At 38.2% G+C, this 55,731-nt stretch overlaps 1 protein-coding gene across 5 annotated transcripts; it reads left to right on the forward strand.

Moving 5' to 3' along the window:
- The first annotated feature begins 9,063 nt into the window (after positions 1-9,063).
- LOC113115169 (activated CDC42 kinase 1-like) lies at positions 9,064-50,094 on the forward strand. 5 transcript variants are annotated; one of them, XM_026282554.1, is made up of 15 exons: positions 9,064-10,155; positions 20,850-21,024; positions 23,895-23,965; positions 30,220-30,432; positions 32,269-32,421; positions 32,746-33,023; positions 37,767-37,893; positions 38,090-38,331; positions 39,920-40,114; positions 42,712-42,803; positions 43,460-43,504; positions 44,833-46,232; positions 48,024-48,119; positions 48,292-48,419; positions 49,764-50,094. In XM_026282554.1, the coding sequence occupies exons 1-15, from the start codon at positions 10,093-10,095 to the stop codon at positions 49,768-49,770; spliced, it is 3,285 nt and encodes a 1,094-aa protein (XP_026138339.1). In that variant the 5' UTR covers positions 9,064-10,092; the 3' UTR covers positions 49,771-50,094. The 5 variants fall into 5 exon arrangements, with proteins under 5 accessions (XP_026138339.1, XP_026138367.1, XP_026138328.1 ...); XM_026282543.1 differs by lacking the exon at positions 9,064-10,155 and having other exon boundaries at positions 19,719-21,024; XM_026282582.1 differs by lacking the exons at positions 43,460-43,504; positions 49,764-50,094 and having other exon boundaries at positions 9,065-10,155; positions 48,292-48,423.
- The last annotated feature ends 5,637 nt before the right edge of the window (positions 50,095-55,731 follow it).

The raw sequence follows: 55,731 nt of genomic DNA on the forward strand, positions 1-55,731 counted from the left end.
GTTGTAACCAATCAACAGGCACATCTGTGTAGTGAATGTAATGGCCAATCAGATGTGTTTAAGGTAATGAGAAAGATATAATTTTTTTTAATCAAACATTATTATTATTATTATTATTATACATTACATGATTTTTTTTTTAAATTCCATTTAAAAACATTAAACAATGTGTGCAAACAAAAAATAAATGTTTGTGTGCTCAGGATTTATCAGGGAGATGCAAAACCACTGCATGAAAGGACTGCAAAGCAACCTTAAAAACCTGTTTTGTTTTTTCGAATAATTGTTGCAGATCTAGCATTTGAACTATCTGTGCACACCCCTAGTGAATACGTTTTCAAAGAGTTTAGTCAACGCATGTTAGTGAATCTTTTCATTATGAAAAAATAACACCATGCAAATAAGAGCTTCACTGTGTAGTGTTGTCACTTGTCAGCTTCATTGATTATAATGGGAGTTTTAGCTCAGTCAGTAAGGGGGCGGGTCTGAGCTTCAGTGATATAATGTGTTCTTTGCTTGCTTTTTGTATAATATACATTTGTAATGCTGTTAGCTGCATATTACAAAGTTTATGGATTGTAATAACCATAGCAGCAAAAACAAAAAAAACACACAAAAAAATTCATAGGAGGATTACACTTTTTGTATAATTCAATAATAGTTTTAGTATTGCTACAGTTGTGTTAGATTCTTGTATTTAAAATAATAGCCATCCCTAGCTGACATACAGCAGCTGTTTTCGTATCCTAGTTAAGACTTTTCCTCTCAGGCTCAGGAGAGACCGCTGGTTGGGTGGGATGAAAAATAGCAGATTGGCCACACATTAAGTCTGCTCAGAGAGAGTATGGAGAGATCAGGAGACAGGAGGATGCAAACAGACTACCCTTCACCTCCCTCTGCGGGTTTTGCCTCTCCCTTTCTGTATATTTCTTTCTCTCTCTCTCTCCAATGCACTCGCCTTCCAGATTAAAGCTGCTTCATCAAGCAGAGTCGGTGAGCATTATGATTGGCTGAGAGCCTCAAGCCCACTGCTCACTGGTGAGTGCACTTGATGAGGTAGCCCCTGCGTTGTCGGGGACAGCCACTCATCATAGCAGCAGAGACCAGCAGCCTCGGCTTAAAAAACAAGAGGAAAAAAAGGGAGAAATTAGAGGGGAAAACATGACAACAATAACAAGGGATTAGCCGATGACATCGGCCAAGCCATCAGGACTCCACATATATAAAAAACAAAAAACAAAACCCACTGCACACAGATGTTTTTAAAAGGGAAAGAGGGAGGGATGGAGCGTCTCCGATGAAGGAGCCCGAATGAAAAACAGCTCAGGGAGAGAGGATTTGCAATCTGCTTTGGTACACAATAGAATTAGGAAATGCGTATAGGGATGTGATGAACTTGTCTAACTGATAGTGTGGCATCACACAAATATACACTGACCAGCCATCAGAGAACAAGAAGCAGCCGCCTGTTATGAGGAGCAACAATCAGTGGTTTCACCTGTGCGCAGAAGGACAGTCTGTTTGAACTGGATAGCGGACGAGCAACGGAGCTGGACTCTTGGTTTGACCTTAGCATGGGGGACACGGCAGAATACCAACGTCTGTACAGTGATTGCGATGATGATGAGGTATTACAGGATATCTAGATAACTGATAACATTTTTGTTGGAGTGTTACTTATTTTAAATATTTATCGTAAGTCTTGTGGACATTTATTTTAATGTCCATTACACGTCTCCGCTTATTCACTCAGAACGGTAAGAACAAGGGGTTCAGCGGTGGTTTACCCCACCAGAAATGTGAGTCTGTAAGTGTGTCAGTGTGTCTGTAAGGTGGTATAATAACCCACATGTGGATGAATCATCACGTGATGTGCGGTACTCTTATTAGCATAGTGGTTGGTGACCTAAATTTCCTCATACTTTGCACACATTAACCAGGCTGTGCTCCACTGTTATTGTCATTCAGCATGTATATTTACATGGTACTGTTTGCTTTTGGTGGTGCTCAACTAGAGCTGGACAATATGGCCTAAATTTATATTATGATATATTTTTTAATTTCGGTCGATATAATTTGGATATCGATATGAACACTATTAAAAAAAGCCTTGTAAAAACTGCCAAGAACGGCAACAACAGATGTCTGTGCATACAAAGTTATGAAAAATGTCTATTTACAAAGTCGATGACACCTCATATAAAACCATATACTATTTTATTTAAAAAAATAAATTAATGTTCACCTTTTATTTGTATTTAGACTTCATACAAACAAGAAATGTGAAATTGTTGTCAAATAACCGTCTCAGACTCACCTAATTAATATTAATATATTTAATCTCAAACTATAGTTTAACATACACTACCAGTCAAAAGTTTTAAAAAGTAAGATTTCTCATGTTTTTAAACAGCATTTATATGAAATAGAAATCTTGAAACATTTGTAAGGGAAACAGGTCAACTTAGCTCAAAGGGAATCATTTAATAATTTAAAGGGAATTTGAACAGAATCACTGTTTCACGGCTGAACAATGAGACGCCCTGCGATTCACTGAACAAGCCGTTTAACATCAAATCTGCGCTGGATATTAATATCCAAACTATAGTGAAACACTATCAATTAGCACAGTAACAAGATCAGCAGTTTAAGACATTAACTTGTAAGCACAAAACACAAGATACTTCTCTTTTCAATTTGAATAAGGCTTTATTAGATAAATCTAAGACATATAAACTAATCTAACACATAAACGCACGCACTCACACATTCACACAAGTTGCAGGAAGATCGAAAGTTAGGAAAAGATGAGTTTAAGAGAATGGAAATATGGAATCCCAAGTTTACAGCAATACGTTAAATTGCATAGACACGAACAACCATCAATCACGTAATTAGCCCTCGCATTGAGTTCCTCAATGGGGTTAAAATTATATTAGATACACCAGCACAACAAATATCTGGGAATACATTGCCTTCGTTTGCTGTGAAAGGGACTCCCGTTGAAAGGGGTATCCCGGTGTCGCTGATTGGCTGGAAGTTCAGTAGTGGCTGAAGTGATGTCTTGGGAAGCCCGTGGTTGTTGGGCGTTGGCTGAAAGTGCAGAGTCGTGTGCGCTGGTTGAAGTTCAAACGCGCAGATGAGGTCGACGTTACAAAACTTAACTCAGAACACGAAACTCTCAAACGGAAAAGAAAAGAAATAAAGTTTGACGAGACAAGGTTGTGTTCCTTCTCATCGTGGCTAAGTAGCAGCAGGCAGGCACGCTGGAACCACGCTCAAAGAACAGTGATGACTACTCAACATGGCTAATAGCAGCAGCATAGCTGGAGACTAAAAACAGACTAAAAGCAAGGCATGACTGATAGCACTAGCACTAGCAATGCTAGAACTAAAAGCAAATATTTTACGATGTCCTAGGTATTTAAACTGGCCTGTTGGCCACACCTCAAATGTTGTCTTGACCAATCAGATATTGTATTGGCTCGGGGGTATCATAAATCATATGTTTATCTTACCAAGCATGTGGTCCGAATGTTCCTGCTCTGGCAGGGTCTAATTTTGGACATGATTCCTATAACACAATTATGATATATTTTACAAATAAATGATTGTCAGGACAATATCAAGCAAGAAAATTCAATTATATCAATACTAGACATGACTATGTATCCTATAGTTATCAAAAGACATACACAATAAGTGATTATACATGATAGTCAAATGTGTGGGTTACACATAAATGAATATGGAGTTAAGCAATGGAATGATTTATTTATAAGTCTTTTTGAGTTCATTCTGGTCCATATATTTGTACAAAAGAAGTTTCTTTGCCATTCTCTGGCAAAGGACTTTTCTGTGAAGACAGAGGTTTAAAGCCCTCCCCCCCCTTAGGAATTTCAGTCTGGTTCTGCTAGGTGTGGTGGGGGGGAGTCAATGGGACTTGTGCAGTACTCTCATGGGTTTTCATGTGATGTCCAGCGTTGCATTTCAATTATGAACAACAAATTTGACAATCTCTTCTTCGAATTGAAATTGTAAATAATTGCTCTAGTGGTGTTCATGTTGAAAGCTGTTGTGTGAACAAGTTGGTTGGTCATCTTGCTTGGTACTTGTGGCACTAGAACTGATTTATGACTTCCTGAGGAATTCGGCTCTCGTGTTTCAATGCATACAGCTTTGATAGAATTTTAATTTGTCTGGTTCGACTCATTTCTGTTATACATTATATATGTCTTTAATATTTGATTTTTGATCAATTAAAGCATCTTTGCTAAATAAAAATATTAATTTCTATCTTTGCTAAATAAAAATATTAATTTCTATCTACCAGTTATTTTTTTACATGCATTTATTAATTTTTTACTTTTTTTTTTGTTGTACTTTGGTTAAAATAAATAAAGGCGTGGTGAGCAGAAGATAATTCTTAAAAAAAAAATCTTACTGTTCAAAAACTTTTGACATGTAGTGTAGGCTGATTATTCTTATAGATTGAAACAAATGTGCTTTAGCCATTATGAAGAATATGAAAAGTGCTCTGAGGACAACAAAACGTCTCTGGTTACGAATGTAACTGCATCCTCTAGGGGACGTTATGGGGAACACCTCGTTATAACCTGTGTCTGAAGCATACATTGAAAAAACACCAACTTGTTGGCCAGGGAACTTAGGGAACCATGGTTACATTCGTAACCTGAGACGTTCCCTTTCAAGGGAACTTTGAACTGCATCCTCCAGGGGGCGCTATGGGGAACAGTATACCCATGCCGCCATGCTGAAGGGAGTGCAGGCCAGAATCATGGTGAGCACTAAGTACCAACTCTACCATTTCCACAGGAGTTGCCCCTGGGACATTTAGATGGCTGTCTGTGACAGTACCCCTTACAGCCAAAGGCCTAAGCTGCATACCCAACTTAATTGTTAGGGCGTCTGCCTGGGGTAGAGCTGAAAGCGTGGAATCAGGAAAGTTTCCTTTTAAAAGGATACGGCTATCGCTAGCAATTTAGCAATTTAATACACATAAGTATATACAGAGAGGGTTACATACTCCCCCACCCTCCTACGCTGGAGCCCCACTCAAGGGGCTCCTCCTTTTAGTCCAGACCCTCAGTAGGGTGGTTGCTATGAACATAGAACCAGCCAAAAACATTATAGGTAACAGGGGAATTAGGAAGGGGAGGATAAAAACAGAAGTTAAAAATCCCTAAAGGGAACGAGTAGATTCCTCCTGTATCACTCTGATTCGGACGAGAACGCTGTCTCGTCTGGGTCACATCCCTTAGGTTCTGCTTACCTCCTCATCACACACGATTCCTCTTACCCTTGCCCGCAAGTGGGGGAGGAGCACGAGTCATGACACTAGCCTACTTTGCCCGTCTTTGATCCTCAGATCGAGACAGGCCAGGACCCCTATGCTGTTTGGGCTCAGACCTGGACCTTCGTGGAAACGAAGGATCTGAAAGCAGCAGAGTGCACCTTCGTCTCCCTGAACTTCTCGATCACTGTCTCAACGAAAATACTGAAAAGTTTTTTTTTCTTTTTCTACAGGGGGCATCCTCTCATAGCTGATTTCGCGCATTACATCCATTGACGGCAGATTTAATCTTATGCAAAGATCGCATGTGTCATCGGGTGTCAAATAATGCCGACACGGATGCACACATTGTCTAAACGCTTGCTAGTAGTCGCCATGATATACAGAGAAAGATCGCTCTTTCAATGTATGTTTCAGACACGGGTAACGACGAGGTGTTCCCCATAGCACCCCCTAGAGGATGCAGTTTGAAGTTCCCTTGAAAGGGAAACATGTTGCTGGAGACGGACTTATTGAAAATGCAAAGTGATTGTCTGCCAGAAGGAGGCGCTGTGAGAGCGGTAAAACAAGTGGTTTCTCCAGTAAGGACTGTAATCAAAGAAGCTCCGCTTATGAAATCTACTTTATCAGATAAAATGAAAATGCCATCAAAAGTTTTATGAAGACAGACCTTTCTCTTCAGAGATACATTCGTATGAAACACCTTATTATCCAGCCCTATGCTCAACTATGCTTGCTATGACATGTGATGTGTGTAAACTAGGCTACTGTTCAGAAATCTGCGATCAGTAGGTTTTAATTAATTAATTAATTAATTTATTTATTTTTAAAGTAATTACTTTTATTAAATAATTACGCAAATTGATGACTTGTTCACAGGATCACAAGCAGATTTTAAGTGACATTCATTCAGCCAAATGCTCAGAATTTGTGCCCTGCATTTTAACCCATCCAAAGTGCACACACACAGCAGTGAACACACACACGTTGTAGTGGTCAGCCATTTATGCTGCGGCGCCCGGGGAGCAGTTGGGGGTTCGGTGCCTTGCTCAAGGGCACCTAAGTCGTGATATTGCCGGCCCGGGACTTTGAACCCACAATCCTAGGGTTAGGAGTCATACTCTCTAACCACTAGGCCATGACTTCCCCTTTGTTTTGTTTTTTAAATGACATTCATTCAGCCAAGTATGGAGTATATTTCTATATTTCAAATTAATATTGCTTTATAGAACTTTTAATTAATCAAAGTTTTTTTATTAAAATTTGATTAAAATTTGAAAAAAATTATCACAGTGGCCAATAATATATTAGTCCACACAACTTAAAATTATAAGGAATTTCTCTTGAGCTCCAAATCAACATATTAGAATGATTTCTGAAGGATCATGTGACAATTATTCCCAAAAAGCTCTCTTAGTGGGAACCTTGCCTTGACAACTCCGCAAAAATGGTCAATAATAAGAAGTATCGCACACTGGTATGATTTCAGTTAGACAAAAGTGTTTACACAGCATTTTAAAAAGACAAATCATTTTAGTTCTATTGAAATCAATCTTTTTTAAATGCATGTAAATATACTTAATGAATGTTTTTAGAGAAGTCTGTAGACCTTTGCATGACAGCCTGGGGTTCTGTGAATCATCTCATCTCTGGCTTTAGGGTATTTGTTAATACTTGTTTAGGCTAGGTAAGTGTGTGTGTGTGTGTGTGTGTGTGTGTGTGTGTGTGTGTGTGTGTATGTGTGTGTGTGTGTGTGTGTGAGAACACCATTTCTTTGTGGTTGGTGGCATTTCAAATTCTCACATTTAGCACTATAACCTCACCCACCCCTTGAGAAATCCAGATAATGATTTAGTCCTGCAGAAACAAAACTGACTCCACACTTCTTTCAGCTTCTGTTTTTCTCCGTCTTTCCTTTTAGATACGCTTACCGTTATCGCTTAATTTATCACCCTGGATTATTACCCTGTCCACTTTTCTGTCTTTTATCGCTCTTTGTGTTGAATATATTCTGTGAGAAAGAGAATGCAAATTGAAATGCAGAAAAATCTGGAGCTTCCCACAAAAGGAATTACTAACCATCCATTCGGATTATGAAATGAACCAGCCAAATATATTAGTAGTACTGCATGCAGTGCAGTTGTTTATGGGAGGATAACACAAAAATGAAAAAGCAGGGCTTCTTGATGAGTGCATTAGATGGCAGTTTGTTTGGGACTGCCCAGGATCGTGAATGAAAGCACAAAACTCAAAGCACTCACAGTATGAATGAACAAAATTATGGAATGTCAAAATACTTTGAAAGCAAACTTTTCTTTTTCCATGCCACTATAGATTCAGTACTTTCACTGTATTGTTCGGTCCAAACAAATCCCTTCCAAATCACTTCCCTCGGAATATTCCGTTTTTCTTTGACATACTGAACAGAAGTTATAAGACAAATGTGTTTCATGAATGTCTTTTCATGAATCTTTAAAGCTGAGTGCTGGAGAATTGAGCTGCATGTTCAGTATCACTTACAAAGCTGAATTGTACAGTATAGGACCGTGTGATTTGTTATTAAAAAGAAGCATGTGTTGCCTTTTAAGCCATGTTCAAGCATGTCTTTTGCCTGTATGAATTTTCCAGATGAGCTTTAACAGTAGAGTCAGTCTTACTGCTGTGGTCCTTCAGTTAAGTTGTTGTGAATCACTTACTGAGCTTCTTTCCATTTTTTTCACTTGCAGGGATTTACACTTCCTTGTCCTTGATGTAGTTGTTATATTTGTCATATTTAAATTATTTTTTGGATTCATGATTAAATGTAAAGTGTCTTTTAGGTCTGAAGTATGGACAATACTGGATGTCGTTCAAATACCACTGGTCATTCAAGCACTTTTGTGTAGCTGCTTCCCTCTGGTGGTTTGTTAGAGCACTGCAGCCTAAAAAAAATATCTATCTGACTACCACAAAAAATAAAAATAAAAAAATAAAATAAACTTTTATTTTAAGAAACGCTAGCAGAGTTCTGATGTCATACGGGTTTGACAGAGTGGGGCTGTCTCAGATTCCATTAATCAGGTTTGACTACTTGTGATTTTTTGACATGGACCATCATTGAATCCTGCAGGCAGACATGAGAGTGAGGTTTGGTTTGTCTTCTCCATGAGGTTCTACATTTGGAGATGTAGTGTGAACTTGGCTCTTCCGGTCTGAATGTGCGAAGCTGTTCGTGGTAACTACAGGTCACTACACAAACACACATAAAGAACAACCATCACTTTGTTAGAGTTCAAATCATTTAATCAATAATCATTACCCTCATGCTGTTCCAAACCCATATGACATTGTCACAAATGAAGATGTTTGTAATATTGTGTCATCTTTTTTGTCCATTTATTAATTTCAAGCTTTCATGATTTCATTAAAACATTGTAAAAGTAGCCCATATGAATGAAGCGGATTAATACAAGTTTCTTTAATAGACTCATATTGAACAGATTTACTTATAATCTTTTATTCAAAAATAAATATTCAGTAAATGAAAGCTGCTTGATGAATGTTGCTTGACGCTTAAGACCCAATAAGGTTTGTTCTTGTGTTAAGCATGGATCATTTTGGATGAACTATCCCTTTATTTATATATATATATATATATATATATATATATATATATATATATATATATATATATATATATATATATATATGCATTTGTTTACAATAGGTTCAGATACATTTTTTAGAGGAACTAAGTAAATGCTGCAAACCAAATAAAGAAGTAAAGTCAGGTCATGTGGGAGTTTAGACTGGAGTGGGAGAGAGAGAGTGAATATAAAATAAAGAAGTGGAGAGAGCCAGAGATAGGAAAGGATATAGTGGTGTCCTGGAGGGGGATTTGTTAAGAGCCCAACATAGGGGAGGAACACAGGAAATGAGCTCTCCGCCCCGCAGTTAAATCTGACCTTTTGGCTCATGATCAAATGCTCCTCCATCCGAATACCATAGAGTCTCTGTCCCGGCCACAGGCTGACAGAGGGAGGGAGGGAAAGAAAGAAAAGGGGGCACTTCCCCAGCATCTGTGTGTGAGTTGCAGGAATTACACGGTTACACAGTACGGGGAGAGAGAGCCAGACGCTCCTCCTTCACCAGAACAACACGTTCCCTCGGACACAAACATGCACGTACTGACCAAAAAAACAAACCAAAACAGAACCTTTTCTAGCTTGGCAAACCACAGAAGTATTGCAGCTCTTCTGATTCTCTTATCACTTCCACTGTGGCCGTCATCTGAGCAAGGGAATCGGGAATAGAAGAAACTGTTCTATTAATAGATGGCCGGTGGACTGAGCGGATGGATAGAGGAATGGACAACTGAGGAAAATGACTCCACTACATTCTGCGAAAGCTTTTTCAGACATACAGCAAAAAGACATCACCTCACACTACTTGTGACTTGCTTCAGAGCATGCTTTGTCTTGGGATGTTCTAACTAGGCTGCCAAGTAAACATTTCCCTTTGGTAGACCTCTCTCTAGTCTTTTTTTGCCTTGCCCCACACGGTCCCCCACATACAAGTACTCCATGCTAGCGTTGAGCTTCGGTTAAAGGAGATTAATGTGGATTGCCTCACGATGGAATGTAGTATGTCAGCTGTACAAGTTCTGGAGACTTTGCAACTGAGGAGACCCTCAAGGTTTTGGAGCTGTCTCTCTATTTCGAACCCCGTTCTCCAGCAAAAGAATCTCTGACGATTAGTCTGAACTTGACTTTTTTGTGGATTTTCTCTTAGAACTCAATATGCGTCGTTTTGACAAGCTCAAAAAATCATTTCCTTTTCTTGCTCATTTTCATGTGTACAGAGTAAGTCTGTTTTTCATTATCTTGTGCAGCACATGCTAGGTTTCAGTATGAGGAATAGAGCTGGGAATTTCAAGACTGACCCGTGCTTGAGCATAGAGTACATATGTGTGCTGGTTCATGTCAGCATCTGTGTTGGTGTGAAACCGCATCATGCTTTTACACGTGTCAGAACTTAGCTGTGTTCATGGATATCATCAGACCATACCCGAGCCTGACCCTAACATTAGATGAAACCTTCACAATGCATAACTTGAGAGCATCATGTCTAGCTGTTTTTCTCACACACTGTCAGAAATCAGGTGTTTTTGCATTTGTTTGCCATTTATTTAGTACTAAAGGGTTAGTTCACCGAAAAATGAAAATAATGTCATTAATGACTTTCCAAACCAGTTAGACCTACGTTCATATTCAGAACAGTTTAAGATATTTTAGATTTAGTCCGAGAGCTTTCTGCCCCTCCATTGAAAATGTGTGTACGGTATACTGTCCATGTCCAGAAAGGTAATAAAAACACCTTCAAAGTAGTCCATGTGACATCAGAGGGTCAGTTAGAATTTTTTGAAGCATCGAAAATAAATTTTTGTCAAAAATAGCAAAAACTTCGACTTTATTCAGCATTGTCTTCTCTTCCGGGTCTGTTGTGAGCGCATTCACGGCAGTTTAGTGATATCCTGTTCGCAAACAAATCACTCGATGTAACCGGATCTTCTTGAACCAGTTCACCAAATTGAACTGAATCGTTTGAAACAGTTCGCGTCTCCAATAAATATTAATCCATAAATGACTTAAGCTGTTAACTTTTTTAATGTGGTCGACACTCCCTCTAAAGTTAAAACAAACCAATATCCTGGAGTAATTCATGTACTCAAACAGTACACTGACTGAACTGCTGTGATGAGTACATGAACACAGAGGCAAGCCAGATAATGAGCGAAACATTGTATCGTTCTCAAGTCAAGAACAATTTCTGTTGGACGCGTCTGATTCGAGAACCGAGGAGCTGATGATACTGTGCATGTGTGATTCAGCTTGAAGCAAACTGCCACACAGCGTGTCTGTACCGAACTGATTCTTTTGGTGATTGATTCTGAACTGATTCTGTGCTAATGTTATGAGCGCGGGTAAACCAAAGGCTTGAATCAAGGGCAATCATCTCCAATGACGCCATTACGCCGAGAGCAAAATAACCGGTGAACTGTTTTCTTCAACCGGTTTATTGAATCGAACTGTCAGGAAGAATCGGTTCGCTGAAAAGAACCAAACTTCACATCAATACTGGTGATCCGAAAACCGATGCAACCGGATCTTGACTCGAGAACGATTCAATGAGTCAATCTTTCGTTCATTATCTGGCTCGGCTCTGTGTTCATCTTCAATTCTCTCTTCACAGCAGTTCAGTCAGTGTACTGTTTGAATAAATGAATTACTACGGGATATTGGTTTGTTTTAACTCAGAGGGAGTGTCAGCCACATTAAAAAAGTTAACAGCTTAAGTCAATTGTGGATTAATGCTTATTGGAGTCTTGAACCGTTTCAAACTATTAAGTTCAATTTGGTGCTGAATAAAGTCGTAGTTTTTGCTATTTTGTGGACCAAAATGTATTTTCAATGCTTTAAAATTTTTTAACTCACCCTCTGATATCACATGGACTTCTTTGAAGATGTTTTTATTACCTTTCCGGACATGGACAGTATACCGTACACTAGGGCTGTAGCGATACACTAATCTTACGATACGATAGCATACACGTATCTATTCAGCTCACGATGCAATATATATCACGGTATTCAGCCAACGATACAATTCGATATTATTCGATACAATTCTAAATAATTCGATACGTGTACATCATTTTCTGATAGATTTAAAGGGGACAGAGTGAATTTGGTGACATCATGTGTGTGTTTCATTTACTTGGATTGAATTAATTGAAATGAAAACTCAAAAAACATTAGACAGCTTGCAAAATAAATGCTGGACAAAATTAATCAAAGATGTGTTGAGAAAATTAGTTCCATTTATTGAAGCCTTTGAAAAGTAAATAAAGTGCATCATTGCAATTTGCAATTAACAATGGAGAGTTAAAGTGCAAGTGGCCTGTGCAACAGTTTCTTTGACAGCTTTTTAGCTTGACACTGAACAAGATGTAGCCAGTCCAGCCGCCAGGTAAGTAAACATAGTAGTACCATGGCTTCTCCAAAAAATCGAATAATTCAAGTCACTAAGAACATTTAACTTAAAACTTAGCTGAGTATTTTAAGGCCTGTAAGCCTACACGTATGTGAGGTAGCCAGTCTAGCCAGCAGAAAAAAATAAACCATGGCAGCCAGACAATAATTCAAGTTGGAAAAAAACTGTACCCATCTTAGCAAAGTAGCTTAAGGCCTTAAGTGAACTCTAAACAAACTCTCCTCTCCACATAACGGCAGACCAAGTGCTCTACATTGTCTTCAGATGTTTATTCAGGAAAATAATGTGATTCACATGCTCTGGAAGAAGTGGACTTCTCTGAGCAGTGATGACATCTCCGGCGGTGGAAAAGACCCTCTCAGAGGAAACACTAGTGCCAGGGATACAGAGGTACCTTTTAGCAAGTCGTGACAAGAGTGGATACTGATACTGGTGCTCCTTCCACCAGACCAGTGGATCTTCTTTCACTTCCAGGAGATCTGCCTCCTTGTAGCGGGTCATCTGCTCCTTGGCCTCATCCTCTTGGGTATTTTTCTTGGTTTGTGCTTCACCACCACCGCCATCAATGTCCAGCGAAGTTTGTTTTGGGACACGCGGCCGCTGCTGCTTTGGGTCCTCCGTAAGCATAAATTTGTTCAAGTGGTGACGTTTTAGGTGTGCTCGTAAATTTGTGGTATTGCCGGAATATTTAACGTTAGTGCCACATAGCTTACAAACCGCGACGCTTTTATCCAAGTTGTTGCTTTCCTTCATTTTTTTAAAACCAAAGTGCTCCCACACATCTGCTTTTAAGCAGGCGGGTGCCAGATTTATATTCACCACCATTCTCTGAATATCCTCGCTCTTGGTAAACAGGAAGAGGTGTCTGCGTCTGTGTAAAGTTAGTACGGGCAACTTGCTCTACAGCAACACTAGTGGCTGGCTGACCAAATCACTCTTCCTGCAACGCAAATGGGGGTAAACACGGGGAATTTGAATGGATGTATCGATACTCGCGGCTAAAAAAATCTATACTTTCTTTGGAAAAAAAAAATCGATTTATATCGCAGAATCGATAAAATTGCCCAGCCCTACCGTACACACACTTTCAACGGAGGGACAGAAAGCTCTTGGACTAAATCTAAAATATCTTAAACTGTGTTCTGAAGATGAACAGAGGTCTTACTGGTTTGGAACGACATGAGGGTGAGTCATTAATGTCATAACTTTCATTTTTAGGTGAACTATCCCTTTAAATGTGCATCCATTAATCCATTCTTGTTGACTTTAACTGCATCGACATAATTTTTCCTGTATTTGTAGTTGATTTATTCTGCCTCATCATGGCAATTTTTTTGTAATGCTCTTTCTTAAATTTGTATGAAGGGTGTAACAACTCTTGGTTGTACCTCGTCGCTTCTGTCAAAGGGCCATGACAATAGTTCCTTTGGGCTTTAAGGCTATAGCCCTTTAGCATCAAATGCATTACTTAAAATTGCAAACGTTTCACTCGTTGCCACTAGCATTGCTCAATATACCTGTATTTTGGTAATACTGGAATATCCAAGTTTCATGTTACTGTTTTCCAAATGAAAATATCATAATGCATAGTACCAAATTTGATAAGATATTATAGAGGGGTCTTGGTTCATTCGGAATGCTTACAAATTCTTACAAACCAAATATAATTTCTGGACTTGCCGCAGAGTTTTGCAAGGAATACAAACACACGAACATGCTTGAGCTGGGAGAATCTTTAATTTGAAAGATGCTGTCCTATTGTATTATTTATTTTATTGCAGACATAACTGCCAACTTATTGCCAAAATATCAAAGTTTTGGTGGTGCTTCCTTCAGTTGGCTGTGAAAATGACCTGAAATTAACATATTTAACTAAACCATTTAACAATATAGCAACAATTATAAATTATCACTTTTTATTAATATATATATATATATATATATATATATATATATATATATATATATATATATATATTTATATTATTTTTTTTTTATTTTTTTTATTTTTTTTATTAATTTTGAAAAGGTATATACAAGGAGCTGTTTTGCTTTATACCATCTTCAACCACAGGACAAGTGTTTTTCCTCCTCTGCAAAGGCCTGGATTCCTCTTTCTCTCTTTCACACATTCCCCTTCCTCTTTTGCAAAGGAAGGGTGTTTCCTGTATGTTTAGAGGTATATCTAAACTTTGACTCCTAAGTTTGCAAGCCAGCAGGGTAGACAGGAAATATCGAGGAAAATTTGGGCATGTTTGATCTGTTCCTAGTTTGAGTGTTAAGAGTTGCTGAGAAGTTCAGCGTGTGGGAAGGGATATGGCTGTTTGTGGGTGTGGATGACTATCTTGACAATATAAACTAAAATATAAAATATAAAACAATATAAAAGCAGTCTTTCAGTGACACTTGCCAATGTAAGCATCACTGTCATACTGCTGTATGGAATGAGTTTTGTTTTTTCTTTATTGTGCACACACATTTTTACTCTCCATCGGCACTGAACTTCAAATGTCATGAAGCTGCACACCATCTCTCCACAGTCTGTGTGAACAGAAATGTTCCAAATAGCCATGAAAGTCACAAAAAAAAATACCTTGAGGAAAAAAACAAGCAAAAAAAGAAAAAAAAAGAGGAATAACCATTGTTATATGAAATATATCCAGTCATTATAAATGGTTCAGTTGAGTGAAAGCAATAAACACAATTGCAGTCCAAAGTTTAAAAAAAACTGCAATTACTGCCCTGATGCAGCAGTTTGTTCTGCAAGGTGTGTGTAAACTTTGACCACATCTGCATCACCTTAGAGATGAATTACCTCAATCATCAGGGCAACATCGTAGTAGAATGCTACGATGACACTGGGCTTTAAAAATAGAAACAGTTTTTACTAAATGTATTATTCCTACTCTATAGGAAATAAAACATAATTTTATCAATTACCAAAAAATGATAAAAAAATATTTGTAAAATCTCATCTTGCCTTGAAGGCTTTTCTCACACATCTTCATGAAGGATGTTGAAATGGCCAGAGTGTTGAGAAAGCAGTGAATGTAGGAATGTAATGCGTTATGAGCTTGCTCAAGTATTGAGGAACTAAACCATTCAGGCCTTTATAAGAGCCTGGTTCTAGTAAGAACTCTATGTTTTCCAAAACTTGTATCAGTACTGGGACTTGTCTGACAGTCTGTCAATTGATGCAGTTACATATTTATGCCTGTAGGAACGTTTTTTATGAGTAGTCGTCAACAGAGTGAAAACTTTACAGTAGATGGGAAACTGTTTATGGAGCTAAATGCTATAACCCCGCTAAAAAAAAGCCTAGCGACACCCATGCTTCTTGTGTACATTTCAGAGAACCAGGACAAATATTTCAATCGATTGCTCAGGCATTTAAGAGGCACCGAATTGAAGCACCGAAATATGTGTTCTAATTCTGTTCGGTGCATACCGGTTCCATAGATAGATTCGGTACCCAACCCTATTGATGGCGTTGAATCAGTGCATTGAAAAGTGCTGACGCCAGCCATGGGAAATCTCCTTAAACGCTGAAAGGATACTATTACAAAGATACTGTACGATTTCATCTCAAACTGTTTCACTAATATATGGCATAAGCTGACTGAGCCCTGCCTCGGACACAGTTAAGAGAGCAGACCAGATGTCAGAGGCAGCAGGATAGCTAAAATATTTTTAAATCGATTTTTTACGTAAACAAACATTCATGTAAACACAATGGGCAATACTGCATCACCAAATCTTATCGCGGTCATGTCTAAATTTAATATGATAAGTCAATATAGTAATTACCACGATGGGCCTAGCATCAACTGCATTTTCTCCTATTCTCGTATATGGAATGGTGGGCCAAATTAAAGGTCACCCGGGCCAGTGTTCACATATCTAATGGCTCGTTTCCACTGAGCGGTAAGATATAGTTCAGTTCAGTACAGTACGATTCAGCACGGGTAACCCTAATCAGGCTTGTCCTTCTACTGCCAATAGTTACTTTACTTGTTAGGTATGGTGACGAAAAGTAGCGATCGCAGATGAACCGCAACCACAAGCACAATTCTGCCTCTTTTTATTAAATGTCAGTTTTATTGAACATATATAAGCCATTATATACGTATAATTACAAAGTATAAGAGGCTTATATAAGAGGAAATAGAGACAAAAGCAAACAGTTCAGTCAAATGTATGCTACAAAGTCAACACTGTACTATTATGAAGTTCAAATTAAATATATAAAGTTAAACATTATTTTGTGCTCAGCCAAAATGATATGACCACAAATAATAGAATTATGAGACCATGAATGCCTGTTTAATATAGCCAGCTTAAAATGAATAATATCTTGTGTTTAATCACTACAGAGACATCATAATCAGAGGTAAATGTCAGAAGGACTATCCGAGCCAAAGCTGCTCTCAGCGGATACATGAGTACTGAGCACCTGGTTATCACCTGGAGCTCCGAAACAAATTTTTAAATAGGCGCTATCTTTATAAATAAACCACAGGTTTGAGTATTAAACAGTTACATTCTCATCTGAAAAACTCTTAAAACTACATTTCAAAATTGTGTACCGTACTGTACTGTTACGAACTGTACTGCTCAGTGGAAACGACTCATTAAAAACGAATCCTTTGTGACTGATGCGCTTCAAATCGGGTGATTTAAAGTTTTTCCTTAGTGGTGGAAAGAGTCAACCACTCCTAACTAAAACGGCTCATTCTAACATTATAATCAGTAGTTATGTCCCAACTGGATGCAACAAATGCCTAGTTTATAATAGATTTTATTGGTTTTGTCTCGTCTAGTAATGTCTGGATCACGAGCGAATCTTTCTTTTCACCAAATCGCACTGGTTTGTTTTAAATGGTTAGCGTCTCCAGTACGCACTAATCCACAAATTACTTTAGTTATTCAGTTTATAAACGTGCCTTACATTCCCTCTGATGTGAAATACACCAATATATGACATTCAGAGCACATTTAGCTTTTTCAGACCGATGAGCGTTGTAAAAATCTGCACATTTCAGAAGGCGGGGCATAGAGGAGAAACAATAATGTGCATTTTATGGAAAATAATGTTTTTTTTTTTTTTAACCTTAAACCGCATAAACACATTGCATTACTCCAAATATACAAAAATACTGTTCTTTTTAGCAGTATCATACGACCCCTTTAAGACACTTTGATTGTTCTTGCTTCATGCTTGAACAATCAAGCATAGCACACATTCACTAAAATACTATAATGCTAATGATGCTGATTCAAAACGACAATGCAGGTGATTGACAGTCAAAGCATAGAGCGGTTTGAACGGCCCGGCCCCGCAGCTGAATTTGGAGTTTTGATTGGTTTTGCAACTGCAACGACCAAGTTGTGCTTGAACTGCAGACTTTCAGCTTTAATTTGAGGGTATTTATATCAAAATCAGGTGAACGGTCTAGGAATTACAACAGTTTGTATATGTACCTCCCACTTTTTAAGGGACCAAAAGTAATGGGACAGATTAACAATCATAAATTAAACTTTTGCTTTTTAATACTTGGTTGCATATCCTTTGCAGTCAATTACAGCCTTGAAGTCTGGAACGCATAGACATCACCAGATGCTGGGTTTCATCCCTGGTGATGCTCTGCCAGGCCTCTACTGCAACGGTCTTCAGTTCCTGCTTGTTCTTGGGGCATTTTCCCTTCAGTTTTGTCTTCAGCAAGCGAAATGCATGCTCAATCGTATTCAGGTCAGGTGATTGACTTGGCCATTGCATAACATTCCACTTCTTTCCCTTAAAAAACTCTTTTGTTGCTTTCGCAGTATGCTTCGGGTCATTGTCCATCTGCACTGTGAAGCGCCGTCCAATGAGTTCTGAAGCATTTGGCTGAATATGAACAGATAATATTGCCCGAAACACTTCAGAATTCATCCTGCTGCTTTTGTCAGCAGTCACATCATCAATAAATATAAGAGAACTAGTTCCATTGGCAGCCATACATGCCCACGCCATGACACTACCACCACCATGCTTCACTGATGAGGTGGTGTGCTTTGGATCATGAGCAGTTCCTTTCCATCTCCATACTCTTCTCTTCCCATCACTCTGTTACAAGATCTTTGTCTCATCTGTCCATAGGATGCTGTTCTAGAACTGTGAAGGCTTTTTTAGATGTTGTTTGGCAAACTCTAATCTGGCCTTCCTGTTTTTGAGGCTCACCAATGGTTTACATCTTGTGGTGAACCCTCTGTATTCACTCTGGTGAAGTTTTCTCTTGATTGTTGACTTTGACACACATACACCTACCTCCTGGAGAGTGTTCTTGATCTGGCCAACTGTTGTGAAGGGGGTTTTCTTCACCAGGGAAAGAATTCTTCAGTCATCCACGACAGTTGTTTTCCATGTTCTTCCGGGTCTTTTGGTGTTGCTGAGCTCACCGGTGCGATCTTTCTTTTTAAGAATGTTCCAAACAGTTGATCTGGCCACACCTAATGTTTTTTCTATCTCTCTGATGGGTTTGTTTTGTTTCTTCAGCCTAATGATGGCTTGCTTCACTGATAGTGGCAGCTCTTTAGATCTCATATTGAGAGTTGACAGCAACAGATTTCAAATGCAAATAGCACATTTGAAATGAACTCTGGACTTTGTATCTGCTCCTTATAAATGGGATTATGATGGAATACCACACCTGGCCTTGGAACAGCTGAGCAGCCAATTGTCCCATTACTTTTGGTCCCTTAAAAGGTGGGAGGCACATACACAAACTGCTGTAATTCCTAGACCGTTCACCTGATTTGGGTGTAAATACCCTCAGATTAAAGCTGAAAGTCTGCAGTTAAAGCACATCTTGTTCGTTCCATTTCAAATCCATTGTGGTGCTGTATAGAGCCAAAAATATTAGAATTGTGTCAATGTCCCAATATTTATGGACCTGACTGTATGTAGTGCAGTTGAATACTTTAGATTTGTTCTACTCAAGTAAAAGTACCACAATTTAATTATACTTTATAAATTAAAAAAGTACTCAAGTAATGAAAGCATTTGTAATTAGTTACTTAATTAGATACTTTCCTCTTTATTTTACCTGTTAGTCAGTGATGCTGTCTGTAGGTAGGTAATAGTAAGATGGCATTACTATTCCCAGTCCAGTCATTATATAGATCAGTGGTCACAACCAATGATGTACTAGTAATTTTCATACAGACTGATCCATGGTCTCCTCAAACTGAATACAAACCGGCCAACGGAAAACCTACTACCTAAGATTCTTTCTAAAAAAAAAAATATATATATATATATATATATATATATATATAATTATAAAAAACTCATAGCTGCTTGTTCATCAGTTTTCTGGAAGTGCATACGGACTGAAGTTTGAAGCACATGGAATTTAGCATTACACTCAAAGCACTCAAAGCTGCTGTTGTATTGCAGTTTGCACACTTAGCAGTCTGTTATAGTTGCAAACTTATGCATTGTGTAAGAAAGTCTCAAGAACAAAAGAGAAAAAGCTTAAAAGTTACATAATCACACAGATGTGTGCAAGCACACAGTGTCATTTAAAAGGGCGAGTTGACACTCAGTCTCTCTGATCACAAGATATGCTCTCCCCCTTTTACCACCTCCCCTTCCCGGTTTTGCCTTAATGTTGTTAAGAACTGTCAGAGAAAGATTAGCAGTGTGAAGGAGTGCAGGGGGAGGGAGAGATTGAAAATTGAAAGCAGCTGATGTCCAATATGCTCCAACAGAAAAATGAACAAGCACAAAAGCAGACCATGGAAAACAGTAGCACATTTTTATTTGACCCAGAGCTTCCAAGCACCGATGTCAGTGCTCTTCCATCCATTTGCTGCACCACTCATCTTTTCAAAACAGAATCTTAAAGGGACCGTTTATTTTTAGTGTTTGAAAAGTGATAAGGACTTTGGGACTTGATGATTTTGATTTTTATGGAGACGTGAAGAAATTGTTTTTAATTGGGTTAGAAATGTAATTAGAGATGCAACAGTTTCTGTGAAAAGATACAATCTGTTTTATCAGGTTAGTTCTGGAGGTTTGGAGATGCTCCTTTTGGGAGTAATTAAATGGCTTTAGAGGGCAGCTTAGCACATGTGGCCTGGGCCAGGGCTAATGCCACCTGTGTTTTATGAATTTCAGGTGTGCATGTTCATTTTTGGGAGTGTGTGTGCTCACCAGATGTCCGCCACAGTTAAACAGTGAAAGCCAACTGTATAGTTTTTTTATTGTTGTTGTTTTTCTTGTTGCCACACACTTTTCTTTTGCGCCATTTATTGTGCTATTAAACATGATTCAGTTCAGTCACACTTTAGGACTTGGTCACTTGTTGATGTCTAGTTGGACACTGCTTTTTGTTTTAGCTTGTTGTTAGTTTATTTAGCTGGGAATAGCATGAACATGCTTTCCTCTGGGGTTTTGGGAGAGTCATTGCCTATGGGGAGTAGCATTGTGGAGTTCATTTGTGTGTCTCTGTCTGTGCAGAAGTTGGGCAGCATGCAGTGTGAAGAGGGCACTGAGTGGCTGCTGGAGCTGCTGATGGAAGTGCAACTGCAGCAGTACTTCCTGCGCATCCGTGATGAGCTCAACATTACACGTCTCTCACACTTTGACTATGTGAAGAATGAGGACCTGGAGAAGATCGGTATGGGCCGGCCCGGTGAGTCCAACCAAGGTGTTTTGCTTGTAGGTTTATTATAAATAATGCTTTCAGCTTCGATACTTATGCAGAGATACAAAACAAATGTTTCTGATTCAAATTGTTGGGATTTATTTAGTGACAATCCATAGCAATGTTCAAGACCAAAAAAAAAATGTAAGTACAAATGTTACAAAATAAAACATATTTTGTATTAACTCTAAGCAGTGTAAATGCAAAGTATTATCTGCCACAGCAACATTGAGAAGACAAAGAAAAGGAATCAGTAATGTCTGAATATTTGTAGTAGCTTTAATAAAGCAGTGACTCGCCATCACCTACTGCTGGTTATAGTTTCGTATTTAGAGTATCATTTAATGAAAAAAATAAAAATGTGATATTTTAAATTTTCCATGAATGCCAATTTAAAACCTACAGTATTAATCTCATACTATTATTTATTCAATTCTAATTAATGTCACATCTAATCTGTAAAGACTTTAATTGCTTGAGAGCTCTATTTATTTTATTTTATTTCTTTATTTGCAAATACCTAAAATACCTGTTAAATAGCTCATTTCTAATAGCTATTAGTTTATTTAAATAGTAAGTTAAATAGTTAAATAGTTAAATAGTTTATTTCTAATAGAGAATTTTCAAATTTGACTGGTATTGATACTGACTAATGAGTAAGCATGACAGCACTAATTACATATAAAATATACATTAGTTACATTTTACATTTTGTCAGGGTTGGAAGTGTAAGGATGAGGTGAGGACTCAATGGTGCAGAGAATGGGCTCCTTATTAATAATAAAAATAAACAAAAACAAAAACCATCCCGGTCTGCCATTCCAGAGGCACTGTCTCCGACTGCCACGCGATGCTGCAGAGGCCTGTCAACCAAGACAACCCCACAACATTCAGGGACTTGAGGTACTCAGCTCGGATCTCATCCACCCCAGGTGCCTTGCCACCGAGAAGCTTCCCGTTCGGGTCCACCGTTTCTAAGCAGCTTCCTCTCCCGCCATCAGATCCAACTCACTACCAGGTGGTGATCAGTTGACAGCTCTGCCCCTCTCTTTACCCGAGTGTCCAAGACGTATGGCCGGAGGCCAGACAAAGTGGCATGTGCACTGATGGACACCCTTATGCTTGAAAATGGTGTCCGTTAACTGTGACTAGCACAGACATCCAATAACAGAACAACACTCGGGTTCAGATAAGGGGGGGCCATTCCTCCCAATCATGCCCTTCCAGGTGTTACTGTCCCTGCCCACATGAGCGTTGAAGTACCCCAGTAGAACGACGGAGTCCCCGGTCGGAGCAAATTCCAGCACCCCTGCCAGAGACTCCAAGAAGGCCGGGTACTCTGCACTGCCATTCAGCCCATAAGCACAAATGACAGTGAGAGACCTATCCCCGACCCGAAGGCGAATTGAAGCGACCCTTTAGTTCACCGGGGTAAACTCCAAAACACATGGCAACTGACTCAAGGAGCTATGAGCAACCCCACACTAACCCAACACCTCTCACCACGGGCATCTCCAGAGTGGCATCTCAAGGGGCGTGGTTCCAGAACCCAAGCTGTGCGTGGAGGTGATCTCCAGTTGGTACCTCTCAACCTCCCGCACAAGCTCAGTCTCCTTGCCCGCCAGCAAGGTGACATTCCACATCCCTAAGGCAAGTTTTGTCTAGAGATCAGGTCATCGAGGCCCCTGCCTTTGACCACTGCCCAATCCACAATACACCAGCCCTTTACGATTCCTCCCGCAGATGGTGGGTCCACAGGAGGTCGGCCCCACATTGCTCTTTCGGGCTAAGCCCGGCCCCATGAGGGGAGGCCCGGCCGCCAGGTTCTCGCATTCGAACCCCAGCTGCACCATGCCGTGTGACGTCACGGCCCTCGTTTTTAAAGACTTCATAAAGGGCTTATGAACCGCTCTTAGTCTGACCCGTCACCTAGGAACTGTTTTCCTTGGGAGACACTACCGTGGACATATAGCCCTGGACAACATAGCTCTTATGATCATTCGGGTGCTCAAACCCCTCCACCACTATAATGTTACGCTTGTTTACAAAAGTGACAGGTCATTGTTCTTCAAAAGGCAGATTTGTGAAGCTTCATCAAGGAATGACATAGCATTTCTGTTTGTGTCTACCAATGACACCATCTTAAAAAAAAAAAAAAAATTGTCTAAATTATTCTTAATACTACTGTTCTATATGGATGCCGCTACTGTCAGTGTTATTTACACAGTGAATACTATACATTTCTGTAATATTTCTATACCTGAATATTATTGTTAGACCTTCCTGAAAAAAAGTTAATTAAGTTAATATCAAGTGTCTTATTGTATTTATTTGCGCTAATGCTTGTCATTTATTTTTTTTGTTCTTATTTTCTTACTGACTGTTTATTATTGTCTTTTTCTTAAATAAATAAAATAAATTCAGTTCAGAGTTTGAAATTAAACAACAAAATCACCCCATATCACTATCTATTGTTTGTGTACTTAATATTTTCGCATACAATCCTAACAATGTAAATATGAATCAACACATAATTATAAACCGTAAAACACAAATGCATTGAGTGATGAAACATATTGGTTAGATGACCTTAATTAAAAAATGTCACACACAAAAAAAGGAATTTGCTGATGTACTTCCTAATGGTGCACATCCTTGCACATACCAAGTAACAATTACAAGGTTTGTAATTATATCAATTACAATTAACTTTTTTTCACACAGGTAGTAAGCATTTTATTTTAACAGTCATTTGAACCGTGTTCATTTTAATTTTTATTCAGGTTAACAGATTAACCAGCAAAATTCATTAAGTAATATTCATTCTCTCATTTGCATTTTTTATTTTTTTTTGACAGGGCAAAGACGGCTGTGGGAGGCAGTGAAGAGGAGAAAAACCATGTGCAAGCGGAAGTCTTGGATGAGCAAGGTATTTCATCAGACTTCCTCAAACACAGTGACAGTGACAATGAGGCTTCCAGTCCAGGGTCAGGTCCCACACACATCTACACATGCAGCTGTGGGCTTCCTTTTATTCATTGGTCATTCAGCTCACATCTTCCCTCACACACTTTAGAGTCTCTAACTTGCAAAGTGTCTTATCGAACCTAAAAGGAATAAATCAAGAACTCACATTTAAAGCACTTGACCTAGACGATTTCACAGCCTTTCATCTTTTGGACAACTGCCTAAATGATCGCTTTTTTCAAGCTGAGGTTGTGATGCTTCTCAAAGATAACTCGTGCTCGTGGAGCTCAGAAGTTCTGGAGTTTCTTTAAAATTAGCGTAAGAAAACATATTTTGTCATTGACAAGTTTCACACCATGCTTGTTAACATTAGTTAATGCACTATGAATAAGCATGAACTAACAGTGAATAACTGTATTTTCATTAACATTAACAAAGATTAATAATTACTATAATAAATGTATTGTTCATTGTTTGTTCATGCTAATTAATACATGAGCTAACGTTTTAGGGATTGTAGTTGGGGGGAGTGAATATCCAGTGCTCGCTCCACCTTCAATACCACAACTGAGGTGAGACCCTTGAGCAAGGCACCGAACCCGAAAACTGCTCCCAGGGTGCCGCACACTGCTGGGTTCACGGTGTGTGTGTGTGTGTGTGTTCAGTACTCACTGCTGTACTTGTTATACATATATCAAAATCTCAATTTTATATCAAATAATATATCATAATCAAAAAATTGTATCCAGGGACCTCTAGTTAAGTTAACAAGGAATGACCCAGATGGATAAAAAACTAAAACATGCAACTAGTATTATGAGACGTGGCATCAATTTTTGTCACAGTGTTTGTTCCTCTAACTTAACTTCTCCTTCTTAAGCATTTTAGAGCAAATAGATAAATAATAAAGTGCTAATTATGCATTGTTAAAAGGAAAAAAAATGAATCCATTTCTACATTTATTTATTCAGAAAAAGGCCTGCTTTTAGTTTTTTTTTTAGACTGTTGGTTTGGTGTAAAAGCAAAATAAGCTTGGAGGTATATTTGACTGTGTAAAAGGAGCAGCCTGTTTTGCCCAGAATATTTTTATTACATACAATAAACTGACCTGAAGTTTGTCCTCTGTATTCGAGTTGTTTTCATAGTGCTGTTTTCATAGTGCTGGATGTCTGGGTGGTGCTGACCAAAGGCCTCACTAGAGCCAAAGTCAGTTTTAACCACAGTAAACAGCAACAGCAGTTAGTGCATTTGCAGTTATGACAGACACATTTATTAATTTCTGTGTATTTATGTTGATGTGCCCTGCTGTGTTTTTAAAGGGGTCATATGATGTTTCTAAAAAGAACATTATTTGGTGTATTTGGTGTAAGGAAATCTGTTAATGCGGTTTAAGGTTCAAAAAACACATTTTCCACATACTGTACATTATTGTTGCTCATCTATGCCCCGCCTTTCTAAAACGCGTTGGTTTTTACAAAGCTCATCATTCTTAAAAACGAGGTGTGCTTTGATTGGCCAGCAAATCCAGTGTGTTGTGATTGGCTGAATGCCTCAAGCATGTGTTTAAAACATTACGCCCCTTACCTTACTGTGATGTCATCTCCAGAAACAAAACAAACCCAGTAAAACCCATTACAAATGAAGCATTTGTTGCATCCAGTTGGGACATGATTACTGATTATGATGACTTATACCATCTTTTTACACATTGTATTGCGCCACATAAACATAATACCATGTCTGCATGATCAGGAAACAGTTCTCCATAAAATGCGTTGCACACTTTTGAATATTTGGGTTGAACTGTTCTGGAACAGTGTAGTAAATACAACTCAACCACTGATTTCTAGTCTTGTCCTCTTTTTGAAGGCGAAACAAAGTAGCTTGACTTTCACACACGGCAGGCTAGAGTTATAATGTTATAATGAGCCGTTTTATAACTTTTATAAAGAATATCTCTTTGGAGTTGAGACTTTATTCTTTGCAACTATACAGATCTTCATGCACCAAGAGCTTATAACACTCCAAAGAGAAAGGACAAATTTTAATCGCATTATATGACCACTTTAATATTTAAAATACCACTGCAGTGTTTTGTGTCAGTCTTTTGTGTTCGGCTATGTTCACACTTGGTGTCTTTTTGAAGCTGCCAGCATCTGTTTTACATTATAATCCTTTGGAATAAACAGTGTTTTAAAAAATGTCCTGAGTGCTTTTAAAACGCCACCGCCGGCGTCTTTTTCTGCGACTCGAGTGTTTTTTTCAAGTTGAAAAAAGTTTAACTTTTCTGAAGAAAAAAACACCCTACGTCAAGCGCCCTTTTGACAGCTGACCAATGACAAGCGAGTGGCAAGTCGTTTAACAACAAAAATAACAAGAGAAAAATAGGAGAAGATAGCCAGTATTGTAATAGTTTGGAGTTGATATGAGTACAAAACTCAGATCTCCAGGACTAGATTGTTGGAAGCACCATACAGTATGTCGCGCTCCAACAAACATCGTTGTGAACTGACATTACCTTCTCTGTTAACTTCTGCAGCACACAATGTTAGGCTTCCATTGCAACTGTTCTTATAGCAACAAAAGACCCCCTTGGCTTCTATTTGTAACCAAAACGCCGCCAGCTTTTTATTTTACTAAAAACACTCTTGACAACTTTTCCTTGTCAAAAAAGATGCCAAGTTTGAACACGCCCTTAATAGTGTGTTTGTGCCTCTCTGGTATCTCATTTTCTAACAGTGAACATAGAGCCAAGGCTAGAATTAGAGAGGCCACAAAATGATTCTGCCTCTTCCAGCTCCATCTGATTTGCCACGTCATTAATCTCCTACTCTCACATACATTTACGTTATAGACCGTGTTTGCTCATTTACAGCGCGAGTTGAAAGGAAGTGTGTATGTGGGAGTGATATGCACACAGGATTGACGAATGATTGCTCTTTTCTAAACCGTCAGCTTGTAGGCCAAATTCATCTGTCTGTGGGATGAGAGGACATCTTGACCTTTGATACCAGAAACGGCACACTTTTGTTAAATGAAACACACTTCACACACAGATACAGTATCCTCTACTCCCATACACTGTCAGGAAAAATGTGCACAAATTTGACCTTTTTGGGTACAGCAGCTTGCCATTGGTGCAGTACCCTTAAAGGGGACAACTATGTACCTTATTTAACCCTAAAAGGCACATGTTGGTAGTAATAATATTTTAGGGTAATACTCTGATCCTTTTAGGTGTAGATAACATATAGACTTAGCCTCCACTCAGCTCTTTCATAATAATGAAACAAACATTTCCTCCCTTGTGTGAAGGCTTTAGTTGCAACATTGGCCTGGTATACTGGAAGTGGCCTGAGAGGGTGAGAGCTTTCTAAAATTACACCGGTTTGTTTCCGTTCCTGGCACCAAGAACAGACTGAGTAATCTGCCTCCTCACTCCACTGTTAGTGTGTGTGGGGGCATGCTTTAGTTGACACTTACCTTTAGTAAGTGTTCTCCTGTTACAAATGTTGCTCTCATACAAATATGTGTGAATGCATATATACAGTATTTATTTTTTCTATGTGTTTTGTGGAGCGCAACCCAAAATTCCAACGTTGGGGTTCTTAATAAATATAATAATATCTTAATAAAGATGTAAAGACTTAGAAAGGTTCAGGACATGAAAATATCATTGGCTCAGTATAGAAAAGTGAATGGAAAGTGATGAACTGGGATGGAAAGATGCATTTGGATTTGCTATTCATTGAGGCATTTGTTAGTGTGTAATATATGTTTGCTATGTGTGTGGTTATCAGACAGTAGTCTGGTGTTCAAGGCTCTGTCTAGATCCTCTATATTAACTCTGCTCCCAGTTCAGTTCTTCTATTTTCAGCCTGTCTGTCAAATCCAGGCTCTCTCTCTCTCAAGGCTACAGACATTGCGTTCTGACCCTCTCTATTTCGTGTTTTTTTTTTTTTTTTTTTTTGCAGCGTCACCTCTCTCTCTAATCTTATCGTTCTGTCTGTTTTTAATGGGTTAATATTAGGGGCCGTACAAGACTTGATTCATTCTGGCACTCACACACACACATACATTCTCCATTCACATACATACAGTATATTCTTGCTTTCACACACTTACATTCTTCTTACACATGCATACATTTCTACTCTTACACACACATACATTCTCCTTTCATATGCATATATTTTTGCTTTCACAGACACATATATTCTCCTTACAAATACATATATTTTTGCTTACACATACATAACATTCTCCTTTCACATACATATACACAATACATATACACAATTACATATATAGAATGTATGTATGTAAGAGAAGAATGTATATATGTTAGAGAGAGAGTATAGTGGAAAAGGAAGGCGTTTATTTTTATAACGGAAGGCAGGTTAGGCGCGATCAGGCTCACCTGGACAGGTCTTGATCAGCATGGCTGAGGCAGATGAGGCAGCCGCCTCGTCCTTTGAGTGAGTTGTGATTTGAGGACACTCAGCCTTAGTCCTGTTGGCAGATAGATATATTATAAGTGTCCAAGGTTTTTCTTTTTCACTTAATTAAGGAAGTGAATTAACTGGGAGGTTGCAAGGTATGGACAGCGATATCTATGTTAATTAAATAACTCAAGACTAATTGCTGTTTATTTATTTGAAGATTTTTATTTACTTATTTAAATTGCAGCTGGCGTGCAGCAGTAACTCAGTGCTAGACTAGTCTAACTATAAGCTAGACTATGAGCGCCACCTGCTGTCAGAGATTGAATTATCATTTTCATCAGAATCAGAAAGAGCTTTATTGCCAAGTGTTTACATACAGAAGAAATTTCGTCAGGAGCTTCCAGTATAGAAAGTACAAACATAGTGCAGACACACATATGATTAAGGAAATAAAGCTAGTAATGATAAAATATTCATTAAGCCCATCTGCTGTTTTTGTTTTGTGCACTTGCTTCATGTTGCATATATTTTTTGCTTGTTTGATTGTTTGTTTGTTCAAGGTTAGTTTGGCCAGTAACAGAGCAAAATAAACATTTAATAAATGTAAAAAACAAAAAAAGAAAAGAAAAAAAAGAATAAGAACTAAATTGCAACAAGGATGCGAATCGGCTCATTTGATTGTAAAATAAATAAAATCCTGATCAGTTCATCCTTAACTGGAATAGTTAGACCTACCTGAAAGACCTGAAAAAACATTGTTCATTTCAGTTTTATCTGTGAACTATTGTACATATTTGTGCAAAATGATTATTATTTATTACAATACAATATTACAGTCAACAATGAAAACAATAAGTCTTATTTATTTATTCATTGATTGATTGTGGCAAGTCCTGTGAAAATTTTGCCAGGGTAAGTAACCGGATCAGTAGAAAATTTCCTCAGTGTTAAGCCCTGTTAATACGATTAAAATCAGTGTCTTAACACTTTTACACAGATCTGTAGAACACATAGGTTACATAATTATATGTTAAAGTTAAAGTCTTAAAATATGTACTTGAAAAGAAAACAGGATGACTTTGAATAGCATAACTGTAAAATTTCCTGGTCTGAGAGTGACTTCCTGCTTAAACAGGAAGTAATGGATACCAGAAACGGTAGAAATATATGTATGTGAAAGGAGAATGAATGTGTGTGAGAGTAGAAATGTATGTATGTGAATGGAGAATGTATGTCTGTGAAAGCAAGAATATATGTATGTGAATGGAGAATGTAAGTGCGTGAGAGTGCCAGAATGAATTTACGGCTTGTACAGCCCCTCATAGGTTAAAGTCAGGATCACCTCTCACTCATCCACCTTCCGTTCCTGTCCATCCTTCATGTCCCTTGAGTTTGTAGCCCCTGGCTTCCCTCAGCCCACACTTTGATTTTGATAGCTCAGCTCTCCTTGTCCAACCCACAGGCTCCTCATACAAAGTGCCTCAAGAGCCGATACGCAGTTAGAAAGGGCAGTCTTTTGTGGAATCTCTCTTTCTCTCATTCTTTTATCGTGATTTCTGCTGCTGTCCTTCTTTTTTGGTTCTGGAATGTTCCCTGTTAGCACAAATCATTACAGCAATGGGATAGAGACTGGCCAGGGAGCTCTCAAGTTTCTGGTACACATTTGATGCAGTTCTGGCAGCACACAATTAAAGCATGGTTTGCGCACATAGGTTTCTAAAGGCTTTTATTTATCATCTAGATGCTGACTTTGTTGTTGTTTATCCCTCAGGTGTTTAGTGGCAAGAGACCAGAAGGAGACTTCAATCCACAGCCGGGAAGTACGTTCCAAAAACTCACTGCCACACCTCCTCCAGTGGACGGCCAGCAGCAGGCCCTCACCTGTCTCATAAGTGAGAAAGACCTGGCCCTCTTTGAGAAACTGGGCGATGGCTCCTTCGGTGTGGTCAAGCGTGGAGAGTGGTTCACACCAAATGGAAAAGTGGTGAGTAGAGCTGCAAGATTAATTGTTAAAAGATTACAATCTCGATTTAAACACCCACACGAACTTATTCTTAATTTACAATGGTTCAGCAATGTCTACTCGCATTGGAAAGAAAAAAAAAAGCACACACACATCATTCGTTAATATGGGCAGCGACAGAACGCGCTGCTCAGGCTACACTGGTGTTTGCACTGTGAAACAATCAGATCTGCATTCGTGCTGCCACTGAGCTGATATGTACAATATATTTACAGTATGTAACAGCTTCACAAACAGTATTTTCAACTACACATTATTTGTTAAAAACATTACACAAACAATTTCAGTTACAGAATAACAAGTACTGGGAAAGAAGTTTTAGTTTGGGTGTAAACACTGATATCCATAGTAGTGATCAAAATAAGAGTGAATAATCTTGTATAAGGATTTTTAAACTTGTATGTGTTGTATCACTTATCTCGTTAGGCCTGGGGATTGAGACAACTTGACTAAAAAAAGTATTTGTCATGGAATCATTCTTTCAAGAGATTAATTTACAAATGTTGCTTCACCCCATAAATAACAGCTCTTTATAAATGAGACAGGCTGCTTCATTCGGTTATTTTTATTATACATTTTTTTTATTCAAATTAATGTATTTTTTAAATAGACTCAAGCAATGAACATTTTGTCAGAACCTTTAATAAATTCCATGATATTTAGCCGTCTAATGTTTTTTTTTTCTTGAGAATTTTGGGGGGAAAAAATATTCTCAATTTATTCACAGTCATTTAGAGTTCTAGCAGTGATATGGGGGAGAGGATAAAGGATAAAAGTGTTTGGAAATACAGAGTAAAATGAATACTTTGTTAAAAACATCAGCTTTGTAGATTCAGCCACCATTTCAGTCATTCACTGCAATATACTCAAGATGTACTATTTATATTTAATTAATATGTTTATCTGTTTTTTTTTTATCCATCACTTATAAGTAACAAACCTGCACACTACTTGCTAATTCTTAAACTTTAATAAGTGCAACGTTTCAGTCAACTGACCTTCATCAGAAAAAAGTGGCGAAGGTCTGTGGACCGATATGTTGCATTTAATACATTTTAAGAATTAGCAAGTATTGATAGTGTGTGGGTTCATGACTTATTTTTGATTCTACTGTTTGTTTGATTTTGTTCCCATGTACCTATCGTTGTTTCAAGTGTGCTAAGTTTACAGTACGTTGATTGAATCTCAATCACTTGACATCTATCAAGTAACACCATCAGAAATGTATGACTATTGCACTTTGTTTGGCAGGAAAGTTGTTTGTCGCATTTGGAAACTCAGATCAACAAAACAATGGCTTTCAGTCACTGTATCTGTGGTCCCACCTTTCCCCTAAAGTGTTCCAGGGCTTCATGTGAACTTCCTGTTTCAGGGCTGATCTCTATGTGTCATTGTAGCAGCTGTGTTCTCCAGAGGAGGTTTGTGGGAGAGACGGACCTCTAATGACCTGATGAGGGGTCAGATGTCGTGTGAACTGAGCCGGAGGCTGTAGTGATAGTGTGTGTTGCACACAAAAGGGTTCTTTCCACATGGGACTTGAGTGGGAATATCTTTCCTGAGGCCATCTGTGCAGATCAAACACTGTTTTATTGCGCTATACAGACAAATGTCAGGACCGAGCTGAGATTTGTCAACTTTTTCATACATGTAACATTCAGAAACCCTCATCCAACTTAATTATTATAGCCTTTTTGCTCTCCCCAGCAAAGGCATATGTGTTAACCCTCAAAGTCACACGCAGGGACTTGTTGAATTCGTGTTGATCTGTGTTGTGAGTTGTTCTCATGTCCTCCTCAGCTCAGTGTGGCAGTGAAGTGTCTGAAGACAGACGTGCTCAATCAACCAGATGCTCTGGACGACTTCATCTGTGAGGTCAATGCCATGCACTCTCTTGACCACCAGAACCTCATCCGTCTCTACGGAGTCGTCCTCACACACCCCATGAAGATGGTGAGTAAGTGTGCGTGTTCACAGCTAAATCAAATTGGTGGCAAAGACAGGGTGCTAAAGTATCGAGGTCTTGAGAAGGGAGGGGTGAGCTAAAATAAGGCTTTACATGTGCATGCTCTTTTAAACTCAATATTTGCTGAAACTGACTTCTGGTGTTGTCCTGATTGGCAGTGTTCGTTGTCTTCAATGGAAAAATGCTTCTTGTCAGATCACTTTTTCAGTTGTTGTGAAATGAAATTTAATATTGTAACCTTCTTCCCGTTTCTCCCTTCTCCCTGCTTCTCTTCCCTGAATGACCCTCTTTATTACCCTACTTTCTCTAAGGTGACTGAACTCGCGCCTTTCGGCTCCATGCTGGATCGCTTGCGAAAGACCCTGGGCCATTTCCTCATTTCCACTTTGTGTCACTACACCATCCAGATATCCAATGGCATGGCCTACCTAGAGTCCAAACGCTTCATCCACCGAGACCTGGCCGCCAGAAACATCCTCTTGGCTTCCAGTGAGCAGGTTAAAATCGGTGACTTCGGACTGATGAGGGCACTCCCGAAGAATGATGACCATTACGTCATGCAAGAGCATCGCAAAGTCCCATTTGCCTGGTAAGGGAGAGGGTTGGAAACAGGCATGTACTGGCCATCGGGACTACCGGGAGATTCCCGGTGGGCCGCGGTCTGGTTGGGCCAGTGCGTTATGTATTTTGTTTTTAAATCATTAATAATCGCAAATATATTCGTAATTATATTGTTGTATGGTACAATTCCGGCCTTATGTGTCTCTCTCATGAAGCTGCATGATGCTTTTTTTTTTTTTTTTACGTTAGTCACAATAATTTATTTAAAACATTACAAAAAGCAGTATAAAGAACAGATAAAAGGACGCGTGCGCATGATGCTGATGCGAGCTGCGAGACGTGACGTGTTCACTGCTCATTGGCCAATCAGAATCAAGTTCTAGCCTTGAAAAGCGGCCCATTACAACTGCAACGAAATTCAATATGTTACATAATAAAATATCTAAGTGTAAAGGAGGGGCCGAACGTTGAGAGAGAGAAAACGACAAGCACTTGAGGCAGATGCCACCAATGTTTCAAGATATATAAATTATTTGCTGGAAGGCAAAAGATTCAGTGAAGATGTCCTCAGGGCGGGACTTGACTGCTGAGGTGAGACAGAAATGTAATGATACACGTAGGCTACTGCATTGTTTTGTTTCAAAAAGTTAGGATATTCATGCTGTAATATGCCACCACTCACTGATCTATATAAATTACATTTAAAATTCTCAACTCTCAGGTTCTGTCCATTTTATTACAAAATTCAGACAATACCGTTTTGACGTTAGAAAATATGACGTGACAGATTGCTTTAGCGCCTCAGTTCTAGTAAACCGATCATCTGTTACTTTCTGTTTAAAGATACAGTAGGTATGGAGTGAGTTTTGGTTCTTTATTACATGCGAGAAAATAAAAGATCTGAGAGAAAAAAAAAAGTTTGAGAGAAAAAGTTATCACACTGATAGCAAAAAAACATTTCATGAGAGAAAAAAGAATATTTGAGAGAAAAAGTTTTCATGCCAATAGCAAAAAATAATAATATTTGAGATTAAAAAATGTTTTGAGAGAAAGTATTTTCTCATAGAACATAAAAAAAATATACATTTAAAATTTTTAAAATTATTTCTGAGAAAAAAAATCTCTCTCAAAATACTTTGAAAAAAACTCTCAAATATATATTTTTTGCTATCAGTGTGAAAATATTTTCTCTAAAAAAAAAAGTGTTTCTCTCGAAACGCTTTTCTTTGCTCTTGATGCAATTTCTTGCTCTCGTGTCAGGATTTTGCTTTCACTGTGAGAATTGTGTCATGGGCGGGGCCACGTTCCTATTGGCCAGTCGGGTGAGCATCGTCTTGTCTTGGGAGTCGAACTGAATCATTACACCATTGTTCGGTTCACCTGCATAGATGCCGCCTCTGCCTTATGGCTAGTTAAGTTGAGCAGTGAGCACGGACACTCCAATGTTTGGGTAAGATGATGACACACAGCTGGCTGAGCAAGTTCAGTATCACTGAAGATTAAACATTAAAAAATAGCACTCATATTCATGAATGAATATTATATTATTTGCTTGCTAATCGCTAGTAAAGCTAACCAGCCATCATGCTAGGTAAACTTGCAAACTCACCTGGTCTATACTATGTTTAAATCAAATGCCAAATTAATGTTTTGATTTAGATAGTTTCACGCCTTATTTAGTGAGTAGTGAGCTAGTTTCTACCTTTGCACTTGCTAGCCTCAAAGCACCTGAAGAGTAACTGCTTGTTCTTACAACCTCCCGCACAACTTTCAACTAACGTTAGTATGCATGGAAGGTGGCAACCCTACAACTAGCTAACGTTAGACAGTGATTGATATACCGTTTGAAAGATTTAAAATAAAAAAATAATTACCATGAAAGTACAGGCACAAACATATGTGTGGGTTGCTAATGTAAGAGTTAGTCCTAGACCTGCAATTTACCTTGTCAGCTCTAGACCTCGGCTAGATGGTAAAAAATATTTAGAATAAGCCCGTGTAGCTGAGTTTGTGAGCTATACATGCAGTGTAGCTAAACATGTAGTGCAACAACCATACAAAGACTATTTTTAACAAAACTAGGTGGGACACTTTCAAACGGTATATCAATCACTGCTCACTACTCACTAAATAAGGCGTGAAACTATCTAAATCAAAACATTAATTTGGCATTTGATTTAAACATAGTATAAACCAGGTGAGTTTGCAAGTTTACCTAGCAAGATGGCTGGTTAGCTTTACTAGCGATTAGCAAGCAAATAATATAATACACATTCATTCATGAATATGAGTGCTATTTTTTAATGTTTAATCTTCAGTGATACTGAACTTGCTCAGCCAGCTGTGTGTCATCATCTTACCCAAACATTGGAGTGTCCGTGCTCACTGCTCAACTTAACTGGCCATAAGGCAGAGACGGCCTCTATGCAGGTGAACCGAACAATGGTGTAATGATTCAGTTCGACTCCCAAGACAAGACGATGCTCACCCGACTGGCCAATAGGAACGTGGCCCCGCCCATGACACAATTCTCACAGTGAAAGCAAAATCCTGACACGAGAGCAAGAAAATGCGTTTCGAGAGAAACACTTTTTTTTTTAGAGAAAATATTTTCACACTGATAGCAAAACATATATATTTGAGAGTTTTTTTCAAAGTATTTTGAGAGAGATTTTTTTTCTCAGAAATAATTTAAAAAATTTCAAATGTATATTTTTTTATGTTTTATGAAAAAATACTTTCTCTCAAACCTTTTTTTAGTCTCAAATATAATTATTTTTTGCTATTGGCATGAAAACTTTTTCTCTCAAATATTCTTTTTTCTCTCATGAAATGTTTTTTTGCTATCAGTGTGATAACTTTTTCTCTCAAACTTTTTTTTTCTCTCAGATCTTTTATTTTCTCGCATGTAATAAAGAACCAAAACTCACTCCATACAGTAGCCTATAACTTACCGAAATGTATATATGCTTCATAAATAATATCGATCAATCAGTCATCAGTCAAAACAGCAGGAGAACAATTATGTCACAGAACATTTACATTTACCTCAAGAAAGCCATTTAAAGACCATAGCAAGGTTAGTTGAGATTGAAAAATATCCATAAGAAAGGAGTATTTTGCTAAATGTGTGCACTATAGTACATATTTATTATATTTTCACCTGCCATTAAATAATTGTTATTATAATGAAAACTGCATTACATTTAATTATTTTTAACATTTAATAATGCAAGCTGATGCTCTATGTCTCTGTATATTTACAGCATTTATGTGAGATATATTTTTTCAATTTGTAATCAATTGAGAAAAAAATCTCTTTAAGTGCCAGGCAGAAGCCTTGTACCTGCTGTCGGTCTGTGTCATTGTGAACATAAGACAAAGAGAAATAACTCACTGCTCTTAAATAACAGCTTTAACAAGGATATATATGTATGTATATATATGTGTGTGTGTGTATGTGTGTGTGTGTTAAGTGAAGTATTTTATATTTGGATATTCAATATCTGTACCTGAAAACGGTGCTATTTATGATCTTTTTTTCTTATTTTATTACTGACTGTTCACTTGTCTTCATTAATGTTTGAACTTAATAGTTAGTGTTTATTGTGGTATTGAAATTGGAATTGTGAAATGAGATTGCAGCTTATTTACAAAGAAAACAATAGCAATTTTATTTTAATTTATGTATTTATTTTTGGCAGGGCAAGTACAGTTTTGAACCCTAGCATTGAGCTCTGCATTTGAATATATAAGCCAGTCTACTTCAAGGATTTTTAAAGGCCTTTGATTATGTTAAGAAAATTGTAAAATAAATCACTTCACAACGTTCTTTGTTTTAATTACTCTTTTATTTTATTGTAGAGCAGTGGTCTTTATAAATCACGTTTGCTGTAGATCAGTGGTCTTAATACTAGCCTACTATAGCAGCTAACAGGTCAGAGATATTTAAAATAAAGCCTGATAAAATCATTAGCATTTTCTTTGTTTATTATTTTAATATTTATTTTTTCTTGGTTTTGATAGTAATACATTCTAATCAGTAATTTTACATGCAGATTAATGTATGTATAGACATGTAGTGTGTGTGTGTGTGTTTGTTTGCGTGCGCATGTTTACATGAATAGTGGGCCAGTCTGGATGAAGTCCAGGGCTGATTTTTTGTCCCAGTCCAGCCCTGGTTGGAAAGAATGTATATTTAAATTTACAATTTAAGTGTTTGTTTGCATGTGGTTTGAATCTTTCGAGAAGGAATACAAAGTTTTTTTCAAACAATTCAGTGATTTTGTTTGTATGCAGTGACCGGCCAGAGCTCAGGATTCAGATTGAATTTGAATTGGGTCATTGTTTGTGGCTCTTGATTTGATTAAATGAACTGTGCATGATCCTCATGTCATTTTCCCTATTGTTGGGTTGTTTATTTACAGGCATTGTATTCTACTGACCTAACTTCTTTGTGGTGTTTTTGTGGGAAGTCGTGGTTAGAGAGTTTGACTCATAACCCTAGGGGTTGTAGGTTCGAATCTCGGGCCGGCAATAACACGACTGAGGTGCCCTTGAGCAAGGCACCGAACCCCCAACTGCTCCCTGGGCGCCGCAGCATAAATGGCTGCCCACTGCTCCGGGTGTGTGATCATATTGTGTGTGTGTGTGTGTTCACTGCTCTGTGTGTGTGCACTTTTGATGGGTTAAATGCAATGCACGAATTCTGAGTATGGGTCACCATACTTGGCTGAATGTCACGTCACTTTCACTTTTTTTTCTTACATAGGTGTGCTCCAGAAAGCCTGAAGACACGCACGTTTTCTCACGCAACTGACACATGGATGTTTGGTGTGACACTTTGGGAAATGTTTACCTACGGTCAGGAACCGTGGCTGGGTCTAAATGGTAGTCAGGTACCCCTCCTCAAACACTCTTAACGTCCAATTAGTCATAAACATCTGTCTAATAAAAAAAAAACAGCTTTGATATTTGACAGTAATCCCAAAAATCTGATATTTAGAGCCTAATATTGGATTTGCTTCTCAATAGTGTTCATTATTGCATTTATTTACTGGGTAAGAGAAAAAATAAAATATGTATTTGTGACAGATCCTCCACAAAATAGATAAGGAGGGTGAAAGACTGCCTAAGCCTGAGGACTGTCCTCAGGACATCTATAATGTCATGATGCAGTGCTGGGCTCAGAAACCAGATGACAGGCCCACCTTTGTGGCTCTAAGGGAATTTCTAGTGGAGACCATGCCTACAGACATGAGGGCCCTGCAAGACTTTAATGAGCCTGACAAGCTTCAAATCCAGATGAATGATGTCATTACCATCATAGAGGGCAGGTGAGCTCTTATACCATAGAATGTAATGGGGCTTATGGGATTATGATTGCTATGACACATTCATATTATATTGAATCATTTTAGGACAGAAAAATATGAAAACAAGTCTACCCCAATGGTTCCTGGTGTTTACATGATTTTTCCGGACATTCATGAATTAGTAGATGATGATAATAATAAGGAATAATATTTTTTTAATTTTCACAATTACATTACACTTACATTTATTCATTTAGCAGACGCTTTTATCCAAAGCGACTTACAGATGAAGACAGTGGAAGCAATCAAAAACAACAAAAAGAGCAATGATATATAAGTACTATAACAAGTCTCAGTTAGGTTAACACAGTACACGTAGCATGGGATTTTAACTAATATAATAAATAAAAAGAAAACAGATAGAATAAAAAATAAAAGAATAGAGCAAGCTAGTTAGAGGTCTTCACACATACACACACAAATACATATACAATTGCATAATAAATGAAAAGAATATAGAATACAAAAAGATTAGAAAGGTAGTTAGATTTTTTAAAGAATAGAATTAGAAAATTGAGTGTTAAAGTTAGAGGGTCAAATAAAGATGGAAGAGATGTGTTTTAAGCCGATTCTTGAAGATGGCTAAGGACTCAGCTGCTCGGATTGAGTTGGGGAGTTCATTCCTCCAGAAGGGAACATTTAATTTAAAAGTCCGTAAAAGTGACTTTGTGCTTCTTTGGGATGGCACAATCAAGCGACATTCACTTGCAGAACGCAAGCTTCTAGAGGGCACATAAGTCTGAAGTAACAAATTTAGGTAAATGGGTGCAGAGCCAGTGGAAGTTTTGTAGGCAAACATCAATGAATTATTATAAATCAAACAATTATTATCCAATTTTTTTTTTTTTTTCGTTTTGTATAACTAAAAAATGTATGTTCATTATAAAAATGCCTATGGAAATTAAGGTACACCCCACCCCACCCCCAAAAATCTGTCATTTACTCACCCTCAAGTATCCAAACCTGTATGAGTTCCTTTCCAAAAAGTTCACGGTAGCCACTGACATAAAAAAAAAAAAAAAAAAAAAAACATTTTAACTTAGTGGCTACCATCAACTGTTTGTTTACCAACATTTTTCTTTAAAATATATTATTTTGTGCTTAACAGAATTGAGGGTAACAACATGAGGGTAAGTAAATAATGACAGAATTCGTTTTTGAGTGAACTATCCATCTAAAAATGTGATTCATTTGCATGCCTTTTCCAGGTCTAGAAATAACACTTCTAAAATGCTCTCATGTAATCAGGTGTTCCAAGATTGTGAGAATCCTGGTTCTTTAAAGGAAACAGTTGTTGAGGGGGTGAATTAAAATAAGAAATATCTTGTTTTTAAATGTTTTATTTAAATGTAAAATAAGACAAAAATAGAATTAAATGAAATCATCTTGAGGCCCCCTTAGAAGTCTGGTCGAGATGGGAATTGTAATTAATCTGGCTCAATAATTTCTTGGACTGATAAAGTGTTATTGATTCACTAACAAGGATCTGCTCATATAATTCACTCGTTCAGGAGTTTTTGTCTTCAAACGGTCTTTGTGTGTCCTGCAGGGCAGAGAACTACTGGTGGAGAGGTCAGAACAAGCGTACCCTAATGGTTGGTCAGTTTCCCAGGAACACGGTCACGTCAGTGGCAGGTCTTTCTGTCCATGACATAAGCCGTCCACTGAAGAACAGTTTCATTCACACGGGCCATGGAGACACTAACCCCCACCGCTGCTGGGGCTTTCCTGACAGGATCGATAAGTGAGTCTCTTAATCGTAATTTTTTCAGATAAGAAAAAACAATGAATGTGTCTTATCAGTTATATCCATTGCTTCTGGATTATAAGTCTTGCATTCAATGATTACACACACAAACCAAGATGAAGACGAGGAAGCCGACTCTGAAAGAAAAGCAAACAATTTGGATGCTAAAAGAAAAGAGGAAGTCAATTAGAACTAGAGGAAAAACAAAGGGCATGGAGAAATCAAGAGTGTGGAAACTACCGGCGACATTAGCAGCCAACTATTACCTGATCGGCTGAGAAAAACAACAGTAGTTGATGACAGACAAATCATAAAAGCTGTGAAAATGAACCCTAGAATACATGTCTGTAAAATCACCAACAACCTCCAGAAATCTGGGGTGATGCTCTGTCAATCTACAGTCTGAAGGAGACTTTGATACACTTTGATAAGGGTACAAAATCATCTTGGCTACCAATATTCAAGAAAATACCACCAAACTCATTAGAAAGCACTTTATATTGGATCAGGACAATGACCCAAAACTCCCTGCCAGTTCAGTCAAGGAGTTTATCAGGGCAAAGAAATGTAAAGTCTTTGCCTAAATCAATCTCCAGATTTAAATCCGCATTTCAAAGCATAAGACCAAGAGTCTGGTGATATCTATGGGATGCAGACTCACTGCTCTGATTTTATGCAAGGGATCTGCAACTAAACATTCGCTTTTAATCTTTTACATCTGCCTTAAATTCAACTGTTCAAATACTTATGCTCACATCAAATAGTGGGATGAACTCTAAAAGTGCTGTAACGTTTTATTTGGTAAAACATGTATGTGTTCAAAGACCTAGTAATAAAATGTGACATTCTGTAGTTTTGTCTCATATTCATCTTTTAATCATCTTTGGAAATCTCTTGAAACCACAGCAAAGAAGACATTTTTGTCTTTACTTTTCTGATACTAATGGAGGGCACTGTATGTCTGTATCACAGTGAAATTATTGGCTTTGTGTGATATGTAACCAATGTTTTCAAAAACATGTTCATGTTCTGCTAACCTCGCAAAGAACTACAGCACGTTTGAATAATTGCCTCATTAATATAGATCAGACTAGGGCTCGCTGAGATGAAAGAGGAAATAATTCCTAACTTGTTCATTTGTAATGAGCACTAACATGCAAAGTGTAACTCTGTAGACTAGAGGGCCTGCAGCAGCAGTTGTTTAATGTCTTCATTGAGTAAGATGAATCCTTGCAGGTCATACACTGAATGGAGCGATAATTCTGTCATGGCCAATAAGTAGAGTGCCACTTTAAAGGGGGGGTGAAATGCTATTTCATGCATACTGAGTTTTTTACATTGTTAAAGAGTTGGATTCCCATGCTAAACATGGACAAAGTTTCAAAAATTAAGTTGTACGTTTGAAGGAGTATTTCTGTTCCAAAAATACTCCTTCCGGTTTGTCACAAGTTTCGGAAAGTTTTTTTCGAGTATGGCTCTGTGTGACGTTAGATGGAGCGGAATTTCCTTATATGGGTCCTGAAGGCACGTCTGCCGGAAGAGCGCGCTCCCGTAGAGCAGAGCACTGAGAGCACAACAGACTTCACTGATCAGAGCGAGAGCGTCGCGAAATGTCACAAAAGGAGTGTGTTTTTGGTTGCCAGGGCAAGACAACCCTGCACAGATTACCAAAAAAAAAAACAGCATTAAGGGACCAGTGGATGGAGTTTATTTTTACAGAGCATCAACGGAGTTGTGCAAGTGTTTGTGTTTGTTCCCTGCATTTCTAAAATGCTTGTTTTACAAACAAAGCCCAGTTTGACGACGGATTTGCGTATCGTTTATTTCTTAAGGATGATGCAATCCCAACGAAAAAACGTCACGATTGTGTGTTGGAACCACAGGCGGTGAGTAAAACTGCTTCAAATATCTCTGCCTCCTTGTTAGTGCGTCCGCCTCCCATGCCGGAGACCCGGGTTCGAGCCCCGCTCGGAGCGAGACGTTGCTGCTGCTGCTCTCGTTCAGTTTCAGCCTTCACAGCTGTCACAGCTTCCAAACGCTCTCAACGCAAAAGCCTACTGGCACTCGTGATGTTGCATGTTAGCTCCGCCCACACGTCACGCCTCCAGGCGCTCGTGTTTTTCCAGGAAAAATCGGTAAAGACTATCTTTCTCTTATGAATATAATAAAACTAAAGACTTTTTGGAGTTATGAAGGATGCAGTACTACTCTATAGGTACTCAAGATTAACAGGATATTGAGTGAAAACGAACATTTCACCCCCCCTTTAATTATCATGGAGCCACGGCCCATGCACGAGGACAGCATTTAAGCACTATCAGCACAAGGTGGCAGTAGAACACAGTAGACTCTGTTTTTGATATAATCTTTGCACATCAACTGGTATCACAGCTGTAAATACCTCCATAAAACATCCAGAGAAATATTAGGGCTGCTGTTCAAATCTGAAATGTTCTTTACTACTGTGGTTATACTGTGTCATTAAATCTTTGTTTGGCAGAGTTTCAGAGTCTGTTTAACTTCAGTCTAAGAAATGGTCTCTTAGATACACTGATGGACTGCTAAATGCTTTTGTCATTCTGTTTCTTTTGCAGTCTATATCTTGGGAATCCCATGGATCCTCCAGATGTGCTGGGGCTGGAGCTGAACTCTGCCAGACCAACTCAACTCCCTGGACGCACTAAGAGTGAGCAAAAGCCTTTCAATTAGTAAAGTTCAAACATTAACAAACAGGCTCATTCCATGGTCATAGAGAAACTAGAAGTTTCAAGGCACTTTAAAATTCTGTTTTCAGGCCTAAAGAATTCATGTAATGTAAAAAAAAAAATTTATCATGGTTTCAACAGAACTGTTTTACTGATAAGAATTTTTCTTCTCACTCAAATTTGTAAATGCTGCTAAAACCTAGAACAGAAAAGATGAATTGACATTGTGATGACATCTGATGAAAAGCTTTTAGGCACGAAACATAGAATATAAACTACGGATCTGAGAGTGTTCTGAATTTTTTATTGGCAAATCAGTTTGAAGTAGTTTAAATGCTTCTCAAGAATTAATAAATGACTGAAAAGTAGTGTATTGGTCAAAAATTGTGGGAACCCTGTAATCCAAAACCCCGCTTTAAACTATTGACTCCAAAAAATAACTCCAACCTCTCAAATTAAAAACAAAAATAATTTTGCCATTTTCAGTTCACTGCTTCTTTAAAACAGGTCCTTATGCTTTGTGCTTTTTCTTCTCTCTCTGTTACGTACTTATTGTTCTTTTTATTATGTTGTTGTTTTTTCTTTTCCAACCTGCTTTATGCATATGCTATCTTTAACTTGCTTGCTTGCTCTGCAGAGGAGCCTCCCCCTCGGCCCCCTCAGCCATCTTTGCTGGTTAAGAGTAAGTGTGGACCCTCAGTTCAGTTTAAGCACTGCTCATGCCCCCTCTGTTCACTCCTAGCTCCCCTACTCACAGGTATAGCACATCTGTATTGTATGCATTTGTGTTTGCTCTTTCACTCCCTCTATTTCTCTCTCAGTCGCTCCAGATTTTAGTTATCATTCATGTGTTTACTGTGGTATGATGTTTGGAAACAATCGATCCCACAGGACCCATTTTTACACTAAATCATGCTGGTTATAGAGCTGTAGTCAGCAAAGGATCTGCAAATCTCTCTAAGAACTGGCCCGCAAAACTGACTTGAAAGTTGAATGAAGACATAACTATTTTGTGACATGATTGTCATGGTACCAAAATTTCAGTATTCGGTACCGATTCCAGTGAAAATCCACGGTTCTCGGTACCAATTTCAGTACCGAAGCAAAACACAAAAATATGCTAATAAAAAAAAATATATATATATTTTTAAATGTTTTTAAACATTTATTTTTACATTTATTTAAGCAACATATTTTATCTGTCATAAGTCTCGTCTGAAGAGTTTAGCTCCACATATGTCATGAAAATATGTTCGGGAACTTTTATAAAAATATGTAAATTATAATTTTTTCTAAATGTGATGTATATACTGTGACTACAAATGAACAGAAACAGACTCGATTGAATAGGTAGGCTATGTTCATACCACTTTATTTCTGTGTTACTAATTTTCAATCCTGATAAATTAGTTTATTATGATCAATGTATCACTTATTATTGTAAAACATAGATGCTTTTGGATTTAAATCTTTAACAAAGCTTGCAAACAAATGGCCGCTTTTATCATTTTCGTTTTGTGATCACGCTAGTTCCAATGACTAATTTCTTGTTAGTTTTCTGATAACTTCTCTTTGTTGAAATGATGGGGTTGCGCGACGTTGTTCCTGAGAGGCAGGTAAAGGGCACGTTTTAGTAAAGTGCAACGGAGTTTCTGGCCTGACAGTGGAAATGCAGTGTGATTTTGGCCTCGGTGCTACATTTCCGAGGCTATTGGCACTGCACGCCCCGTTTAAAGCACTGGCTCGCACTGGTTCACAAGGCTAATAAAACCATGTTAATCTGCATAACCTAGACCTTTGGTAGAATTGCTTAGGGCTGTCTTCCACCCAAGTAATCTTGAAGACACAGTATGAGACATGTCAGTTGTCAAAAATTTCTCTGAAGGAATGTTAAATGAACTTTACCTTCATGACTGTTCTAATGTGTGCTCATATTTTAACTCTGAAATATATTTCTTCTGTTTTACTGTTCCTGTCATTAAATTATATTTGTTTTTTTCATGTGACTAGAACCCTCCTATGATGCTGTTGCTGAGGACGAGGACCAAACTTCATCAGGCCTTCGGCGGATCTCTTTGAAGAAGAAGGGACTTAAGCTCAAACCAGCTGCCTGGGTCTGTGCTACCAAAGTAGGTGACCGTTCCACATACAGTGTGCGGACTCCAGGGGGTAGCACTCCCACAGAAGTCTCTCTTATAGACTTTGGAGAAGAGTTTCCATCGACCACACCTTCACCCTCTCCTGTGGTGGAGCTTCAGATCCCAACCCTGGCTAAACTGGCACTTGAAGCAGAGAACATTATAGACCGAACTCCTCCACAGAGCCCCTCACGCTCTTTACCCTGCCCCCTTCACCCTACCAAAGTGGTGGACTGGGATGCCCGGCCCCTCCCTCCACCCCCAGCCTATGACGATGTAGCACAAGATGAGGATGACTTTGAAGTGAGCTCCATCAACAGTGCAGAATGTGGAACGGATGAACCATGCTCTCTACGTACGTCCTGCACTCTTACCGGAGAATGTAAATCTCATGTAGAAGACAATTTATTTTTGCCCTGCAGGCAGAGCAATGCCAGCACTTTCTCGCAGTCTGCTGATATCTTCCAAGAGCTGCAGCAGGAGTGTATGAGACACCTCAATGTACCTGTGATCTCTACCAGCCCTGGTCCGGAGCCACACCGCCAGATAGTCCTAACTTTTTCTGAGGACAAACCCCAGATACCACCACGTATCCCCATACCACCCCGTCCAGTTAAACGTGCAGGTGGCGATTATGCTCGCTGGTCTGGTGAGCTGTCTCCAGTCTCTGGAAATGAGGATCATAAGGAGTGTCCACCCCGGATTCCACCACGAGATCCCCTCTCTCAGCCGGGGTCTCGCACGCCAAGTCCACATGTGGGCTCCCCTCAGACTCGCAGCAGCCTCTGCTCAGCTTCCTCCAACTATGGCCCATCCTACCTCTCCACCTCACCTGCTAAACTAATGCCAACCACTCAGAGCTTCGCCTCCGATCCCAAATATGCTGCTCCCAAGGTCATCCAGGCACAGGGCAAAGATAAGGAGCCAGCAAAAGGGCCCTGCATTCTGCCTATCGTACGTGATGGCAAGAAGGTCAGCAACACACACTACTACCTCCTGCCTGAGAGGCCTCCATATCTGGACCGCTACAGTAGGTTCTTCAAAGAGGCGGAGAGTGGTGAAGAAAAGAAGCAGGTAAACACAGCCACTGTCAAGCCCATGGTTCATCAACCTGGGGAGCTCAAGTCCAATTTCTCCTTCAATAACACCAGTAGTCTGACAGGCTGTGGCTATAGAGGGGGGCTGAAGAACTCTCTCAGTCTATGCCGAGTAAACTTCGATGGCTCATTCAACAGGGCTGACAGCACCAGCAACCATGACAAAATCAAACTGGTGAGAGATTTATATTAAACAAATCCATGTTATTACTTGTTTTCTTGAAACATTTGAATGCATCCAATATAAGCTGTCATGTTATTTTTTTTATGGAAGATTGATTCTTGAGTGGTTAGGGCTGGCTGTGTGATGTTTTAATTGTAGGAACTTAGTATTTGAACAGAGTAATTATAATTTCTTTATATTGTGGCATGCTGATGGACCATAGTTCTGATCACATTTTGGAAAAACCTACATTTTCTACATGGATAACTCCATTAAAGGGTTAGTTCACCCAAAAATGAAAATTTGCCGATAATTTACTCAACCTAAAGTCATCCTAGGTGTATATGATTTTCTTCTTTCAGACGAATCCAGTTGGAGTTATTTAAAAAATTGTCTTTGATCTTTCAAGCTGTTTCATGGCACTCAGCAGATGTTGCATGCATCAGTCCAAAAAGAAGTTAAATAAAAAGCACCCATCCATAAAAAATATGTGTCTCACATGGCTCTGGGGGTGAACAAAGGCCTTCTGTAGCAAAAATAGCGAAAGTGATGAACACGTAAGTTCAGGGGAGAGATCAAAACAAAACAACGCAACTAATTAGAAGAAGAAAACAAGGATTTGTAAAGAAGAATGTTGGAGGATTCGGATGTAAGCCAAGAGGAGACTTGTTTTCCATTGCTAATGTAAGGAAACTTTGCTTCCTTTGCTCCCGTTAACAAACGTTGGTTTTCACGAGACTGGCGCATGTGCATCGCTGACCTCATACGTCATCAGCCCATGTACAACTGTTGGCGCAAGCTACATTAAAGTGATTATTACATTTTGAATATAGATATATTTCTTACAAAAACGCATCTATTCGCTAGAGGAGGTCTGTGGATGCATGCTTTTTATTTAAATCTTTGGACTGATGCATGCAACACCCGCTGAGTGCCATGAAAGCTTGAAAGATAAAATACAATTTTTAATATAAATCAGACTGGATTTGTCTGAAAGAAGAGAGTCATATATACCTAAGATTTAGATTGTTGGGTGAACTGACCCCTTTAAGCCAAAAACTGTCCATCATGAAGGCTTACTTGCTTGATTAGGCTAAAACCTAAATTAGCAATTTGGTTGAATATGATCCTAGTATGCAGTGAGAAAATGCATCCAATAGGATGGGGAAGTCGTGGTCTAGTGGTTAGAGAGTTTGACTCCTAACCCTAGGGTTGTGGGTTTGAATCTCGGGCCGGCAATACCACAACTGAGGTGCCCTTGAGCAAGGCATTGAACCCCCAACTGCTCCCCGGGCACCATTTGAACCCCCACTGCTCCAGGTGTGTGTTCACTGCTCTGTGTGTGTGCACTTTGGATGGGTTAAATGCAGAGCAAGAATTCTGAGTATGGGTCACCATACTTGGCTGAATGTCACGTCACTTATAACAAAAATGGTAGAAAAAAAATGGCAATTATATTTAGGAAGAGGCTATTATTATGCACTCAGTGAAAATAATGTTATTGCATTTGCAGACAGATTCAGATTTGAACTTTATTCAGTCATGTTGAAAGCTAAATACACTGTCGTTTTGCTCTGCAGACTGCACATTGTTTACACTTAGTGCAGTATAGCCTGACTTGTTGGCAAAGGCTATTTACACCTACTCCTTCCACTCACTAGCTCACTAGGGTTTGAAAAGGAGCTGTCTTTTAAACAACTATGCTGTGTTGTATTAGGCTCACTTTACTATCTGTGACCATTCCAAAGCCACTCCTTTACGGACCGTCTAAGGATTTATAGTTATTGAATTTGCCCTGTTTAGGTGCAGGAGGCTGTTCATGGAGTAACAATTGAAGAATGTCAGACAGCTTTACAGAATCACAGCTGGAATGTACAGAAGGCTGTACACTACTTGAAGGTAACAGTCATCACAGCTATAATCATTCACTGGCTGGTTAGTGGTTATATGATTGTAATAAAATCTGTAAGTAATCAGATACAAAATGACACTGGAAATCTCCTTCCTCCTCTGCCTTTGGCACTGGACATATATCCATAATGTGAATTTTTTCACATCTTTTGGTGTCCAGGTGGAGCAGCTCTTCTGTCTGGGCCTGAAGACAAGGGAGGAGTGTCATAAGATTCTAGAAATGTGTGACTGGAATCTGGAGTTAGCCAGCACACAACTGTTGGACTCATATGGGCCAGTGAAGCTGAGGTAGGACGGTCTATGGCTATGTTTACTCTGCAGGCCTTTGTGTTCAATACTGAAAACTTGAAGGGAGCTAAAAACAGTTTTTATGCATTAATTGAATCTGTGAATCGAAAAACTGACTCTACAATGTTTTTGCACTTTGGTTTTCTTTCTACTCAAGCTTTGTTTTCTTTGTTTCTGTACCGTTCTGTCGGAAGGCCAGTTCTTCCTTTTCTTTTTTTTCTGATTGCAGAGAACAGCGACAGAGTCAGAACTCCACTTACTGCAACTCAAAACGATACAATGCTTCTGCTTTAGTTTTTGTCTGTAGAGAGTGTATTTGATTTTTTTGTCAGCTTGCAAGGGGCAATATAATCATCATACATACAGGTGCATCTCAATAAATTAGAATGTCGTGGAAAATTTCATTTATTTCAGTAATTCACCTCAAATTGTGAAATAAATTAATAAATATTTGTATTCATTGGAGAGAAATCATATATTGCTTTAGAATAAATCAAGCAATTTTAGTGTTACACTACAATACATTAACACTGAGGTACAACTGAATGTTTGCAGAAGTATTTAGGTGATAAAAACTGTCTTTGAGCTTGTACATGCCATTTGACGTTCTTCAGCTTCACAGATACCAGTTATACAAATCAGAAAAGGTGAAAGGTTAAACTCAAATGAATGTAGACAAATGTAGAAAAATGTACATCATAAGAAATCAAAGTTGCCTAGTACTGACATCACTCCCCCACACTGATTTATTGGCTAGGAAGAACCTTCAGTCTAGACCAATGGAGACTTTAACCCTTATGTTATGTTGGGGACATTTTCGGGTAATGTTGAGTCTTAATTTGGCCAAAACTTTCTCTGTGTTTCAGCAAATGGAATGATTTTTGTTGACAAATCTTATTTTGACATATGTTTTGGGAAAATGCTTTGAAAATTTTCAAAAACTCAATAAACTGTGGGCAAATTCAGGGTTAATGGTGTATGTTAAACATTTAGTAGTATTGATTAGGACTGAGGTTGATTAATAGATTTATGCAAAAAAAAAAAATATATATATATATATATATATATATATATACATATATATATATATATATATATATATATATATATATATATATATATATATATATATATATTTTGAAAGAAACTTTTATCTGATACATTTTTACAGCAGTTTAATTTAGTGGATATTTCATTCGAACATAACGAAAGGGTAGTGAATTTGAATGATACACAAGGGTTGAACCCAACACACATATAGTATTATCTATTAGATTTGCTACCCATTGTCAAGTGTTGTGTGAATTGTATGTCATTTTATTTACTTTTTTTTTTTTTTTGCAGACAATAATGCATTGGAAAAGCCCCATGCCCTGAGAGCACCAATGGCACTCCGAGGACTAACCAGGACTTTATACTAGCACATTTTACCTCCAGATCTGACCTGTGTGTGTGTGTGTGTGTGTGAGAGAGAGAGAGAGAGTGCATACATGATGCAGTGACTGTGCTCTTCCTGAAATCATTCTCTAGGGTGCAATACAGAGTTCACAGGTCAGAATTTAAAGAACCTGATTTTGTTTTCCAGTTGATCACAACAGATGGAAAACAAGTTGCTGCTTGTCATTTTTCATTGTAATTTTGTAAACAAGAGGTAACCAAAGTGTGTGTGTATGTATGTGTGTGTGTATATATATATATATGCTTGTGTATATATATATATATATATATATATATATATATATATATATATATATATATATATATATATATATGTATATGTATATGTATATGTATATATATATATATTAAATATTTCTTTTCCTCCAGATGTTTTGGTTATACATATGCATCCGATTCGAGTTAGTCTTTATTACATATTTGTCAGTTTTACATTTGCCTTTTTAATTTAACCTGTTTTGTGTGGGTCACCTGTAACAGTAAGAATTCTTGAATCCTGACCCAGTTCAAATGTTGTATATGTTAAATGTATCTATGTTAAAAACTTTCATGTTGAACTATCATTCTTTATCACCTGTTAACATATACTTAAAATCCTATTTCTGTGCTTTTTTGGTATTATTTTTGTGCTTTGCTCATGAATCACAATGAATCACTCCTTTTAATCCAGCTGACCTGGCTTAAAAGCTGGTGATATCAGTAGCCACATATTTCATGATGATTTGCACAATGCGGCTTCAAATCTGAAAGTAAAAAGAAAACCGTGAAAATGCGTAATAATTCATGCAAATGAGCCACACAGTGATGTTAAAAGAAAGATCCTTTTGTTTTCTGTACAACTGAATAGCAGTGTAACAGTGTTGTGTTTTGTCTTAGCACCCTAGCTTTGTGAATGCTCAGTGTTGTGTGTGTGGATATCACATGGATGCTTCTTCCGTGTTTATGATGGAACACTGTCCACTGTCCTTTTCCTGCATCCTAGCAATCTGAGAATGGGAGTTATAGTATTTGTTACAATGGCAAACACCATCCTGCAATGCTGTCGATCAGTCCAGAGTGTTGGCTAGTCCTCTAGTTTTACATTTATGCTGTTGTAATTTTAGGAAAACTGAAGTGAGTTACTCAATAACAATGTGTCCTTGTCTCTGTCTAGTCTACCTATGTGCTCAAATGGTTTGCTCTGGATAGCTTTACAAATTAGAACCTTGGTATCCTAAATGTGTAAGACACATAATGATGCACAATTATAGTATATATTAATATATAAATGTATTTTTTATTAAAATGAATATTTTTATCTTTTTTTATGGAAGTGTCTTAATATTTTTCTTTCTTTCTTTTAACCATTTCCCCAGACTGGTGAAGCTTTTTGAAAGACCCCAAAATGGCAAAGTGTCAAAGGCCATATAGTATGATGATCCCCTTTTAAAGATGTAAAGACCGCTATAAATGTTAATGCAGACCCATTAATTAATTAATTATTGGAATTATTCTATTATCCCCACCTCTAGCATTGCCTCTAATTCAATCTGAACCACCTTTGTCTTGTGTACAGATAAACGATATGGCCAGGTGCGCAATACCACCCCTGGCTTGGTCACAATATGGTGCTGAATGATATTGGTTTGACTGGGCAGGGCAGTGCTTAATTTGTAAATTGTGAGGTCGAGGGACAAAGCGGGGTACGGATCCAGCATGTGATTACAGGAGGTAGAGGTAACGGAGCACTCGCTCTTAAGTGATTAAGAGCGTGCATCAGTTGCTTTTAGAGTCTGTAAGATCATGAACAACATGGAAATTCCATGTGATTTTAAAACATAAATTTTCAGGCCTAAAAACGTTTTGGAAAAGTTGTGGGATTTTATTTGTCAAATCTCTTTATAGTTATAATTAATCAGGTCCTAAATTTCAGTGGGGGATTGTGTGTATGGTTTTAATAATTCTAGCAGCTTTCAAGTTTATAATGAGGGGAATTCCTGCATTTATTCAACATAGCTTGTAGGTTTGAATAATAAAATAAATCCACACAAACTTTAAGATTAAATCAGTCATTCTATACCAGCCTTCGAATCCATGCACTCTCTCGAGGGCACTTCTCATCAGCGCATCTTCAGTACAGCGACCCAGAGGGCAAGCAGTTTTGGCCCAGAACTGGCCCACATCTGGCCCGCATGAAATCAGATGTCTAGAACTCTATGTTGTTGTCTGGGGACTTGCTGCACGCTGCGATACAAGACTTTAACTTGCATTTCGATCGGGACAGCTGACAGAACTATCACTTGACTAATTGGGTAATTGTTGCATTGTCACAAAATGTATAATCTGCACACTTTTTGAAGTATTTTAAGACGGATTATACTTGCCAACTCCAAAGAATGTATTGTGCCCTCGCAGTCACATCCAAAGTTCAGCATATAAAGCTGCCTATATAAAGAGTTATTTTTCGTAGTTTGTTGCAAACAAATACACACAATATGATGTCTGATGGGTTTTGACAAATAAAACAGTTTCATGGCACACTCTACTAAAATACAGGGGGGGGGGGGGAATAAAGAAAAGGGGGAACATCAATTGAAATGAGGTGCCGGATCTGGATCTGGCTTGTTCAGGCACAAATTAAGCCCTGGGGCAGGGGCAATAACATGTCTGCCAAATTTGTGTGCTGCTGAGCGTCCCTGTGCGTTGGGGACATGCCTATACTATCTTGCTCTTTAAATAACAAAGAAAGACATTGCGCAAGACTTTAGACCAGGTTTGAGTTGGTCTATGGCGCAGTCTATTTTCAGTTCCTCAAAATAACATTGTGCCAGCAGTGCACCTGAACACAGCTCGTTTTCAGACCAGCATGCCCCTATGCTCAAATGGGCACAAATGCACTTGCTGTTTAAACAACCCAGTTCAGGACGGGAAAATGAGAACTGCGTCTGGATGAAACCAGCAAAAGCACTTGCGTAGCGCATTGTGCCACATTGCGCCAGGTGTATGACAGGGCCCAATGAGTTCATATTCTACTCATCTGCAAGTTTTTTAATATCACTGTCTTAGTACATCAAATCAGCACTTTAGAATGTTACAAAAACAAGCTCCCAGGGATTTGATCTTGGTTGTCATTTGTTGAAATAAATAAAAAAGATACAGTGTCTTTGTGTCTGTCCACCGAAATTCAGCAAAACCTGTGTGAATAAGTGAAATAAATTAACTAAAATGTTAGCAAAAATAAAGCAAAGGGAAACTGAAATGCAGAGAGAAAACGGTTGCAAGTGGACAAAGAAGTAAAAGTAGCAGCAGTTAAAATATATAATGAGCTTTGCCCTATGTTCTACATTTGCAGACAGGATCTGAAAATCACAGGAAAATCACATTTGCTTCAGGTGTCTCAGGTAAAGACGTTAAAGATGGCAAAAATCATCATAAATGTGAAAATGTGGACAAAATCACCCTACCTGCTTAATGAAGAAAGAGACAAAATGCCTTCAAAGGCATTAAAGAAAACTTCTGTAGAAGTTCATGATCCATGCACTCCAAATTGATCCAAATTTATTTTGCTACTTCCAGTATTGTGACAGTTCTCATTTCTCCAGTGGAAAAGCCAAAAGGGGAGAACTCACTTACGCTCTACTGGACACACAGAGTGACTCCGCATTCATTTTGGGAGATCTTCTTGATGACTTAAATGTGATCAATCAGTCAGTGCAACTGAGACTCAGCACCATGACAGCTGTTGACACCATCACTGCAAGTAGAAGAGTTTGTGCTCTGCTAGTTCAAAGACTTCAAGCAGCCAACTCTATTCAACTACATCAAACATACTAGAGATTTCATTCCCGTTGACAAGTATATCCCAACCAAAAGGACAGCACTGCAATAGCCTCACCTCAAACATCTGGCCAGTAAATTGCCACCAAATCAGAACTGTGAAGTCAGACATAACTGCTGATCAGCTCTATCTCCCCAAAGTCATAATAGAGTGTGAAAATGAAACATTTGTTCAAGGAACTGAGCTTGGATGGAGTATTATTGGACTCTCAAATCCATGAATAGAAAGACAGGGAGATCAGAGCTTCATCCATATGCAGTGAAAGAAATAACTATCCAGTCACTAAACAATGTCTTGTAGATTCTTGAGTCAGATTTCAATGAGAAAGCTTATGAGGATGTGTGTGTGTCTCAACAGAAAGTCCATTTCATACAGCATCTTATCAAACAGAAGGATAATGAACGTCATGAACTTCCTCTTGCTTTCAAGTATAGTGGCTACCAGCTGCCCGTTTGCAGTATTTGAAGAAAAGTCTAACGCGAAATATTGTGATCATTACAGGGCCTTCATGGAGGAGATAATTAACAAAGGTGATGATGAACCAGCCCCAGCAATACCTGAAGGAGAAACTGGTACATTCTAAACCATGGGGTGTACCACCCTCAGAAACCAGATAAGCTGAGGTTCGTGTTCGATTTTTCTGCTAGGTTTTGTGGAATATCTCTAGTGTTTGTTGAAAAAACTTCTATGTAGACGATGGGTTAACCAGTGTTTGTTCAGTTCATGAAGCTAAAGAACTGATTGTAGATGCTCAAGCACTGTAAACGTGGAGGCTTATGGCTTCATAAATTCAACTGAAAGTGAAGTGAGTGAAATGCACTGCAGTTTGGTGATGGCAAAGGCCAGAATTGCACCTACAAAAATCACAAGCATACCAAGATTGGAACTTTCAGCAGGTGTCATATCTGTGAAAAGTGTCATGCTGAAAATGCAGCTTGAAATGAAGATTGTCCAAGAATTCTTCTGGACAGATTGACAGGTCGTTCTGGCGTACATCAACAATGAAGCACGAAGGTTTCATGTATTCGTTGCTAACAGTGTGCAGCTGAGAAGACACATTACTGTTCCTAGTTAGTGGTATTACATTATAACTAGGACTGCCCCCTAATAGTCAACTAATCATTAGACATGAGTCTTGGTCGACCAAAACTTTAGACGCAGAAAAACATCAAAATGCTCGCCTATCATTCATTAATCTCAAATATGGCTTATAATCTGAAATTTTTAAGTATTAGCAACTTTACGTGTCCGCCCAATTTAATGTTCTCCAAGAGATATGTGTGCTATTCAAGTGTCTTTGTGAAAGCTGAACAGTAGCTCACTGCAGGACAAATGGAGGCGCCAGTGCGCTCACTTGCTCTAAAAATGCCTCTCATCTGTATAGACTATATAGAATAATAATATAATAAAATAGAGATTATTGAACTGTCAGAAATAAAAGTGTGTTTAAAAATACCAATTACCAATTGTCAAATTCTTATTTTCTCTATATCTAATAAAAAACTGTCACTGCCAAATGATTTAACCCTATTACAGTTAAATAGACACACACATTTAAATTCATGTATTACTTCAAAACTATATTAGGATGTATACACATCTAGGTATTAAATATATACATTAAGGTTTAGTTTTCCCAGAAGATAAAATACAATTTGCAGCAGTTATCCATTTAAAAAATCTTGTTGCATCTAGTTACTTTCTTAAGCATCAGTAAACGTTTGCACCTCAGCTGTCTTCAGAATTAAAAAATGGATATCAAAATCATGAAATCACTTTTGGAAGGGTATGCAGATGATGTTTAAAAAACTAGGACCTGGATGATTTTTCTTGAGAACAGTGAGCAGTATAGACCCTTGAACAATTATCACAAAACATAAAAACAACAGCATGAAGAATCAAGCGTACTTAAAAAAAAAAAAAAAAAAAAAAAATATATATATATATATATATATATATAAATTCTGATCTTATATACCTTTATTTATATAGCGCTTTAAACAAAATGCATTGCGTCAAAGCAACTGAACATTCATT

Source organism: Carassius auratus, chromosome 2 (assembly GCF_003368295.1).
Source record: "Carassius auratus strain Wakin chromosome 2, ASM336829v1, whole genome shotgun sequence".
NCBI lineage: Eukaryota > Metazoa > Chordata > Actinopteri > Cypriniformes > Cyprinidae > Carassius > Carassius auratus.

Bases quoted from the DNA above. Each gene is read 5' to 3' on its own strand.
- LOC113115169 (XM_026282543.1), top strand. From the start codon at position 20,760: ATGAACATGCTTTCCTCTGGGGTTTTGGGAGAGTCATTGCCTATGGGG. The intron at 21,025-23,894 runs GTGAGTCCAACC...TTTTTTTGACAG, and splicing joins GATCGGTATGGGCCGGCCCG to GGCAAAGACGGCTGTGGGAG. The intron at 43,505-44,832 runs GTAAGTGTGGAC...TCATGTGACTAG, and splicing joins GCCATCTTTGCTGGTTAAGA to AACCCTCCTATGATGCTGTT.